The 66411-nt window shown below is 38.4% G+C and overlaps 3 protein-coding genes across 5 annotated transcripts; 1 reads left to right on the top strand and 2 right to left on the bottom strand.

Moving 5' to 3' along the window:
* Positions 1-28405: 28405 nt before the first annotated feature.
* Positions 28406-29469, top strand: LOC149843784 (uncharacterized). The gene is made up of 2 exons (XM_090000967.1): positions 28406-28909; positions 29104-29469. The coding sequence occupies exons 1-2, from the start codon at positions 28406-28408 to the stop codon at positions 29467-29469; spliced, it is 870 nt and encodes a 289-aa protein (XP_089857093.1).
* A 9085-nt stretch (positions 29470-38554) lies between these two features.
* On the bottom strand, positions 38555-41978 carry LOC149843783 (uncharacterized). The gene is made up of 3 exons (XM_090000059.1): positions 41808-41978; positions 40368-40500; positions 38555-39958 (listed from the first exon to the last, which is right to left on the bottom strand). Exons 1-3 carry the CDS (start codon positions 41963-41965, stop codon positions 39902-39904), a joined length of 348 nt encoding a protein of 115 aa, XP_089856185.1. The 5' UTR covers positions 41966-41978; the 3' UTR covers positions 38555-39901.
* Positions 41979-58068: 16090 nt separating this feature from the next.
* Positions 58069-62688, bottom strand: LOC149843782 (uncharacterized protein At5g41620-like). 3 transcript variants are annotated; one of them, XM_090001928.1, is made up of 3 exons: positions 62347-62688; positions 59991-60116; positions 58069-59757 (listed from the first exon to the last, which is right to left on the bottom strand). In XM_090001928.1, exons 1-3 carry the CDS (start codon positions 62614-62616, stop codon positions 58171-58173), a joined length of 1983 nt encoding a protein of 660 aa, XP_089858054.1. In that variant the 5' UTR covers positions 62617-62688; the 3' UTR covers positions 58069-58170. The 3 variants fall into 3 exon arrangements, with proteins under 3 accessions (XP_089858054.1, XP_089858055.1, XP_089858056.1); XM_090001929.1 differs by having other exon boundaries at positions 59991-60101; XM_090001930.1 differs by lacking the exon at positions 59991-60116.
* Between the last annotated feature and the right edge of the window lie 3723 nt (positions 62689-66411).

Below are 66411 nucleotides of genomic sequence, written 5' to 3'. Positions count from 1 at the left end.
ATAAAGACGTAGATGGCACTAGCACACAAAAGGGCAGAACTGTTTAAAAAAAGGTAATGTAGCTAGATATGCCATGTTTTCTAATTTATGGTCAGTGGGGTGGTTGTGAAGGTGCTGAGATGAAGGCACCGGATCAACCCCACTTGTGCACGGGTGCGTCCCACGTAAGGCAAGGTAGTCACGGACTCGCCGGGCTCAACCCAAGGTTTTCCTCACTTTGGCAAGGGTTTCTCATCATAAAAAAATACCATCAATTATTATGGTAGTGTACACAAAATTAGCATCATTTATGTCTGTTTTTTGTTTAAGAACTAAAAAAAATTACCATCCTCTTAGCAACATTCACAAGTCGCTCCTACCAAATGAGCAGATGGGCAAAATAATTTCTAAGTGTTCCATGTTGTTGTGACTTTGTGAACTTATCTTTTCCATCTTGTGGACAGTGTTCGTGTATGAAATGGGTGTCGCCGTGGCCCGTGGCTGTTTATATGGTGGACAAATCAAACACGAGAATTGAGATAATGCCACGCTTTTTGCTATATCGTTTGCTACGGTTGCTATCCTTTTTGAGTATATCCTTTTTTTTCTTCTTATAATATCATTGATAACTATATAATTAATTAGGGGAGTCAATGAGTCGGGTTTGGTTTGGACCTAGGTGGAACCAGACTTGAATCAGATTTTCATGTATGATATCAGGTATGGACCTGGGTCTACTATAAGAAAACCATACCCCGGATCTGATAAGTACTACATAAACCAAACCCAGTAAAACCATATTTTTTTTACGTTGAAAATTTGCTGGTCTGGTATAAAATTTTATAAACTATACCCAGGTCCATGTATTAATTGGACCTTTGAATCTGGACGTAGGTCTTAATCGGGTCTTCTTATTTATCACCCTACCCAGACCCTGTAGGGTTTGGTTCGGTCAAGAGGTGGAATTATTTCATTTATGTTTAATCTTCATGGAATTAAAATTTAAAAGCTAGCCACGTAAGGCAGGGTGGTCGTGGGTCCCCATCAGGGGTTTTCATCGATTTGGCAAGGCTTTATCGTCATGAATAATAATAATAATAATAATAATAATAATAATAATAATAAAAGCTAGCCACTATTCTAAGAGGGCATATTTTATATCGTAAGGGTGTTAACTGGGAAGCAATGCTCCAGGCTGGGCCTGGCCGGCCAAGTTCTTGGATGGGCATGATGTCACACTCATGGCCTGTCCATTAGGCTCACAAGTTGTGTGTGTGTGTGGAGCTGGGCCGGCCCATGTCGGCCGTCGGCCTGTCCTGCCAAAAATGTGGCCCAGGCCAGGCCACCTGACCTGCTGTCCACCCACATCACCCTAAAGGAATGAAAGTGGCCTGAACTTAGCTGTTATGCCACTGGCTTGGCTTTTGTTTAACTAAAACCAACTTAGATACAGACACTGGACTAAGAAACAAGGTCCATTATGGATCTGGTTGGACCCAACTACTTGGCGGGCACCTGCATGACATCTCGCCAACTGCTTAGCTTCAACCTTGTGGTAAGGGATGCCCTCCCCTGGGTTTTGAACTCGTGACATCTCGCCAACTTGTTACATCCCAACTAAATGCCATTGATCATTTGTAGGGTGAATCTTTTGCCTTTTGCTTAGCTTACTAACTTTAGTAGAGAGAAAAAAAAGCAGAAAGCTAGTAAACATCAAACCACGTGTTGTTTAATGGTTGTATGCCCCCAGTAAATGTATTACTGATGAGACTTTTACTAGAGAAACTACTGGCGCTAGCGCCAGTAAAAACCTTTCCTAAGGCTAATACTAAGCTAGTTTTTTTACTGACATTTTAATGCTAGTAAAAGTCTGATTTCTTGTAGTGCACTTCACCTCTATCTTCCTTCGACTAATCATTTTGGAACAGGTCTTGGATATAATTTACAAATAAAATGGTTTACAGATTATAATTAAGCACCATATACTTTTTTTTTTTTATTCGAAAAAAACACCTTATGATCATAGACCTAGTCGCGCTGGCTGTGCCACCATATACTTAATTAGTTGATCGTTGGTTTTCCGGGCGTGTGGGGGCACCAAATGTTCTCAATACTAAATCAAATTCCAAAGACAGCTTGCAGAGTTGCAGTATACAAACACTTTTTTTCCTCTTAGATTTTTAGACCTGCAATGAAAGGATTTTCCTTTAAGAAGAGAAGTCATCATTGGCTATTGAATAGAGAATTCAATTGGAAATAGTTGTTAGCTGGATAACGTTGCCACGATACAATATACATTTTCATGTAAAATTATATTCTAAATTCCCTGCAAATTATATGGACCAGCTTTACTATTCCATTTTTCCTGGACTTCATATTGCCTGGAAATTGCTTGTAATTTGGGCGGGTTTGGGTCTTGCCCCGATGGTTCAGATATCAAACTCACTCATAGCCTACCCACCAGATCCATTTTGACCAAGACCACTTAATCGCCTAATGCTGGTAGCCTCCAATGGTGCAATCACATGGCACAAAAATTATGCATTAAGCACCTGATCGCCCTCCATCAGGCCTTGGGCCCCACAATTGTTAGGGCTTGTCTCGAAGATGAAGGGTGATTAGGTGCTTAATGTACAAATATTTGTACAATCATATTGCATCTGATCTTTTGGCAATGGTACTAAGCTATAGTACTATAGAAAATTCGTTAATTTCTCAAGTTGTTCGCTCTTCTTATTCATAACCAGAAAATCGAAAAAGTTTTAAAGTCGCAAGTACACGCTGAGGGGACACGAGAAACACCAATTTTGTGCAGGGGACACGACACGAGGCAAGTAGTAGTATCCCTGTGACAGGCTTATAACCATATGTCCATTTAATTAACTTCGTCAAGGAGCCATGGCTGTATAAGAAGAGATTGAGTTTCCTATAAACCAAAGGCCCATTCATTACCTTATTCGAATATAGGACTGTGTAAGAAAGTCTTGAAATATTCAGGGCACGTTCGATTACTCAGACCGTGGTGTCCAGTATGTTCGATTAGGCAGACGGTGGTGTCCTGCATCTGTGCAATGTGTGGGGTCCACGTGCCCATGCAAATGCGAGATGAGTGGACAGACAGGACACATCCCTTTAGGAAGCTTTTTAGTATCCGGGGGAGTTCCAACCTCTCCCCTCGAACAGGGAAGACAGGATAACTGGACACCTTTGAAAAAAAACATTGTCCTTGTCCAGCCTTGGACAATGGCACATGCAGACTGGACACCATGTCCTTGTCGAGGGCTCTCAGCCAATCAAATGCCTAACACATTCAGATCCAAAATGTAACCTCACGCAATGTATCGCCATGAGGTGTCAAGCAATAACAAAAAAACTTCATCTTAGTTATTTAATGGCAATTATACATTGATTTTTTTCGATAAGTGATTATACATAGATTTGATTGATTTAATGGCAAGGTGGGTAGTTCGAAACCCACTTTTTTCATTGCAGTTTAAATTTTTTTGCCCCAAGGGCGGTTGGCTTAGTGGGGTGGGGGCCTTGGCTGCTAGAAGGGGCAGTCAAGGTTCGGTTCTCATGGGTGTCGCCCCTCTGCCCAAGCCAATTCGTAGCATAGGCCCCAGGGGGTAGAGGTCCTACTCTCGGAGTTTTACACTGCTGGCACGACACCCATAGGTGTGGCACGCTGAGCCAGGGCAATCAGGTCTTCGTGCTGAGTATAATTTCTTCGGGTTATACAACAACAACAACAACAACAATTACGCCTTCATCCCAAAACAATTGGGGTCAGCGATATGAACCAACAAAGAAAATCATTTTGGGTCTTCCACATGAATCCTTCTCCTCCAATCATTTCTATTCAATGTCATATCCTCGGTGAGGTTCAAAGCCTTCATATCCTTTCTTATCATCTCCATCCAAGTCTTCTTAGGCCTATCCCGACCTCTTTTAGCTAATATATTTTCCCATTTCTCCATCCTTCTAACTGGAGCATCATTAGGCCTTCGTCGAATATGCCCAAACCATCGTAAATGATTCTCACTCATCTTATTTTCAATGAGTGCAATGCCTACCTTCTTACATATTTCCTCATTCCGAATCTTATCTTTTAGTGTCTTTCCACACATCCATCGAAGCATACACATCTCAACTACACTCATTTTTTGAATATGATGTCTCTTGGTAGCCCAACATTCTGTACCATATAATAAAGCGGGCCTAATTGTCGTCCTATAAAACTTTCCCTTCAACTGTAATGGCATTCTACGATCGCACAACACTCCAGTTGCACTTTTTCATTTCATCCACCCAACCTTTATCCTATGATTTACATCTCCATCAATTTCTCCATACTTTTGAATGATAGATCATAAATATTTGAAACAGTCATCCACCGGTATTTCTTGCTCACCAAGCTTCACTATACTCCCATCACTACTTTGTTGCTTACTAAACCGACATTCCATATATTCTGTCTTACTCTTACTCAACTTAAAACCTCTTGCTTCCAATGTCTATCTCCATAATTCTAACTTAGCATTAACCTCAGCTCTAGACTCATCAATCAAAACAATATCATCAACAAAAAACATACACCACGGCACATTTTCTTGAATTGATCTCGTAAGCTCATCCATCACTATAGCAAATAGGAAAGGGCTTAAAGCAAATCCTTGATATAACCCAACCGTTATAGGAAAATTGGTTGTCACCCCTCCACAAGTGCGGACATTGGTTACTACTCCTTCGTACATATCTTTAATTATACTAATGTACTTAAAAGAAACACCTTTCTTCATCATTGTCCACCAGAGAATGTCTCTAGGTACTCTATCGTATGCCTTCTCCAAATCAATAAAAACCATATGCAAATCTTTGTTCCTCTCTCTATTTCGCTCAATAAGTTGTCTAATAACATGTATAGCTTCCATAGTTGATTTTCCAGGCATAAAACCAAATTGATTCTCTGATATCATGACAACCTTCCTCAACCTAGACTCAATCACCCTCTCCCAAAGTTTCATAGTATGACTCATGAGTTTTATACCACGATAGTTTATGCAATCTTGTATATCACCCTTATTCTTATATAGAGGCACTAAAGTACTCTTCCTTCACTCATTAGGCATCTTATTTGTCCGCCAAATCTTGTTAAAAAGATTTATCAACCATTCTAAACCTTTCTCTCCCAAGCATTTTCAAGCCTCGATAGGTATACCATCTGGGCCAACTGCCCTTCTTGATTTCATTTTCTTTAAAGCCTCTACAATTTGTTTCTTTTAAATCTTGCTCATGAAGTCACAATTCATCTCATAAAAATGAATGGATAAGTCTCCAAGATCCTGAGCATGACTTCCATTAAATAGCTTATCAAAATAAACTTTCCATCTCTCCTTAATCTCCTCATCTTTGACTAAAACCCTTTGCGTTTCATCTTTGATACATCTAACCATACCCAGATCCCTCGATTTCCTATCTCTCATCTTTGCAAGCCTATAAATATTCTTCTCGCTCTCTTTGGTATCCAACTTGTCATAAACCTCCTTATATACCTTATCCCTCGCGTTTCGAACTACTTTTTTATCTTTCTTCTTTGCTATCGTATACTTCTCCAAATTCTCATTATCACGACTCTTACTTAGATTTCTATAACACTCTCTTTTAACCTTAATAGCTAATTTGACATCCTCGTTCCACCATGATGTATACTTACCTAGCGGTGCATCGTCTTTAGACTCACCCAATACCTTCTTAGCCACCTTTCTCATGTCACCCGCTATCTTATTCCACATTGATTCTGAATCCTCCTCGAGACACCAATTAGCTTCCTTAACTACTTGCTCTACAAACATTCCTTGTTTAGCTTCTTTCAGTGCCCACCACTTAATTCTAGGATCTATCCTATGTCTATCCCTTTTGCGACATTGTCTAATTCTAAGATCTAAAATTAAGACTCCATGTTGTGTAGTTACACTTTCTTTCGGTATAACCTTACAATCGATGCAACAACCCCTATCTCTCTTTCAAAGTAGAAAAAAATATATCTGACTCGTATTAACCTTACTTTTAAATGTTACTAGGTGAGACTCCCTCTTCCTAAACCAAGTGTTTGCTAAGATCATATCATAGGACAAACCAAAATCTAAAATCCTTTATCCACTTTCGTTTCTTTCTCTTATACCATAGCCTCCATGGATACTCTCAAATCCATCCCTACTAATGCCTACATGCCCATTAAGGTCACCGCCGATGAAAAGTTTTTCTCCATAAGATATCCCTTGTACTACTCCATCTAAATCTTCCCAAAATTGACGCTTAACGGAATCATCTAAACCTACTTGAGGTGCATAAACACTAATAATATTAATAATATTCGTACCTAATACTAATTTAATAAGTAAAATCCTATCACCCTTCCTATGGACCTCAACTACATTATCTATAAACTCACGACTCATAACAATCCCTACTCCATTCTTATTTTTATTTATTCCTGTATACTAAATCTTATATCCCCATGGTTCTCTCACTTTTGCCTTCTCACCTACCCATTTGGTCACTTGTAGACATAAAATATCAATCTTTCTCCTACACATAATATCTACTAACTCTACCAACTTACTAGTTAAAGACCTTATGTTCCAAGTGGCTAACCTAATTTTATGGTCTTGGACTAGCTTCTTTACCCCCACCCGTCCAACAAAATGAGAGAATCCTTGCCTATTTGACCCCACACCCAGGTGTCGGTGTGACGCGTCACTTTCGGGCGACGACCTAGCAACCCTTGCCCATTTATCACTGTCTTCGGGCCTATAGAGTACAATGTGTCGCTCAGTAGAGAACGCCTCAACGAAATTCTCATATTGATTCATAATCATAAGGTATGACTAAGTTTTTATGCTGGCTGTCACTGGCTTACTGCAACCCTCCTCCTTTATTCGGGCTTAGGATCGGGCAGTGTATAACTAAATAGTTATAAATAAGCCGAGTTAATTTCTTTGGGTTATATATTCATAAAAATGATAAGGCCAAAGTCAACTAGGAAAATATCCTCAATGGGCAGGGCTGTAGGGTAAAATATTGTGCAGAGACATCGAAAAAAGGTGATGGTCACCCTGACATCTCTAGACGTCTAATTAACTAGACATCTGAACTATAATGGTGGTTTCTTCTCACTATTTAAAAACATAAATAAATAAAGCAAAAGAAAAAACTTATGGACTCAAATGGGCTCCATCCATTTTTTTATAATGACGATCTCTAGCCAAATTGAGGAAGACCCCAGTGGAGCTTCATAACTACCCTGTCTTACGTGGCCTACCTCTGAAAGCTACGGATACACTCATGAGCTAGCAGGGTTTGATCCCATGCCTTTATCTCAGCACCCTCATAACCACCCTGCTGACCACGCTGGCAACCCCATGATGGTAGCTCCATTTGACAACAAAAGCCATGATAAAAAAATTTATTATGTCAAGATTTCTTTCCTTAGGAAGAGTAATTCTTATGTGGGGGACTAAGGATTACTCAAACTGTAGCGGATGGGATCAAACTGCATTTTAAATGAGATCTTCAATATAAAGGAGATATAATTTATTTATTTAGTGTCAATTCATCTCTAGCAGTCATATGAATTATTCTTGCTTGCATTGCGAGTTCAATCGACATAAGATAAGGATGTAATATCATCAATAATGTCGGTTCAAGTCCCCATCTTATAGTTAGGTCGCATTATCGTAATGGAGGGGTCTCATATTTGAATTCTACAAAGTTATTCCTCCACACATATATATACAGAGAGAGAGAGAGAGAGAGAGAGAGAGAGAGTAGGTACATGATACTTTTTGTACCTACCGCATGCCTACAGAGCTTGGATAGGGTTTTCAGGTTGTTTTTCAAAAATCTGAAAGATGTCTTCTGCATGATCGAATTACACTTAGATCATGTTTTTTTTAGAAAAAATTATTTTTTAAGCATTGAATATTTTTTAAAATTATAGACTATTGATTTTTTAATCTTATAAAAACCTAACTTGGTGTTGAAATCAGATGGTTCAAAAGTAGATTCTCACAAAAATCAAGCATGTAGATCGGTCAGATTTTATAAAAATAAAAATAATATTTCCAAAGCTCGGTAGGCACAAAAAAGCCTCAAGCACCTACCCTTACTATATATATATATATATATATATATATATAGAAAAAGTGATAGATGCCTAGCACTTTTTTAGCCTACCACAAGTGAATAGGGGTTTTTAGGTTGTTTTGTGCAAATCTGACATGCAATTATGTTTGGCATATATATATATATATATATATATATATATATATATATATATATATATATATATATATATATATATATATATAGGAAAAGAGATGTCTAACATTTTGATAGATGTTCTAAATATTATAAAAACTTAACTGCATGTCAAGATCATACTATCCAAGAATAGATTCCTCTAAAATTAAACATGTAGATCACATTTGTATGGTCAAATTTTATAAAAAATAGAAAAAAATCCTTCCAAATCTTGGTAGGCTGATAGTACGCTAAAAAAGTATTAGGCAGTTACCACCTACTCTCTCTCTCTCTCTCTCTCTATATATATATATATATATATATATATATATAACCCATTTTGGAATGTTCACTGCCAAAGTCATTGAATGGGTAAGTAGCTAATTCTTAACCTAAAGCTGACTATGTAATGTACTTTATGGGCGAGCATTTTACCAAAAGTTATATAATGTCTTTGCTAATGTCTTTGAGTAACCTATACATAGCCACCACTGGCAAATTTAGGCATTAGAGGAGTCAATCCATATGATAACCAATTGGGAAATGGTCACTTTTTTTCCTTCTTCTAGAAAATGATTGAACCCAATACTATAAGCAATTATCTCAGCCGATTGCAAGAGTACCGCCCCCATATGCTAGTTTCCATTAGATAAATAGCATTGTACTTTAACCGCTTGGGTTAGTATTATCCTATCATAAATCCTAATCACGTCACCTTGTGTTGGGACGTTGCAGGTTCAAAACCCAATGGTATAGTTGTATAACTGGTAGGGGTCTGCCTAACCCCACCTTGCCTATAAAAAAGAAATTATAAATCCTAATCCTATAAAAAATCCTAAATATTATAAAAGCAGAAGGAAGAGTAATAAGTAGCAAGAATTTGGTGCTTCATTACTTCTTTTTTTTTAATAACATGTTATGTCTTGTAACAATGTAATAAAAAATTTGTTTAGTCATTCTTTATGTAGTTAACAAAAAAATAATAATTTTACATGGTCATTTTCTAATTAAAAAATTCTGTAGTTGCCCTTTCTCTCTCTTAAAGCTCTTTAATGTTCTCATCAATTGCTAAACCTTGCATGACCACTATGTTGAAATGTCAAGGCTTACCTTTTCATTACCCAAAACGTCTCTCTCTTTAATATTTTCATCAATTGTCAAAGCTTACATGGGGTACTATGCTGAAAACGGAAGAGCTTACCCTTTCATTTTATGGAAACCAAACCGTTTCATGCATGACATACACCTTTTCATTTAGAAGGTGACTATTATATTGGATTAGAGGGCAATTGATTATGCAGTCCCATACTAACATCTATCACAACTCAGCTCATATCCCTCCCAACTCACTCATATCCAATACAATAAATGGTATGCATTTTTTATTTTTTTATTTTAGCCATAATTTTTTTTAAAATTAACTTAATTTTTCTTTTTCTTTCCTTCAAATGTTATTGGTTAATCTTTTAGACCTTTCTTCTTCAATTACAAGTGGCATAAATTAAGGGTTAGTTGTTACTTTTAATATTTTTTGCATAGCTCATCTTAAGAAGGATGTCTACTTATTTTCACGTATTCATTACTTTTATAATAAAAAAATTCACATAAATCCTACCTATTTAGAGCCCGGTTATATGGATGGCTAAACATTCTAGTTTGCCTTAAGGCCGAAGCGGCAGACTTCCTGGTGTCAAAGGGGACAGACAAAGGTTTTTAATCACTTGGAGTGGGCCATGTATATGGGCACCATGGATCCTCTCTTCTCAAGAATCCATACATTCTGTATCAGTGTATGAAAAGATATCTCAAGCACAGGTTTAGGTTCGACTTCAATGAAAAAAATGAAGCACCTAACAACGCATCTTCACATACCAAGAACTACAAGATCACCTCAGAATGAAAGGGGTGACGGAGGGTTTATACCATTCGAGCCTTTTTTTAATGCTTAAGGTTTTCTTCACTAATCCTAGCCTCAAAGTTTTACTATTGTGGGATGGTGATTATAAGTATGACAGGTAGGGATGGCAGTGGGGCGGGGCGGGGGACAAGGTCTCCACTCCCGCCCTGTCTCAAGATTTTATCCTCCACCCCCGCCTTCATCCCCGTTTCATGTCCTCCATCCCCGGTTCAAACAGGGATGAGGCGGGGAAAAGTGCACGTCCATCCCTGCCTCCACCCCCGGATGGGGATGAATTTTAACCTTCGTCCCCGCCTCCATCCCCATTTGAAAATTTAGGGTGTTTACACATACCCTTCGTCCCCGGTCTAAACGGGGCGAGGTGGGGCCCCGCTTTCCCCCTGTCCACTGCCATCCCTAATGTCAGGTTGAGCCAGCACGACCGCGTCTTTGATCCCAAACTTAGTTTCTTTGGGTAATAAATAAACAAAAAACAGTATTTGGTTGGCAGTCATATATTTATTGAGTTGGCAAAAGTCCACTGGTTGATCGTTATTGACATGACAAAACCGAGACTCATTTCCTTTTACTTTTTTGAAAAAAGGCAAGCTGTGGTTAGGCAGACCCCTGTCTGTTATACAATTATAACATTGGGTTTTGAACCTGCAACCTCCCAACACAAGGTGACGTGCACTAGCTGCTCCTGCCAGACAAGAGGAGCCCCGTTGGTAAACTGCGACTCATTTTCACTGGCGACAATTACAGTGATTTTTGCCTTTCAGATAGGAACTGGACCAAGCATATCCATATTATTTAAGAACCTAGATGGGCTATTCATTTTCTCTATATGAACAAAACCAAAAATTAGTTGTAAAACAAATTGGCAAATAAAAACAATTGAATATAGAGTAGATCAATTCAATCTTCCCCTTTCTTCAATATGATTATCAATGGAATGTATGTTATTCCAAGAAAAATAATCCCCCACTGACGTGCTTTTGATGTCGACTTTGACAACCTCTAATTGCAAATGGGTCAAGAGAGAGAGCTGGACGGTTAGGTTTTCACTGTCACCAACGGGGGTGGGGGGGGGCTCTGCGTGGTTGGTAGGAGTTGTCAGTGCACTCTCCTTGTTGTGGGATGTTGCATGTTCGAACCCAGTGGTACACTCAATAATAACAGGTGGGGTCTGCCCAATCATAGCTTGCCTTTCAAAAAAAACTGTTAGGTTTCAGTCATAATCAATGTTGTCAAAATTGATTTGAATCAGACCCTTAACCAAACAAAACATGGGCCAATTTGGGTGTTCTAAAAAATCGGATGCGTTTGTCCAAGTCAGGCTGATTCTACCTTGGATCGATTCATTAACATGTTAAAAAATGCATACAACAACAACAACAACAACAACTACGCCTTCATCCCAAAACAATTGGGGTCAGCGATATGAACCAAAAAAGAAATTCATTTTGGGTCTTCCACATGAATCCTTTTCCTCCAATCATTTCTATCCAATGCCATGTCCTCGGTGAGGTTCAAAGCATTCATATCCTTTCCTATCATCTCCATCCAAGTCTTTTTTAGGCCTACCCCGACCTCTTTTAACTAATATATTTTCCCATTTCTCCAACCTTCTAACTGGAGCATTATTAGGCCTTCGCCGAATATGTCCAAACCACCGTAAACGATTCTCTCGCATCTTATTTTCAATGGGTGCAACACCTACCTTCTTACGTATCTCCTCGTTCCGAATCTTATCTTTTATTGTATTTTCACACATCCATCTAAGCATCCGCATCTCAGCTACACTCATTTTTTGAATATGATGTCTCTTGGCAGCCCAACATTCCGTACCATATAGTAAAGCGGGCCTAATAGTCGTCCTATAAAACTTTCCCTTCAACCGCAATGGCATTCTACGATCGCACAACACTCCAATTGCACTTTTTCATTTCATCCACCCAACCTTTATCCTATGATTTACATCTCCATCAATTTCTTCATACTTTTGAATGATGGATCCCAAATATTTGAAATAATCATTCACCAGTATTTCTTGCTCACCAAGCTCCACTACACTCCCATCACTACTTCGTTGCTTACTAAACCGACATTCCATATATTCAGTCTTACTCTTACTCAACTTAAAACCTCTAGCTTCCAATGTCTGTCTCCATAATTCTAACTTAGCATTAACCCCAGCTCTAGACTCATCAATCAAAACAATATCATCAGCAAACAACATACACCACGGTACATTTTCTTGAATTGATCTCGTAAGCTCATCCATCACTATCACAAATAGAAAAGGGCTTAAAGCAGATCCTTGATGTAACCCAACCGTTATCGGAAAATTGGTTGTCACCCCTCCACAAGTGCAGACATTGGTTACTACTTCTTCATACATATCTTTAATTATACTAATGTACTTGAGAGAAACACATTTCTTCATCATTGTCCACCAGAGAACGTCCCTAGGTACTCTATCGTATGCCTTCTCTAAATCAATAAAAACCATATGCAAATCTTTGTTCCTCTCTCTATATCTTTCAATAAGTTGTCTAAAAAGATGTATAGCTTCCATAGTTGATCTTCCAGGCATAAAACCAAATTGATTCTCCGATATCATGACAACCTTCCTCAACCTAGACTCAATCACCCTCTCCCAAAGTTTTATAGTATGACTCATGAGTTTTATACCACAAAAGTTTGTGCAATCTTTTATATCACCCTTATTCTTATATGTTAAAAAATGCATATTTATAAAATAAATAAATAAATAATGATCTTTGAAATGGTTCAATTTAAAAAAGAAAGATTTGAACTAATTTTTATCATTTTTTTAAACACCCAAATCACTTGTGAGCCAATTTTAACAACATTGACCATAACCAACAAGCCTCGGGTTCCAATCCCATAGTCACCGCCCCAACTTGACTGAAAAAAAAATGAAAAACACCTCTAATCGCAAATGTGAGGCACTATTTCCATGTATAGGATGTACATGTTTTCAACCTTTTCTAACAGACATTTTCTTTTACTTAAAAAAACTCAAGCAAGAGGTAGGTGAAATCATAGTGATAAATATAGCGAGATTTATGAAAATCTTGCCATAATATCACGAGAAATTGCCTGAAAGTTTAAAACGGAAATTTCTCATGCGATTTTCAAAATATCATGAGATTTATGAAAAGACATAAATACTGCGATTTAAACATGATATTTACGTTTTAAACGACTATTTATCATGAAAAACTGTGTATTTTTATTTTTAAATAATTTATATTAATTAATATTTTCTTATCATTTTAATTTATTTTTTTATTGCCAAGATTTTACCAAAAAAATGCCAGATTTATGAAAACTTTTTAAATATTTGACGTTTGTCACTATGGGTGGAATCCATCTATATCAATAGTCAATACACCAGTTGGAGTTTGTAGCATTTGATAATGTGTGTTTAGTTGTCCCGAATCCCCATAAATTTAGTTGTTTCAGATCTAAACCGTTTCATCCCTAGTTTTAAATAGCCAAAATATAACAATATTTCAAAATATCACAATATTGTCGTTTAAACAGAAACAACCCAATTGTGATATTTACATTTATATGGCTATACCTCCGCACAAAATTATGTTACAGGGTCACCCCAATTTACTATCCTGTCCTGTCCTCTTATATACTATAGGGCTTGTTTCTTATATACTATAGGGCTTGTTTAGTCGCGCATCCTGTGGGCCACCGCTAGCGCCAAGAACACAGTTGCTAACAACCGTTGGAGGAGGTGGACAAGCAGAACGCCGTCCATTGCATCCTTATTTTGAGATCAACACTATTCCACCCCCCTTGTTAGGTTGAGAATGATGTTGAGCAAAAAAATATCAAGTAGAGGGGAGGGGGGTCTAAACCCGACCTTTTCTCTCTCTGGCGAAGAAGCCAGCAGCGAGGAGGCCAACAGTGAACTCTCTCTCTCTCTCCCTCTTTTCTTCTCCTTCTTTGTTTCTCTCTCCCCCTTCGTTCTTCATTCTTCTTTGCTCTTTTTCTTCTTCGTTGTCTTCTTCTTCTTAGGGTTTTTTAATTAGTTTTTTTTTTATTTTCATTGATTAGGGTTTTTCTTTGATTTTTATTGATTAAGGTTTTTTATTTTCATTAATTTTTATTGATTAGGTTTTTTTTTATTGATTAGGGCTTTGGATCAAATATCTTTAATTAGGGTTTTAGATATTTAATTGGTATATGACTTTTTTTCTTTGATTTTCTTTGATTAGGGTTTTAAAGCAAATTTTTATATTTAATTTTATTAGGGTTTGAATTAGGGATTTTTATATTTAATTTTATGGTTTATATATAATTTTTTTATTTTATGATTTATTTTTCTAGTAGTTTTGGGTTTTTGGTTCATTTATGACAATTTAGGGTTTTTTTTGTTTATTTAAGATTTTCGTATTTGTATATAAAAAATATAAATTCTTATTTTTTTTTCAAATTATCCAAAATTTAAATATTCTTTTCCTACTTGGATCCAGTCTAAGATCCATCTTTGGGGCTAAAATCCATAATTTTCTATTAAACTTCATAATTAGATCCAATATGATACTGATTAAAGCATTTATATATCAAAAAACCTGAATTTTTGTTTTTCTCAAATTACCCAAATTATAAAATATAAAGTTAAAATCCATAATAAACATGTTAAAACACTCAAATGGTTGAGAAAATCGAGTTGTACAATCCAAAATGAAGTTATCTGACCCCGTATCCATATTTTTCTATGTTGTTCGCACAACATAAAACAAACATTGGACATAAGAAACACAACTTTCGTGTATGGTAGAAATAAACAAAGGACAAAACTTGTGCTATTGTTCCCTCCAATCTTGAACAAGCCACCCAAGAACCCATATTGCCCAAGAATAATGCACCTTATGTTTTTTTTGTCCCCGTGTCCCATTGACGTAGGCACAAAATGTTCTCTTTTAATATTATGCCTTTTTTTACATATTTTTTATTGGTACTCACCGTTACACGTGGCAGCACAGCACACCACGTTGGGCAGATTCTTTGCCACATTGAAGTGAAAAATATATATATGGCAAATCATGGGTGCATCCATTGCAATCACATTAATTGCACACTTTTAGTTTGCCGCTGCACCTGTAATGATGGCAGTGGACCGGGGTGAGGCAGGGGATAAGGTCTCCAGCCCCACCCCTTCTCAAAATTATGCCCTCTATCCCTGCCTCCATCCCTGGTCCAAATGGGGTGAGGTAGGGTGGAGCCCTGCTCCACCCCATTTACCCTCAGTCCATAGGGCTGGGATCAGGACGAGGATGGAGATGGGGCGGGGCAGGGGAAAAAGTAAGTCCATCTCCGCCTCCATCTCGACATGGGTTTTGATTTTAACCTCCATCCTCATTTCATGTCTTCCATCCCCAGTTCAAATGTGGCAAGGTAGGACGGGACACCATTTCCCCTTGGTCCACAGACATCCCTGTGCACCTGGCTATCCATCTGATTGCACTTGATCCGCCCTAGAACAGATCAGGAAAGGAGTCTAAAAACTGTTTGGATAAATAAAGCGTGAAGTGTTTAGGAAGCATAAGGGGAAGCAAGTAGGCATGTACAATTTACATTCATACCAAGCAAAACAAGCTTTCTTTTGAAGAAAACAGACTTTTCATGAAAATTTAGAAAGCATGAACAAAGCATATATATATATATATAGTTTCAAGCTTCTAAAGCTTCTTAGATTAAAAAAAAAATTGGTAGATTTATACAATGGCATCTTGTTATTTTCAACAAGTTGAATCATACAAACTTTTTTTTTGTTTTTGATAGGCAAGCTGGGGTTAGGCAGACCCCTACCATTTATACAACTATACCATTGGTTTTTGAGCCCCCATTGGTTACACATACAAACTTTTGTTTTGCATGAAACAAAGATATATTTCTGCAGAAGTAACACAAATAAAAGGCTATAGTCTACTAGATATCAAATTACCGAATCTCTCCATGCTTCCTGCAAATAAAGGAAAACAAATTAATTAATGGCAAAAACATCCCCATAATTAAGGCAGGTAAACAAGAGAAATGAACCTAGCCTGAATTGTTCAAGCTTGGCTCATTCTTATAGTGAGCAAAGCTGAGTTTGATCTCATAACGAGCCCAACTAAAAGAACCAATTAAGCTTGAACTGACTTGTTTGAAAAAGACATATATACATTGTTTAGAAGTGGGAAGTGACATACATTGTTTCAAAGCTGAAAGCAATAAGATCTTTATCTCTAAACCCATTGCTTCAAAACCAAATGATCACTTAATGTACACTATTATAAAATGTATTTAATACTATTTAATGAGCTTATACAAGCTATTCATGTTTGGCTTGCTGAGCACATTTTATGAGTTCAGATGAGCTCTCTTTATAAGCCAAACATGAGCCCAGCCACTAGCAGCTCGGCTTGTTTTCCAGCGCTACACATATCAAGTATCTCCGGCATATCTACAGCATGTTATCTCAAATTTGGAATTCTTTTTTGTTATTCTACATGGAGAAACCAGTCTTGGGTTGGTGATCTATCTTCGCTGGGTTAACTTGCTTTGCTTATGATTCACATGCCCAAGTGCCCAAAACTCGGCGGCAGAAACCCCCGTCACAAGATCCTTCTTTTTCATTTACCATAAAAAAGAATGTGATTTAAAAAAAAAAAAGAATTTCTAGGGTCTTTGGAGCTCCCTTCAATCCAAGTAAAGAAGGAGAAGGCCAAAATCGTCTCCTGTTTCATGCTCACCATTGGGTTGCCAACACAAGCCAATGGTATTCATGAACCAGCAGACGTGTTACACCTTTTAACTGCCTTAATTGGATTGAAGAGAGCTCCATTAAAAGCCTATAATGAAATCTTTAATTGAAAGAGAAATCATGGTAGTTTTATCACTTTTTCTTGATGACGAAGGAATCCACCCATGCAAGGCACTTGGCGTAGGGCTCTAGCCCATAGTCAAACCCTACTGGCAGGTGTAAAACCTCCGGGTACCCCTGCCTGCCACCGGCCGGAAAAGTCTTGCCTGCCACCAGCCAGAAAACTCTCCCTATAGCTTCAGCCTTGCAGCAAAGGATGTACACTAGGTTATCAAACATTGAGAGTTTTTTTTTTTTTGTATAACGGAAAAGAAAACCACCAATTTCGTGATCGCTCTCGGATGTCTCATGCCCTATACTCATGGCGTCCTTGATGTAAAGCTCCAAGTCCCCCTTGCCCACCAGAGAGTAGCATTCCACAAGGGACAGTTGCCTCGGGTTCTGAACTCACGATGCCCTTTCAACTTAGGATGTCACAAGCGGTAGGGCGCCGGCAACATAGAGGGTATTTTTGGAAGGATATCCATGTAGAATCATCATCAAGATTATAATTACAGAACGACAACCAGAAAACCAAAAATGATAAACTCATGAGCGGTTTTCCGGGGAATCTAGATGAACTTACCCAACTAAGACAAACCACCTATGACACAAAAAACCACCATTTTCACCAGAAAAAAAAAGAGATACCAACGTCACATAAAACCGCTAGCAACCAATAACCATCCTCATGAAACCAAAACACTTGAGAGATAAAACCACCGTAGGTAATAAAAACCCTAATGCCCACCAAAGAAGAAAAGTGAATAGAAGTGGGGAATGACAAGCAAAAGAGGAAGATAGTGACTTGATATCTGAGAAGATGGTGGGGAGTGGACATTCCTTATATAGAGTTCGGACAAGAGAGAATTGTATGAAACCCTAGATTCATCCATAGCCGTTGGATGCTGGAGAATGTAATAATGGATACACACTAGATTCTAGAGAGAGAAAATGAGGATCGCTTTATGGGAAATTAACAAAATTCACGTGGGGAGTACCGAAATTGGAGCCTCCTTTGGCATAAGGGTCAGACACTCAGTCAGTCGACCGTTAAAATCTTCAAAAAGGAAGAGCGCTAATGGCGAGCAGAGGTGGGACCCACCAAAGGCAAAAGATGCAAAGAGAGAACCAGAACCTCCCACAAATAGGTTTGCATTATTAATTCCACTACTTATCTTCCTTTTTCATCATTCTTGTCGTCATTGTATTCGTATTCTATTTACACATTAAGACACCCGTCGGCGTCGCTTGAGTGGTAGCCGGCCTTGGGAGAAGATGCTGACTCCTTCGCCCCAGATTCGACTCCTACAGGGCGTGTGAGTGTTCTTTCACTGTTTATTAAGGTCTTGAATGTAGGTGAACCCTTATTAATCGCTCTGGCGGGAAACTTTTTTGACCTACTACCAGCTTACAGGAGAGTAAACAGGTGCTTATGGTTGTTTTTAGTAAATCTGACCCTGCAGATGTATTCAGCATGGTCAATTTGCTATCAAACAACACTTGGATCATGTTTTTGTCAATAAAAATATCATTTTCAAGCCTTGAATATTTGTGAAAATCTTTGATTATCCATTTTTGAATCTTATAAAAACCTACATATGTGTTAAAATCAGATGATCCAATTGTAGATTCTTATAAAATCAATCACGTAGAACACATGTATGGTTAGATTTTTAAAAAATAAAATAAAAATCCCTTTAAAAATGCAGTAAGCTGGCGGTTGCCCAAAACAGTGGTAGGCAGCTACCACCTAGTGTAAATATGTGTTTGTGCAAGCGTGAAGGTGATTAATCTCTTATGTTGATCTTTTTTTACTGAGTTCTTATGTTGGTCATTATTACGTAAACAATCGGTTAGGATACCAACTTTTTTTTTATGACAAGGAGGAAAAATCCTTAGTGGAGCCCCACAACCACCCTGCTTTTCGTGGCCCACCTCCGAAAGCTATGGACATACCCGTGCACCAACGGGGTTTGATCCGAGGTATTCAACTCAACACCTTCACAACCCCCTTGCTGGCCACACGGGCAACCCTCATGCATGGTGGTTTGCGGAACCAACTTTGGAGACAAGGATTAATATAATAAGGTTAGTGAAATTGTTAGTGCGCCCAATGATGTAATTTTATGGAGAATAGTGTAAGAACTTGCTTTAATTTTTAGTATTTTTAGTCAATATCATTAGTGGACATAATATTTTTATTTGGGTGCTGGAATTAACTAGTAAACCCATAATTAAATATCCACATGGTATCCATTGTCCATCTTAAACCACCACAGGATTGAATAGTTGGTTAGGGCGAGTATCCAGTAGGGATGGCAGTGGACCGGGGGAAAGCGGGGCCCCGCCTCGCCCCGTTTGAACCGGGGATGAAGGGTATGAAACAGGGATGGAGGTGGGGACGAAGGTTAAAATCCATCCCCGTTCAGGGATGGAGGTGGGGATGGACGTACACTTTTCTCCGCCCCGCCACGATCCCCGCCTCATCCCCGCCCCGACCCATCCCCGTCACTTTTCCCCGCATTATCCCTGCCCTGCTCCGTCTCATCCCCGTTTGAACCGTGGATGGAGGACATGAAACCGGATGAAGGCGGGGGTGGAGGTTAAAATCCATTCCCGCCGGGGATGGAGGCGGGGATGGAGGTTCTAATCTTGAGGTGGGGGTGGGGGTGGAGACCTTGTCCCTCGGCCCCGCCCCGCCTTGGACCGCCCCACAGCCATCCCTAGTATCGAGCAATAAGTATGGAGTAGCACTGTGGACCCGATCCACTATCTTGAGATCACCGTCATAGGGGAAGGCCAATTAAAGCTCCTTATCATTAAAAAAAAATCACAAATATGATTTTTTCCCTTTTTATGGAGTACTTGCAATTCTAAAGGAGATTGCTCGCTTGTGACCATATGTTGGTGGTTTAAAAATGTGATTCTTCGGCTACGCAAATGTAAGTTTGGTTGATGTCCCATGTGTACCAACTGCCAGGCTGATCCATAGTTGGGCAAACAGACTTATTATTAAAGCAGTTGTATTGTTTAGATCAAGGCACCCAACTCTTTGAATTAGGGTTATGGTTTAGGATCTAGGGTTTAGGCCTCACATGCTTTAATATTGCATAGTGTAGTTCCAAGTTCCAACATGTCAGTTCAATCTCCCTCTCCTCTGATTGGGTGATGCATCTAGTCCTCGTTTGAGGAAAATGAGGTTATCTCACTTTCTTAACTACAACTTGGCTCATAATCTGGGCCTTCCATTGGAAAATCCTCCAAACTTTCCTTGATATTTCCCCCTCGTACTGTTCGTAGATTCCCAATGCTAAAAAAAATGGTCCTACTCTCTCTCTCTCTCTCTCTCTCTAGTGTAGTGGACTACTTGGAGAGTTTGGTTATTTACTGTGTGGTGGTTCATATGGATGGCCAGAAATGATGCTACTTTTCGGGATGTCCCGTTCAACCTTAACCGTTTGACTCATAGGGTCTTGGCTGATGTGTATGCTATCTTACGCATATATCTCAAAGACCTGCCTCTGCCTCCAACCAATCCTCATCTAGATGTCTGTGGTCCTTGATGAGTTTTCTGTTTTGTGTTCGGGTTTTTCTGTTTTTTGTGTAAATGGTGTTTTCATGTTGTTGAGTTTCACTTTTAAGTAATGTTGATCGCTTTTCGTCTCTCTCTCTCTCTCTAGACCCGACCTAGACCTAGGTTCGCTGAAAGCCCACCCACTTTTCTCGGGTTTTGGCGGGGATTGGGTCTTATCAAGTGAGTTCCAAGCGGGTCAGCTCAGGGTCTTTAAACTCGACCAATAATATGGGTTGGGTTGGGCTTGGCTCCATTGAAGTGTCATTTTATCCCTACCCTAACTCTGCCTGTTTATTAGACAAGGACCCATCCTTGGAACCCAACCCTAAGTCCACCCCTAGACACAAGAGATAGAAAGAGGCCTACGCTTATGCAGTTTCCTTGGATTAATTTGGCAAGTTCCAAAGAGTTGGACTGAAGACTTAAAAGTCCACTCAGGCCCAGAATCAAAATTGGGTGTTTCCGGTCTGCATCAAGATCTGAGCAGTTACATTTTTTCATGATTCTGGAGAAAAAAGTTGAGATTTACCTGATAGTGTGCGATCCCTGCTAACTGTAAGCCAGTTTTGTACTAGGATTCATAATATATGTTATGAACCTAGTGTGAGCTTGTGTATGGACATAAATGCATTCAACAGAAGATTAACTGGAGAGTGGGCAGGCTGTTAATTGGAGCAGCCAGCCTCTAATTGAGTGCCTCAATTTAACATCCTTTGAGACCTTATCAGCTCTGTGGGCAAATATATGGAGTTATATTTTTACTGGCTGGAGATGAAGATGACAACAATCTCTTAGGCTTTTTGTAAAGATGTAACAATCTCTTGGGCTTTGCCCACAAGGGCTCCACTCATCTGGTAGGGGGTGACTTGTGAATGTCATCAAGTTGACCAGACGACACAAGTTCGAAACCCACGAGTGGCATCCATTACCACAAGGTCGAAGCTGGGTGTACTCTCCAGTGGGCAGGGGGGGCTCAAGGGTTTTAACAACCAGAGGCCGGCCAATGTAAGGTCAATGACAGGGTTTTTTTCCCCTTGGATTATCCAAAAACAATCTCTTAAGCTTTCTGTCTTGAACCAGTGCCATTATTGAAAGAAGAAATTCTTGCAGGCAGCATCGTCTACTATTTTGTAACAAGGGGTTTGCTTGCAGCAACAACTCTGAAAGATGCTTAATAGCAATGCCAACTATAGCATATGAATTGGTTGGATCTTCTTGCTGGTTTATCTGTCACGCTACCAGGTTAAGGAAACAAATCCTTGTAAGAATTTGAGGCTTCCAAAGTTCTATCACATGAAAAGAGAAGAGGACACAAGAGAGAGAAGAAGTTGCAGTAGAAACCCACGATTCCTCTTAACACAGGAATCAGTGCATAAGCCTTCATTATAAGGTGTGTCTAATACAAAGTTTAGGGTAATCAGATAACCCTTTACAACATAACTAAATTACAAGAAGGCCATTAATGAAAGTGCATCAGTACATTAATATAACACGGATCAGATCCAAACCCGATTTGGACCCAAATATAAACATGACTTCTTTTCACCCTCCCTCAAGTTGTACATGGTTTTGAACTACGAACAACTTGCCTTTTAACATCCAAAATATGTTCTTGGTCAGTTCCTTTATGAACAAATCAACAACTTGATCAGTAGTCCGAATAAACTCGGGTTCAATCTCCTTCTCTTTCACCTTCTGCTTTATAAAGTGTTGATCTATCTCAATATGTTTGGCACAACTGTGGCAAATAGGATTAAAGGACATATTGATGACACTTTGATTGTCACATGAGAGAAGAGACCGAGAAACCGATTCTCCTACCTCTGTCAATAGGTGTCTAATCCATGTAGCCTCAACAGTGGTGGTTGCCATTGATCTATATTTGGCCTCTGTGCTTGACCTAGCAATTGCTTTTTGTTTCCTACTACTCCAAGACACTAGATTCATCCCAATAAAAACACAATAGCCTGAGACTGACCTGCATTCATCTGGGTCTCCCGCTTAGTCTGCATCAGTGTAAACAACAAGCTCATGTGCATTCTGCCCATTCATCATCTTTCTATACAGAAGACCATCCCCGATGGTTCCTTTCAAATACCGAAGTATTCATTTAACAACTTTCATATGCCCAACACATGGCTCATGCATGAACTGGAATTCCTGATTAACTGAGTAAACAAGATCAAGCCGAGTGAAAGTGAGATATTGCAGTATCCCGACTACGTTGCGATATCTCTTAGGATCCTCATATAAATCTCAATCTTGGGAACTGAGTTTCTAGTAAAGAACACTTGGAGTTTCTAAAGGTTTGCACTCTTTCATACCTGCCTTGTTGAGAACATCAATGATGTACTTATGCTGGGTGAGGGTCATTCATTCAGTAGTCCTGTCAACTTCGACTCCAAAGAAATATCACAGTTTCTCAAGATCCTTCATTTTAAATATTTGATTCAAGAGCTGCTTGACCTCTTCAATATGATCATTAGAGTTACTTGTAATGATAATGTCATCTACATATATCAATAACAGAGTAACTACATCTTGGCTTTTGAATATAAACAGGGAGTGGTCAAGAAGGGATCGACTAAATCCATATTTTTGTATTTCAAGAGAAAATTTGTCAAACCAAGAACGAGAAGCCTGCTTTAACATGTATATTGCTGTTTTTAATCTGCACACATATTTCTTAGGATCTCCTTTTACATATCTAGTGGGTTGCTTCATGTACACTTCCTTTTTCAGTTCTACATGTAAAAAGACATTTTTGACATTTGACTAAGTGTCTACAGATGTTTAATAGCTAAGGATAATATGATTCTGATTGTCCTCATTTTAACAACTGAAATGAAAGTCTCATCATAGTCTTGTCCTTGCTCTTGTGTGAAACCCTTTGCAACAAGTCTCGCCTTATATCGTTCGATAATGTCATTCGGTTTGTACTTTATTTTGTACACCTACTTGGATCCAACTACATTTTTATTAGGTGGTCTGAGAACAATATCCCAAGCACCCCACTTATGAAGGGCCTTCATTTCTTCATTCATCGCTTAAATCCATCTTCTGGAAATAAAAAGTTATGAGTTGATCTTCTTTGCCCAAGCAGGTTAGAAAGAGTTGAAAGTCCATCGAAAAATTTTCATAATTGTCTCATCTTTCAATCAGATGGCGAGAGCGAGTGGATCTTCTAACATTGAAGGTTGGGGCAAAAGTAGAAGGAGAATCCATCTCTTGGTTGAAAGTGGAGGCTGCCTCTCTTTCTCGTCGAGTATAAACGACACCTTTATACATTTCTGGTTCAAGGATGGTTCTGGTCTCATACTTTTCTCTGTAGTGAACTTGTCAACATGCATAGTTTCCCCATCCTTTTGAATACAATCTCAAAGACAAACATCATTAGTACTAGAAAAGAGCTCAGAATTCAACCAGGGGTGATAGACCTCAACTTTAGAGTCTAATTCAGAGGGAGTAGTAGATTGATGATCAAAGTTCAGTTAATCAAAAATAATATTTCTAGATATCTTGATGCGCTTACTCATAGGATCATAACACCTGTACCCCCTTATAATCATTTGCATATCCCATAATTTTGCATTTCAAAGCCTTATCCTGAAACTTTTGTCATATTAAACTATCAATATGGATATAACATACACAACCAAACATGTGAAAATCATGATAATTTGGATGAACTCCATACAGGAAAAAATAAGGAGATTTGTTCCCCAAAATAGTTATGGGCAATCGGTTTATCACATGAACTGCCGAATGGAAAGCTTGAGCCCACAAAGTAATTGGAAAAATGTTATCATGCATTATACTCATTGCACTCTCGACAATATGACGATGCTTCCTTTCAGCGATCCAATTCTATTAAAGTGTATGAGGGCAAGACACCCTTCTACTTATTCTATTATTTTAGAGAAAATTAATAAAGTCATTTGAAGAGAACTCACCCCCTCCATAACATTGAAAACAAAAAATATTTTCAGAAAAATGGTTCTTGACAAAAGAATGGAAATTTTGGAACATCTTAAAAGTCTCAGACTTGCATTTCATAAAAAAAATCCAGGTGTAACGAGAATAACTGTCAACAAATATGAGATAATATCTAATTCCATACACAGAGGCAACTGGAGCAGGCCATCAAACATTAGAACAAATAATTTTAAAAGGTCTTGAAGCTCTTTTATTAATAAAATGAAAAGGTAGAACATGGCTCTTACATAAAAGACAACTAAAATATTTTTTGTCATCAACACTTAACCTTGAACTAGACTTAGGAATGAAATTATCATAGATAAGCTTCTTAATGAAATGACTACTGCAATGACCTAGACGACCATGCCAAAGATTTGGCTTATTATATTTAGAGACACTAAAGACACATTTAGGAATCATTAAAGAAGACAACGAGGAGAGTTTTAGGTTGGGATCAACAGGGCGAAAACAAGTAGAAGGATCTTCTTGAAAGAATACATATTGCCCTATTGTTTTACTTCAGCGAACATTTTCCTCATGTGAAGATCCTTGACATGAATAAAAAATGAAGTAAATTCAACTGAAGCATTAATATCATCAACAAGCTTAGAAACATAAACAATATTTCTCTTGATATTAGGAGTATAAAGGACATTTGAAAGACTAAGAGAGGACTTTGACATAAGAATAACTGAGTTTTCAATGTGAGAAATAAAATGATGAGATCCATGCCCAATGACAATGCTATTTCTACCAATGTAAGGAACAAGATTTATGAGCTTACCAGCATCACCAGTAACATGAGTCGTTGCCCTGGAGTCAACATACCAAGTATCCTGATCATTCTGTTTTAGATTTAATCATGTCAAAGCTGCCAATAACAACTCCTTCACTTCTCTACTAGCCTTTGGACTATTTGTCCCTTTCTTCGCTTCTGTTTGCGACACTTTTCCTCTATTTTGAGGGTTGGACCAGCAGTTAGCCTTGACATGCCCCCTTTTATTACACAGAAAACAAGTGAGAATTGACCTTTGTCTCTGTGAGTTGAGAGTCATGTTGGGCATAGGTAATATTCCACGGCCTCCTTGCCCATCCTTCCTTGACCTCCCTTTCCCTAAAAGTCATAACTTCTATGTCCTCACCCATAGACTACCCCTGTGGCAAGAACATCTTGTGTACATCAAACTCTTCAGAAAATCCTATCAAGGTCATCTCATATTGAAAAAGTTTTGTACACAGATTTTCAAATATAGGTAGATCAGGTAAACACAATAAAGAAGTATCAATCATGTGATAGTCAGGCCCTAACCTACTGAGAGTTTGTTACACCATGTCTTTGTCACTCACTACACAACCCACAATGGCTAGTTGATCTGTAATGGTTTTTATTTTGTTCAAGTACTTCATGATAGTCATAGAGTCCTTTCTTAACATTTGAAATTCCCTTTTAAGAAACACCACCTTGGCCTGAGAAACCTGTGAATATGACTGAACTAATCTATCACATAGTTGTACATCCGAAAAATCATATAAAATTGCCATAAGTACCTCTTGTCGCAGTGTAGAAGTGATATAAGCAACCAACACTTGGTCCCTTTTCATCCAAGTTACATACTATGAGTTTCTGACATACAATATTGTAGATGATCCTTTACTATTCTTTTTTTCTTGTGATATAAACTTTGGAGGAACTGGAATAGAGCCATCCAGATGGCCAGAAAGATCCTGACTCTTTATAAAATGAATGATTTGCCTCTTCCAAATCAAGAAATTAGAGTTCAACTTTTCATACACGAGTTAACTAAGAAAACTTGAAGAAAGGCCAGACTGGGAAGAGAATGAGTCCATGTTCCAAAGAAAAAGGAATCCAGAATCCAAGAATAAAAGAAGAATGCGTTTAGAATAATTTTTAGTCTCAAAGCAAATTTTGCTGCCTCCATTTTTTTTAAATAATCACTGTCAATACTCGAACCAGAGGTTGCAAATCAGACGATGCTGTGAAAATAAGTCTGAACAATAGTTAACCAATATTTGTGTGTCACCATGTGTTAAGACATTGTAACTTCGAATCCAGATGAGGTATTGATAGAGCACGCTAAGGACTACATCTTCATATTCAAATGCATGCATTTTATAGCTTTTTGACATAATTGCCCATGCTTAGGACTGAAAATTGCATAACAGAGAATTAAAGACAAAAGTGTAATTTTGGGTTTTGGAGCATAATTTTAGATTTGGATCTCAATAGAAGATCCAATTAGTCCAACCCATGACCCAAGACCCATATCCATTTGAATTGGATCTAAGATGCATTGTGGATTAGATATGTGATCTATAAAGTCCACACTTTCCTGAAATTTGATTTCTTGAATTTTTTTTTGTGCAGAGAGCTATGGTGGCAAGCATAACTTGCCAATTTTCAAAACTTTATAAAATAAGGAAGGAAAAGGAAGGGGGGGGGAGCAAGATTTTCAAAACCTCTTCCTTCCTCATTTCAACCACAAGAAAGGAAACAAGGAAGAAGGGGGCATGAATGCCAAAAATCACCCCCTCTACTTTTGGAAGTTTTGAAAATAAAAAAAAAGAAAGAGAAAATTTTATTTTTGTAAGAAAGAAGGAAAACAAGAAAATCAAAACTTTCTTATTTTCCCCTACTTGCTTCCTCTTCTTTTCACTGTTCAAAAGGGAAAGTGGTGGACCAAATCCACCAAATCATCCCATTCTGAATAAAAGCTTCTCAGAAAGAGAGAAGCCCCATTCTTCCTCCTAAAAAAATTTGTCCCTCCTTGTGCCGCCAACCCCCTCCTCCTCTGCTCTAGGCTGAGTACCAGCTCCATTTAACGAGCTTCGTGTTTCATACCCCGTCTTATCTTCTTCTTCAAACCTCTCTACCTCTGAGGCGAAGTCGAAGGAGTTGGACAGTCTAATCCCTCTAACATTGCAGATGGAACATATCACTGAGGTAGGATCATCACTGTGTATCTCTTTCTCTATTCTAGCATAAATTCGACAACCTTCTTTAAATCTAAAAATTCTTAAAAAAATATTTTTGATTAGAGAAGGTTGTCCTTAAAATTCTCAAAAAATGACAGTTGGTGCAGTATTTTTATGATGACCTGACTAAGAAAGATAGGTAGATGGTTGATTCCTCGTATGGGGAACATTCATGCTCAAAAGAGAAGATGAGGCATGATCCCTCTTTGAGACATTGAGTAAAAATTTGATGCACCATGTCATGGCCTTAAGAGAAGATCAGGCAACATCTGCGACTAGGGGACCCAAAAAAGGGAAGATGTATAAGGTAGGGGCCTCCCTAAAGCTGCATCACAAGGTTGATATGCTGACCCAAAAATTGGATCAGCTTCTTTCTATCTCTTCCCCAACCTAGCAGGTGTGTACGTTGTGTGCTAGCCCATCACACCAAATCATGGGTTGTTCCGCGGTGCGACAGTACCCTGAATTTGCCCAAGAACAAGTTCAGGCAGCGCAAGGTTTCACTAAACCTGCTAGTAATCCTTTCTCGCAGACCTAAAACCTAGGATGACGAAACCATCCTAATTTTCCGTGGAGAAATCCACAAGAGCGTAACTACCAATAAAGTTACCTAAGACCCACGTTCCCACAAGCTCCAACCCAGTTTAGCCAGACTTCTCTCCAGAAACCTACATCGAGACAGTCTTCACAGGAGAAGCTCCTCGAGGCCTTTTCTGATATCAATGCCAACCTCACCTCTTACACGCAGTCAATAGCAAAGTTAGAGACTCAAATGGGGTAGATGGTCGAAGATTTGAGCATGCACAATGAGGGGAGCCTTCCTAGTCAGCCTATTGTCAACCCAAGGGGTAAGGACCCCATGCACTCTAGCCTGCACATGACAGAGTTATACCAAAAGCAGGCCAAGTCAGTTATGACCCTTCGAAGTGAGAAGAAACTTTACCCAGTTCAGAAGATGACTGAGGAATCCAAGGATAGGACTATAGACCAGTCGAGTTCGCCTGTCAAGCCTAAGGAAAGTGGTCAGGGCCCACAACCTGAGTCATTTACTTCATATATTCCTAGAGGCCCCTTTCCTCAGGCCTTAAAGAAGCCCAAACCTTTTGGCAAGCAGGGAGTGAAGATGAATAAGATGCTTGAGTTATTCAATCAGGTCCATATAAACCTCCCACTGCTAAATGTCATACAACAAGTTTTCGCCTATATGAAGTTCCTTAAAGAGCTTTGCACTCAGAAGCGGAAGTCGAGGTCCAGTGTGCTCAAGCGAGTATATCTGTCTAAGAAGGTGAGTTCGGTGCTTTTGCATCAGACTCCACCCAAGCTTAAGAACCCAGGACATCGATTATTTCATGTGTTATAGAAAATATTACCAATGAGCGTGCTTTGCTCGATCTTGAGAAAAGTGTCAATACCATGCTAAGTTTCTTTTATAACACATTCGAGTTTAAGGATATGAAGACTACACTGATGACCCTGCAGTTAGCGTATAGATCCATCAAGGTCTCACGAGGGATCCTTGAGGATGTATTGGTCAAGGTGGAGAACTACTTTCCCGTATACTTTATTATTCTGGACATGAAAGGCGTGAATCACGTCCGACAAACACTCATTACTTTGGGACGACCTTTCTTGACGACAATGAATGCTTACATAAACTGTTACACTAAAGCCATGGACATGTCCTTTGGTAATAAGAGGATGGGACTGAACATCTTCAATGCTACCATGGGGCCTGCAGGTGAGGACGCTTATTTCCAGGTAGACATTGTCCAGGACCTAGTTGAAGCAAAATCGTTGTGGATGTCAAGTGATCACCCTCAGGATGAGGATGATGTGTTGCTTTGAGAGTATGAGTATGAGCTGAATGATATGATGGTGGTCTCACCAAGCGAGAGACGATTGGCTTGGACTTTTGAGTCCCCCCTGGACCTGACAGAGTTACCTGCCAAACCCTTAGTGAAGTGTCCTCTAGTCCTTGAGCTGAAGCCCTTACCAGCATCGCTCAAGTATGCCTTTTTAGGTGACCAACAGACACTCCCAGTCATCATTGCATCGAACCTGACGAGTGATCAAGAACATCAATTGATTCAAGTCCTACAAGAGCATAAGACAATGATAGGGTGGTCTATAGCTGATTTGAAGGGGATAGACCCCTCCTTTTGCATGCATAGGATCATAGTGGATGAGGGTGCTAAACCCTCCAAATAAATGCAAAGAAGGCTAAACCCGAATATGAAGGAGGTGGTAAAGTGGCTGAACACAGGGATTATTTATCCCATCTCTGATGGTCAGTGGGTGAGCCATACGCAAGTTGTTCATAAGAAATCGAGGCTCACTATGATGATGAATGAGAAATGAGAGAGCATCCCCATTAGAACCACGATAGGGTGGCGAGTCTGCATAGATTACAAAAGGTTGAACAATGCGACGAGGAAGGACCACTTTTTGTTGCCTTTTATAGACCAGATCCTTGAGCGACTCGCAGGCCAGAGTTACTTTTGTTTCCTGGATGGATATTCATGATACAATCAAGTGGTCGTTCACCTTGAGAATTAGGAGAAGACCACTTTCACTTGTCCTTATGGCACCTTCACATTCAGACGTATGCCATTTGGGTTATTCAATGTCCCAGTTACTTTTCAAAAGTGCATGATGACCATCTTTTCGGACATGATGGACGATGTCCTAGAGATTTTCATGGACAACTTCTTTGTCTATGGCTCATCTTTTAAGGATTGTCTCCAAAAGTTGACTCAAGTGTTGAAACGATGTATGGTGATGAACTTGGTACTTAGTTGAGAGAAGAGTCATTTTATTATGAAACAAAGGATAGTTTTGGGTTATATCATGTCCCAGAGGGGAATTGAGGTAGATACGACCAAGGTGGAGACCATTGCTAAACTCACTCCACCTACCTCAGTGCGCCAAGTCCGTTCGTTCTTAGGGCATGCTGGATTATATAGAAGATTCATTAAGGATTTCAACCAAATCTTCCGACCTTTATGTGCATTACTTTCAAAGGAGATGCCTTTTTACTTTGACTCAGATTGCATGCAAGCTTTCCTTATGATTAAGGAAGCCTTAATTTCAGCCCCAATTTTGTGATCTCCAGATTGGTCATTGCCTTTTGAGATAATGTGTGATGCACCCAATTACGTAGTAGAAGCCATTCTTGGCCAGAGGGTTGATCGAAAACCCTATGTGATCTATTACGCTAGTAGGAGCCTCTCTGATGCAGAGCTGAATTATACGACTACAGAGAAGGAATTGCTGGCAGTAGTGTTCACACTAGAGAAGTTTCAGTCATATTTGTTGGGCTTCAAGGTGGTCGTCTACTCGGATCATGTCGCTTTGCGGTACTTGATGAGTAAGAAGGACACCAAGCCACAACTCATCCGATGGATCCTGCTACTACAAGAGTTCGATCTCGAGATTCAAGATAAAAGTGGTAATGAGAATGTAGTAGCGGATCACCTGTCAAGACTGACAGTGGAGTCATCTCCTCAGCTGGGGCCAATCAATGACTCCTTTCTGGATCAGCAGATCTTGAGTGTTCAACATCTTTTCTAGTTTGCTGATATTGTCAATTACCTGGTGACAAGAAAGCTCCTTATTCATTGGAGCAAGACTAAGAGAGATCAATTTATGGCACAGGTGAAGCATTATTTTTGGGAGGATCAAGAACTGTTTAGATTTGGTGTAGACGAGTGATTTGGAGGTGTGTGCTTGAAGAGGAGGTTCATTTCATTCCGACCTTTTGCCACTCTCTAGCGTGTGGAGGTCATTTTTTCAGCAGAAAGACCACAACTAAGGTCTTACAGTCTGGATTTTGGTGGCCTACACTGCATAAAGACTCACATGAGTTTTGTCGCATATGTTTGCATTGCTAGCAGATGGAGAAAATGTACTGAAGGGACATGATGTCTCTAATCCCCATTTTGATTGTCGAGATCTTTGATGTTTGAGGAATCAATTTTATGGGTCTGTTTCCACCATCGTATGGTTTTGTTTACATTCTTGTTGCAGTGGATTATGTATCAAAGTGGGTGGATGTAGTGGCTACCCAGACCAATGATCATAAGGTACTACTTAATTTCATTAAGCACAACATCTTTAGTTGGTTCAAAATACCATGCGCCATAATAAGTGATGGAGAAAAGCACTTCAAGAATGTGCAAGTTGCTTCTCTTCTGAAGAAGTACTATTTACAATACAAGATAGCCACTCTCTACCACCCACAGACCAGTGGTCAAGTTAAGGTCTCCAATATGAAGATCAAGAGGATATTAGAGAAGACGGTCAAGCCAAGCCGTAAGGACTGGTCTCAGCGCCTTGATGATGCCTTATGTGCATATAGAACCGCCTACAAGACTCCAATTGACATGTCCCCCTATCGCCTGATCTTTGAAGATGTGTGACATCTCCCTATTGAGTTGGAGCATATGGCCTATTGGGAGATCAAGTCATTTAATTTTGATTTAGGCCAGACTAGCAAAGAGCGCAAATTACAATTGAGTGAGCTTGAAGAGCTTCACAATGAGGCATATGACAATGCCAAAATTTACAAAGCACGGACTAAGGCTTACCATGACACGCATATCCTTAAGAAAGAGTTTGTGCCTGGGCAGAATGTTTGGTTGTTCAATGCGCGGTTGCAACTTTTTCCATTGAAGCTTACGTCCAGATGGGATGGCACATTTGTGGTCTATACGTGCAGTTACTTTAATGGACCCCAAAACGGGCAGGCTTTTCAAAGTGAATGGGTAAAGGTTGAAGCCCTATATCTCAGACCTTGCAGAGGGACAAGACATTGAGTTCATCGATCTTATTGAAGGCGAGGGCTAGCAATTTTTGAGTCTAGCTGAAGACTTAAAACTTACAATGCATGAGAGGCAACTCATGGTAGTTAGGATGCCTTTTGTGATTTTGGTTTGCTTTAGATAGAATTATGATAGAGACATGCATATATTATGATTTCATGTGCTTCAATATGTATGAGTTTTTTTTTTTAATACAGGACATTGAGGAGCCCTGCATGTGCATGATAGTGCAGAACAAGGCATCTTATCAAGCGAGCTCCAACATAAATATCAAGTTGTATATATTTTTTTTCTCCTTTCATGTTGTTCTTTGTGTGCACTCATGCATTCATATAGTTTCATTTAAGCAAGAGAGTGTGTCACTGAGGACAGTTTCATTCAAACATGGGAGGAGGGTATGATGCATATCTCAAATTTTTTCTATCCATGTATTTTTTTGTTGAAACTCATAAAATTAGGCATCTTTGAAGCAATCGGTAACAATATATGATTGTCTTTGTATGTCTTTGACATTTTGAGATGATTTTTAAGCCCCATGTAGAAATTTTTTTTGAAATAAATTTAGAAATATAGGTCATTTATGTGGCTTTTGAAGAAAATACTTATTTATAATTGTTAGATTTTACTTTGATTTATACGGATGAAGATGCACTGATTTTTTTGAAAAAATGAGAAATGTTAGTAAGTAAAATAAAAAAAAGAAAATTTTCTTAGTTATATTGTCCTTAGTAGCTGGGGTAGGACACAAGTTGAAGTGCCTGCGCTCACGCGAATAGGCTAGTTAGGGCTATCAAAACTTCATGTCTAGTCAACACATGAGGCTTTTTGAATTCGAGCAATTAAGTTTGAGGGGTGTTCTATACCTGGTGCCCTAAAGTCATCTGGCTTGGGAGCCACGAGCCCAAAGCTCGCTACATGGATCCATTAGAAAGCTCGGTCAGTAGAGACATTGCACACGAAAAGAAGAGAAAGTAAAAGTAGTTATGAAAATCTAGGGTGTAGTGACTCGAGTGATTAACTCTGACGGACACTTTGTGTCTAGTACCCTAAGGTCATCTAGCCTGGGAGTCACTGGCCTAAAGCACGATACATGGGTCACGAAATCCAAAATTTGACATAGTGCTCAGAAAAAAATAAATAAAAATATAATAAGAGCTTAAAAAAAACATTGCTTTAGTTTTTTTTTTTGCAAAAATGTGCAAAAAACATTTGTATAATGATAGTAGATGATTACATAAGTAGGCAAGCTTTTCTGAGAATAAAGCATAGATAATCTTGAATTCTAAAGAAGTAGATAGAAAATTTTTCTATTGTGGAGGCGTGGTTGATTCAAAAAATGAGAAAGAATGTAATTTCATGAAATATACTTGTTGAAAATAGTTTTTAGTTATCTAATGTTTTTGACAATTGTATAAGTATGCATGACATAGATGTTTGTAGGTATCATTACTGAAAATCCTCACGAGACCTTACTCGTCGACCAGGGTAACGTGGGGGTTTAAAGGGCTTGTTGTATATGCTAAATGCAACCGTGATCCTTACGAAAGTGAGTTAGGATAATTAGCATATAAATTATTTTTCTTTGTTTCTTTTTGCTTTTGCAAAGCATAAGCATGAGGTCTAGACAATGCATTGCTCGAGGATGAGCAAAAGTCTAGGCATGGGGGCATTTGATGGAGCACGATAAGGGCTATATCTTTATATTCAAATGCATGCATTTTTATAACTTTTTTGACATAATTGCCCATGCTTAGGACTGAAAATTGCATAACAGAGAATTGAAGACAAAAGTGTAATTTTGGGTTTTGGAGCATAATTTTGGATTTGGATCTCATGAGAAGATTTAATTGGTCCAACCCACATCCACACTTTCCTGAATTTTGAATTCTTGAATTTCTTTTTTCTGTAGAGAGCTAAGGTGGCAAGCATAACTTGCCAATTTTCAAAACTTTATAAAGGAAGGAAAAGGAGGGGGGGGGGGGGGGGTTGAGATTTTCAAAACCCCTTCCTTCCTCATTTCAACCATAAGAAAGGAAACAAGGAAGGAGGGGGTGTGAATCCCAAAAATTCCCCCTCCACTTTTGAAAGTTTTGAAAATAAAAAAAACAAAGAAAAAGAAAATTTAATTTTTGAAAAAAAGAAGGAAAACAAGAAAGTCAAAACTTTCTTATTTTCCCCTCCTTGCTTCCTCCTTTCTCCACTTTCACACATTATTTAGAAGGAAAAGTGGTGGACCAGATCCACCAAATCAGCCCCTTCTGAATAAAAGCTTTTTAAAAAGAGAGAAGCCCCATTCTTCCTCCTAAAAAAAGTATCCCTCCTTGTGCAGCCACCAGCCTCCTCCTCTGCTCCAGGCTAAGTACCAGCTCCATTCAATGAGCATCGTGTTTTGTACCCCGCCCTATCTACTTTTTTAACCCTTTCTACCTCCAAGGAAAAGTCGAAGGAGTTGACCGGCCAAATCCCTCCAACGTTGCACACAGAACACATCACTGAGGTAGGATCGTCACCGTGTATCCCTTTCTCTGTTCTAGCATAAATTCGACAACCTTTTTCAAATCTAAAATTTCTCAAAAATTTATTTTTGATTAGAGAAGGTTGTCCTCGTCATTCTGTGATTTTTTTTAGAAGAATCACATTCTAAATCAAGTCGAAATCACCCGATTACGAAAATGGGTTTCTGGATCCGCACCAGGCCTATCCGATCGAAAACAGCCATATTCAAGCAGCTTTTGATCTTCGATCGACCTGATATTTTGATATGTTTTAGATAACACATCCAATAAGTCTGTGTTAAATTTTGAGGTGAATCCGACCACAGGATCTTGACTTATAAAATTCGAAAGTCTAGGGGCATCCCTAACGCCAGGCGCACTCAAGATCTGTAAGGTTGATTTTATGCAGCGCATATTTTCTTTAATTTTTTGAGTTTTACTATTTTTTTTGTTGTTCTTTTTGTCTATTTCGTACTTTGATTTTTTCATAATTTTTCTGATATCAGTGCACAGAGTTTTAGACATCATAAACCGATATGTCGGATCCTGTCAGAAATCCGATTGACCGACATTGTTGACGTCATTTTATGCTTAATTTTTGGTCAAATCGAGCCTAGTTTGGGGTTGCAGTTCGCTGACAAACATAACAACCTAATGTTAAAACTTTACAGTTACGACTATTCAGAGCAGTCGGCGACGAAGATTTTAGCAGACTATTTTTCTAGGTTTGTCACAGGACACCATAGTTCCAAGTAGGTTTGGTGTGTGGGTTTGGATGTAGACAGTTCCGAGTCCGTTTTAGATATTTTTTTTTTCAATTTTTTTTCTTGTTTCACATTACTTTTAGTTTGTTTAGAGTCTGTCCTAGCCCAGGTTGGATTTGGTCAGGCATCCAACTGGGTTAGCTTTGGTTTGTTTGAATGCATTTAGGCATCTAGTCTACCTGACCCGCTTGGTTAGCGTAGGGAAGGGCAAACATGTTTTTTCACTTAGGTATAGGTGTAAGGTGGACCCCAACAACATTTTGGAGGTCTAACCACATATGTTACAGCAGGCCATATGCTGATTTTCATCAGAAAATTAGACTTGGTTTGTTTGTTAAAATTGGTTTAATCAGCTAAACCTGAATTTAGCCGAAGGTGCGGTTTAGTCACACGGTTGGTCTAAACCATATGCATAGTCGTGTCCTGCCATCTTAGAGTTATTTAGGTCTGTTTTTAGGTTGCATTTAGGTCTACATTTCACATTTAAGGTTTAGATTAGGTTCGGTCTTATTAACTCGTGCGCAAGCAAGTTTTTTTTCTTTTTGTGTTTATAGGTGAAGGTAGCCCCCTCGCGTACATCACTATGACAAGGACATCAAATGGCTGGCTTCATTTGTCTTCATTTTTATTTTTATTTTCATTTAGTTAAGTAAGGCCTTAGGCCAATTTTGAAATCGGGTTGTATTAATTTTTAATTTTTGCTCAACACTTATAATAGGCTTGGTGCTCGTTTGTTTTCATAAATTTTTTATTATTTTAAGACAATAAAGAAATGTAAATTGAGTGAAATATTTAGTCTAACTTCGTTCTATGTAGATTCGACCTGGACTTAACCACTTTAATGTATGAACCGGTTATTAAAATTTTGTGTACGGTTTACACTTAGTTTTTATTGAAAAATATATTTCAAAATAAAATCACACCAGGTATAAAAGAAAACCAAATTAACTAACAGAAAAACCGATTAAGAAAGGGTATGAGAGATAAGAATTCCAAGAGAATAAGAATGACAAAACGAGAGAGCAATATTAAATCAATATGAAAGAAACCCAAATAGAATAATGAGAAGAACGATTAAGAAAAGAGGAGATCACGATTTCAAAGGAAGGTCACGATTAAAAGAGAGTAACTACGACAAAACTGAGATTGAAAAAATAGCCTTACCGAAACAGATCAGAATCAAGAGAAGAAAAGAAAGAGAAGTAAACATGGCCAGAATAGATGAGAAGAAAAGAAGAATGAGAAAGCAACAATATGTATTACCTTAGAAAGAAGCAGAAATTAAAATCTTAATGATCCTAAAGAAGTCGCAATCTCCAAACCCTAGATCTTATGCTCTAATACCACGTAAGAATTTGAGGCATCCAAAGTTCTATCACACGAAAAGAGAAGAGGACACGAAGAGAGAGAAGAAGTTGCAACAGAAACCCATGATTCCTCTTAGCACAGGAATCAACACATAAGCCTGCATTGTAAGGTGTCTAATACAAAGTTTAGGGTACTAAAATACCCTTTTACAACATAACTAAATTACAAGAAGACATTAATGAAAGTACATGAGCCTTGTACATTAAGACAACACAGATCAGATCTAGACCCGATTTTGACCCAAATATAAACATGACTTCTTTTCAATCCTGATAACATGGTTGATATAAGATACTGCAAGATACTGAAGGTAGAATCTGTATCAAGTTACCTTATATCGGTTTATAAAATGGGAAAACCCCAATTCTTCCACGCTGCCATGTACTTTGACCTTTCAACTAAGCACCTAAAACTGTGTCAATGTGTGCATGTTGGTAATATATATATATATATATATATATATATATATATATATATATATATATATATATATATATATATATATATATATATATATATATATATATATATATATATATATATATATAAAGGAGTAGTAACCAATGTCCGCACTTGTGGAGGGGTGACAACCAATTTTCCTATAACGGTTGGGTTACATCAAGGATCTGCTTTAAGCCCTTTCCTATTTGCTACAGTGATGGATGAGCTTACGATATCAATTCAAGAAAATGTGTCGTGGTGTATGTTGTTTGCTGATGATATTGTTTTGATTGATGAGTCTAGAGTTGGGGTTAATGCTAAGTTAGAATTATGGAGACAGACATTGGAAGCAAGAGGTTTTGAGTTGAGTAAGAGTAAGACATAATATATGGAATGTCGGTTTAGTAAGCAACGAAGTAGTGATGGGAGTATAGTGAAGCTTGGTGAGCAATAAATACTGGTGGATGATTGTTTCAAATATTTGGGATCTAACATTCAAAAGTATGGAGAAATTGATGGAGATGTAAATCATAGGATAAAGGTTGGGTGGATGAAATGGAAAAGTGCAACTAGAGTGTTGTGCGATCGTAGAATGCCATTGCGGTTGAAGGAAAAGTTTTATAGGACGACTATTAGGCCCGCTTTACTATATAGTACGGAATGTTGGGCTCCCAAGAGACATCATATTCAAAAAATGAGTGTAGCTGAGATGCATATGATTAGATGGATGTGTGGAAATACAATAAAAGATAAGATTCGGAACGAGGAGATACGTAAGAAGGTAGGCGTTGCACCCATTGAAAATAAGATGAGAGAGAATCGTTTACAGTGGTTTGGACATATTCGGCGTAGGCCTAATGATGCTCCAGTTAGAAGTATGGAGAAATGGGAAAATATATTAGTTAAAAGAGGTCGGGGTAGGCCTAAGAAGACTTGGATGAAGATGATAGAAAAGGATATGAATGCTTTGAACCTCACTGAGGACATGGCATTGGATAAAAATGATTGGAGGGGAAGGATTCATGTGGAAGACCCAGAATGATTTTCTTTTTTGGTTCATATCGCCGACCCCAATTGTTTTGGGATAAAGGCGTAGTTGTTGTTGTTTGTTGTTGTTGTTGTATCATTCAAAAGTACGGAGAAATTGATAGAGATGTAAATCATAGGATAAAAGTTGGGTGGATGAAATGAAAAAGTGCAACTGGAGTGTTGTGCAATCATAAAATGCCATTGCGGTTGAAGGGAAAGTTTTATAGGACGACTATCAGGCCCGCTTTACTATATGGTACAAAATGTTGGGCTGCCAAGAGACATCATATTCAAAAAATGAGTGTAGATGAGATGCGTATGCTTAGATGGATGTGTGAAAATACAATAAAAGATAAGATTCGAAACGAGGAGATACGTAAGAAGGTATGTGTTGCACCCATTAAAAATAAGATGAGAGAGAATCGTTTACGGTGGTTTGGACATATTCGGCAAAGGCCTAATGATGCTCCAGTTAAAAGGATAGAGAAATGGAAAAATATATTAGTTAAAAAAGGTCGGGGTAGGCCTAGGAAGACTTGGATGGAGATGATAGGAAAGGATATGAAGGCTTTGAACCTCACCGAGGACATGGCATTGGATAGAAATGATTGGAGGAGAAGGATTCATGTGGAAGACCCAAAATGATTTTCTTTGTTGGTTCATATCGCCGACCCCAATTGTTTTGGGATGAAGGCGTAGTAGTAGTAGTTGTTGTTGTTGTATATATATATATATATATATATATATATATATATATATATATATATATATAGAGAGAGAGAGAGAGAGAGAGAGAGAGAGAGATCACATTATTCTACAGCTTTAATTTTATAACACTCACTTGGTGTAAAGGCACGAGATGAAATTTTCAATAGCAGACAAAGAAGAGCAGCTCAATTCAGCAAAAAGAAGCAAATTTTCTCACTTCTTGGGGATTCAACTCATGAAAGATTTCCAGTTTACATGGAAGGAATTCTACTTGACTAGCCACCGTCCTATAAAGATTCACCATATTCCTATCTGTTCCAACTCACCCCTTTCAGATCCAATATTGAAGACATAATGCAGCTCATTGATCAATCTGGATAAGAGAATGTTATCAATCATATAGCAGAACCCAAAGAAAAGAAAGGTCTCTTATGTTCTAGGAATAGAAAGGCCTCTCATGTTCTCCATGTCCTTTCTCCGTATCCTAACTCTGGTGGATGATTCTTTCGCGAAATTGAATTGATGAAATAAGTAGTCCGACTTCAATCTGCTGAATCTTTCATACCAAAGTTTTCTCTTTTATAAGATCAAATCAGACGCACAGAAAATTCTGCTTCTGTCTTGTTCCAAAACTAAGTGCTTTCATGAGATATTATGCAGGTTCATATAGACCCAACATGTGACCATCAATGCAACGCATGGCTGCAACCTGCACACCCATCAAACAACCAAGATTAATGTAGAAAAGAACCTGATTCCACACATAATTTATCACTTTGGAATCTTTTAAGGGAATGATAATCAGATGAACAGATCATGAAGTCAGCATAAGAAGTCCAACGAGTTCTTGCGGTCAAATTAGATAGCTGAATGGTTAGGTCGCACTATCAACAACCAAGGGGTCTTAGGCTTGAATACCGCAGGGGTTATCCCTCAGCTTGTCTATCCAATAAAAGAAAACGAAAGGTCCTGAATTGTTCCTCAAGTTTGGTCATTCTATATGGTACACTAGTTGGCTCTGCTATGGGACTCCAGTACCAATCAGCTAGTCTAAGTAGGAAAAAACCAAGTTGGGTTCAACACAGCCAGCAGCCAGAATTTAATAGTAAAGTAGGCACCTTCCCATGCACTTCATATTTGATGGGGCCATCCAACTCTGCTCCTAAAGACATGAGCTTTGCGACTGTACTGTTTATGTCTGTCACTGTGAAGGAGAGAAGAGAAGAGTAGCCCTTCTGCATGATGACATCACTGCAAGGCCAGAAGTTACATCTCAGTCCTTAAATATCATCAGTCATTCATATGCAATTGCAAATGTCAGTTCATGAAACGCTACGAAAAGCTCAACACAACCATGCCAACAATAAGAACTAAATTCAAACAAAAGAATTTGTCAGATCAGCGAGCAAGCTCTCATAACTTCCAATAACACGAGACTCATCTTGACACTTAGAAAGTACCAAACCTGGTTCAATCCCCGTATGCACATCTACAGAAGGATTCCTTCGTCTAACCCATAGTTACCAGAGTAACAAGTGGGTTAAAAAAACAATGCGTCAATTGTGAACCACCAAACGAGTGTTCTAAGAAATGCCTTGACGAGTGATGCGAAGCATTTTGGAAGAAGTGGTGATGGAAACAAGTAGGAATTTGACATAAAAAGAGATAAATTAAGACTTATGCATCTCTTAAGTCCTTTTCCCTCGAACACAGGTTTCATAGTAAAAACAAAATTTTCAAAAAAAAAGTATAATTCTTCTAAAATGAAACTGCATGTTCAACGTCACGGAAGTTCGATTTCATATTGGAATGGAAAAAAGCAAGCATTCCGTTCCGAGTTTCTCATAAAATTTTGAAAGCATGAAAGAAGCATGTGGTTTTGAGCTTTTGAAGCGAGTTTCCAAGGTTTTTACAAACTTCAAACAACAATTGTGTAATTGTAACCCTCCATTTTCTTGTTAATATGACTAATGCCTTTACTGGACAGGGGGAGCAGTCAAGGCTATCCATTTCTCTTATCAAACACATACTGGGCATTAAATTCACGTAGGAAAATTTTGACAGGAACCCTACCAAGATCCCCATTTTCCCCAAGCAAACCCCCTTAGGTGGTGTTTGGATGCAACCCCACTTATCCAGATGAAAGGGAGAAGGTGGGATCTTCTATTATAGATGACAATGCAATTTCCCAGCTTATCCCGTTTGTCTGGGTAAGTGGGTGCACCCAAACACCCCTTAGCGTTTGTGGGGAACATCCAATACAACAAACAATCTCAAACATCTTATTCGCGTTAATCTCTTGAATCCCACATGTGACATGAAACCGCACTTCCAAAAGGAAAAACCAAAAGCCGAAATCAGGCATTAAGCACCACAATTCCCACAGGAAAATTCTTCGTTTCTTCTAGTTCTGTTAATGAAAACCAATATGAAAGGATCCCCCCAGAAAAAGAGAGAAAGACGAACCGTGTAACAATCACGCAACAGTGGAGAGATCAGAGGAGAAAAAACACATTTACAGAGGAATTTTTTAATGGCGAAGGAAGAGAAGAGGGCACCTGCTGGATTGCATGAGAGCCAGTCTGAGAGGGCCCGATTGGAGCTCGGCCCACCTGAGGGTGCACACGTTGATGGTGAAATCGAGCCCTTCGGAGTAGAAACGGGTAGCCTTCGGAACGTCCTTGTGGAGTTGAAGCAACCATCTGAAGGAAGCCATCTCTCTCTCTCTCTCTCTCTCTCTCTCTCTCTCTCTCTCTCTCTCTCTCTCTCAGAATTAGGGTTCATGAGGCCAAATCCGAACCAAATATCCATGAAGATCCGAGCCGATCATCCTGATGGTCGAGTTTAGTTCGGAGCTTCTTCACATCCGGATCCAGAAATACATATCCAATTAATATTCAAAGTAGGGATGTAAACGGTTAGGATCGGATGCGGCCAATACCATATCTGACTATTTAGATGCTGGCTGAAGGGATTCGAATTCGGATGGTGAAAAGATCGTACCAGATCCACCTTATTACATGTAAACAGATTCTGAGTCAAACTTGGATATTTGTTGGATTCATAGCAAAGAGTCAAAATCATATCCACACATCCGATTACAATATAATATGATTTTGGCCTACCCAACCCAAATGCGGCTAAACAATATTGAACAATGGTCTTCACATTTCACTTGTCCTTGAGTTAATCTGACTTCGTATCATAAGATCGACAAGGGACATGACAAACTAGTTTAGTTCAAAGAGAATAAAGTTTCATCATGATGTAAATACATATCATTGAAAGATTATTAAATATCATATATTTTATCACAAAACATATCTAACTTTCTTCAAAACAATCCTTAAATCAAGTATGTTTTTACATTCAAGAGTCTACCACATAAGACATTCAAGTCTTAAGAAGGGATAAAACAATTATACAATGAAGCTAAGGTATTTTAATCAAATAATTTCAGTCTATGATTCTATAAGGATGAATTATTGGAGCATAAGATTATTTTTGATACATGAACATAGATCCAATAAAAATCCACCAAGGCAACCAATTCTTCAGGAAATAGATTGGGTATTGAATACCTTCAATACTAATTAACTTCATAGGTTGGTCTCCTAAAAAGCTTTTTCATTTATCTGGATGGAGAAAAACATTAAAAAGCATAAAAAAAAAAACAAAAGTACAAAAAAATATAATGTCAAAAAAAGAAAAAGCAAAGTATAAAAAAGTGCAGTGCATCTAAGCTAACACCTACTCTGAGTATATGGTGATGTGGCAAACTCTGGTCATAAGGTTGCTTTAGGGGTAGATGCTAGAATAGAAAAGCATACGCTAGGAAAAAGTCAATACTTACCTCTAAATTTATGGCATGGTGACAGGTTTCAGTCATACCAATGTTTAAGGGACAGAGGTTGAAATAAAATAAAAAAATGATTGCTATGAGAAAGTCAATACTTACCTCTAAACTAATTACAATGTGGTAGACTCCGATCTTATGGCCTTTGGAGGCAGAGGTTGAATAGTTATGAACATTTCTCTTGGATCGAAAAGTCATGAAACCTATGATTGTCAGACTTCAAGTAAAATGATATCAAAGTAAGGAATAAAGTTTCTCTGAACTAACGACAAAAACTCTAGAAAATTCAGCAAGGACAAGAGGTGCACTTGGATACATTCTCATCAAGCCCTTGTCTTTTAGAGTCCAAACCTTAGTGGACACCATCATTCATTTCAGAAATGCCTTGAAACTTAATCTCATATTCTTATAACTAATCATTTGAAACCAATGTAAAATTAGAGAAAAAATACTAGTGAAACCGAGTGTCGCTACCTTATATTAGCCTGAAAAAATAAAAGTAAGTGCAGGATTCAACTTGTTAAGAAAGTTCTAATTTTTGAAAAAAAAAAGCAAAAAACTTGTGACCTTATATAATCAATCATTCATAGATGTCTTAGGCTACATACTCTATTACAAATGCATGAGTCTCATTGCATATTATAAAAGATCATTGCATGCAACAAAAAGTCTAGTCATATAGATCCTGAATATAAGGAGTACGCATGAATATTTGTCCTTTTTTCGGTGCCACTAGACCGAAGTATACTTGACTCTCTTCACTAAGATAGGAAGCTTTATGTCCAAATTAATCATCTTAAAAAGAGCACCTCTGCCCTATGACCTTACTGAGACAACTCCACTCTATTCATGAACCCACAAGAGGTGTATGACTCATGATGTTGTTCCCACAAATTCTAAAAAAAAAACATTGAAAGTGCTGAACATGCATATGGATGTCTATTCTAACTATTCTAGCCTATTTTTCAAACACTTATGCCTTGAATTGAGAAAAGTAAAAAAAGAACAGATAAAGAGGGATCTATTATCTTTCTAATACTACCAAAATCACAGCGATTGGAGAGATAAGCCTCTTAGAATGCAAACTGGTTGACAGTTTCACAGCAGAAGGAAAATACCAGTGTCAAATTTTGAATTCGAAAAACAAGCACTCCAGAGGAGTTTTTGGCTATGGCTCAAAACTGTACAAATTTGTCTCAAGTTTTTAGAGACCCAAAAATGCAAGTTTTTGTCACTAGATCGCTAAGATATAGATAAACGAATAGGTATTTATAAAAAAAAAGTCACAAAAATAACTATTTTTAACTGTTTACACATGTTTTCAGAGGCTTTACGAATATAATTTGCAAATGGTCTGAATATGTGAAATGTTGTTGTGTTCATCAGCTTTCCAATGAACCTATGAACGCAAAAAAGTGAGCTACGAGGGCAGATATATGGTTCCATCACTGAGATAGTACCATAAAATAAAAAATAGAAAAACAACAAAATTTGGATCCAAAGTGGATTCAAATACGAAAAAAATCAAAATGGGTACTAACCTTGCAGCACAAGCATAAAAGGCATGAAAGAGGGTCACATTCCTCTTGTTTTATTCATGCATAAAACCCAATATTTTGTTTCTCTACTATAAATTAGGGGTGGCAATTGGGTCGGGTTGGCGGGTCAGCATACCTCAACACGAACTCGACCCATTTATTAAACGGGGCGGCTTTGGCAAACATGAACTCGACCCATTTATTAAACAGGTACGGGTTGGGTCGAGTAAACAAGTTGGCGGGTTAGCGGGCGGGTTGGTGGGTCGGGTTCAGGTAAACGGGTTGGCGGGTTGGGTATGAGTAAACGGGTTGGCAGGCGGGTTGAGGTCGGGTAAACGGGTTGGCGGGCGATTTGGCGGGTCGGGTTCGGGTAAACGAGTTGACCTGCCCGCCTAACCCGTTTATTAAACGGGTCAGCCGAGTTGGCATACCCCTAACACGAACCCGACCCGTTTAATAAACGGGTTAGGCTGGTCGACCCGTTTATGACACGAACTCGTTTAAGCCAAACCCGAACCGGCTAAGAAAGAGTTGGCAGGTCAAGTCAGATTTTGCCACGCCTACTATAAATAAAGTGGTTCCTAAATTGTCCTGGCCTCGTTTGGAGAGACTCATAATGGTCTCCACATCCCAATTCTTCTTCACTTTTTATACTAGCACTGACCCTGCTCGACACGACCACCAAATGGCCTTAGCAATTAAGTTGTCATCGGACTGATCCAACCTTACTCGGTGAGGCCTATAACAATCTCAATAGTTCAATTCTTTCATTCGGATGTTGGCACTAACCTTGTTCAGCGAGACCAATCACGATCTTGGCAACTCAGTTTTTCTCCAAAAATATTTGTTTGACCTCATTCGGTCGGACCCAAACGGTCCTCAAAACCCAATGATTTTCAAACTTGCCCGACTTCGTTCGGTGAGATCAATCACGATCTTGGCAACCCAATTTCTCTCCAAAAATATTGGTTTGACCTAGTTTGATGAGACCCAAACGGTCTCCAAAATCTAGTGGTTTTCAAACTTGCTCGACCTCATTCGACGAGACCCAAATAGTCCCCTAATCTCAATGGTTTTCAAACTGGCCCGACTTCGTTTAATGAAACCAATCACGGTCTTGACAATCTAGTTTTCTATAAAAAATATTGACTCGGCTTCGTTTAGAGTGATCCAAACAGTCCCAAAAATCCAGTGGTTTTAAAAAAATCAGCACCTGCCTCATTCAGTGACACTAAGCAGGGTCTTGGCAACCCAGTTGTGTTTCAAAATTTGGGTGTGTTTATTTCTTTGTCATAAATTGAATCACACTGATTAATAAGAAAAAGAGACATCTGTAGATACCCAAAATTTTCTAAGATGCCCAATTGATAAAAATATTGAATTTTTTTTTTCAGGTCTTGAGGCAAAAATATCAAAACTAAGTCATTTCTAACCCTAGTTTAGAAAAAAACCCCAAAATCAAGTCATTTCCAACCTTAGTTTAGAAAAAAACCCAAAAATATCAAAAATACTTAAAATATGATAAAATTCTCAAATTTTAGGAATTCTCATATGGCAGGATTACCATCCGATAGGAGTGCTGTTTGGTATGAATGTCATCCGATAGGAGTGTCATCTGGTATTGGAGACGACAAAGTGTTTCTGCCATCCAGTCTTGTCCTATATTTGTTTGACCTGACCTATCAGGTATTAGGGATAGCAAATGAGAATGTCATCCGCTATGAGTCGACACAACTTCTTTGACGTCTGCTGCACCAAATTTATGGATAAGCCATTTGGATTATCTCTATCTTATCCCCAATCATCTCCTCCCTTTTTGCAAGTTTTTTTAAAAAAATGATAGATTTTTCTGGATAGGCCTTATCCTCATTTATGATAGGCCTGAACCCATTTGGGTTAGATCCAGATTCGATAATCCAGTAGTCTATATCTTATCCAAAAACTTATGAATATGACTTTTTCACTAAAGCCAGGTCATCAGAAAATCACATACTCAAGTGCTGGCCCGACAAGAACAAGTCTACTTAAGTCATGCTGACACTTTATTCCGACGTCATTGAAGAATACTCGTACCTACGTGAAGGTATTAACAGACAAAAAAGAGCCTAAAAGTTAATCGAACACCCGAGTCCAAAAAATGTATTTTCTAAATCCTTAATATGCTATTTTTAATTTTATGTAATCTTTTGATTGAATACTTATACATGTTTTTATCTTTGATTGCATGCTTGAATATGTGGTGGTGTGATCCGAGCTACGAAAATTTAAAAACTTGCTTTAACTTTATCTTTTCTTTGGGCAATGAATGGTCAAAGTTTGCAAACGAAGTCTCCACATTTGAAAAAAGATTTTGCAAAATTCGTGTAAGTCCCATCTTTCTCAAGCTCAAAATTTATATCAACAATGTGTAAATAAAGACATGCACTCCAGGAGAAAATGGATTCAACTGCAATAAAACACTGATGTAAGGTCTAATCCAAGAACATATGAATGACATACATCTACTTATCTTAACGGAAGATGGGCCTCCAATGGATCACAGAAAATACATAACCATGTAATGCCATATACAAATACCATAATGTGAAAGAATGCAATATTTATCCAATCATATTGCTGACAGAACATATTGGGTTAAAACCTGCACGATCAGGTTCTTTAACTCATTTTGCTTGTTTGTAAATAGCCAAATTTTTGCTTGATAGTGTTGGTTCAAAACATGATATCAGTTCAAAACACGGGCTGAACGACTTATTTATAGAACTTGTAGAAGGTATACACAAACCAGGGATATAAACAGTTCAGATGTACCCTTTTCTGAATGTGAGCTAATTGGATAGCAGCTCTTCAGCTTCGGATAGAAAAAGGCAGTACTGAATCCATCCTTTTACATGTAATCGGATTCTGATATCCATTGGATTCAGATATGCATCATGTTTGAGTGAAAAATACCCAGCCAAATTCGAATTTGATTAATAATCGGATTCTATGATTTATATCTGATTTCCCGAATCCTACTAATTGAAGGTCGGATTTTGGTGGAATATACATCCAACCCATTGACATCCATAACACAGACCATAAAAATGAGTGTTGAGGAAGATGTTTAGAGGTAATGCTTGACTGAAAGGCCATAGATCTCAGACCCTTGGACCTACAACAGTTCTCTAGCATACAATGGATATTTCACATGAATCTATTTTAACCAAATGGGTTGATTCCTATGGTCAAAATTTGGATACAATTGCAGTTAGAGGTCATTTTTTATGCAGTGGCATTGCATGCAGCTCTGTTACAGCCGATTGTTGAGCTTTATCTCAACATTTCTCGAGATGAACACCACACCCATCTCAAGAAATGCCAAGATGAATGGCTGTCAAGCAGGTAGCTGCATGCCCACCATGCAGCGACACTGCATTTAATGCGAAGTCTTTAAGTTATCAGAACTATGATATGGTGTTTAACTGGTCAAGTGCATTTCCCAAGTCATTTTCCAGCATTAATACTGTCACTAAGAATTCATCAAAAATACCCGTGCTGTGAGAAGGCAATTTCTGCCTTAAGGCTTTAAAAAAGAGTACCAAAGACCGGCTAACCATAGAATTCATGAAGATTGGTGCTTGTTTTGTTGCTCGTTAGGAAGCAATCTTCATATAACATGTTTTTGCATTTCAAGAAGTGACTCAGGAAGGAACTTTATTCCAGTAGGTTCAATGCAATTCAAGCAATTGAACACAAGTACATGCATGTCAGTGATTTAATATTTAAAATATCAGAGACATTGTTTTTTATGGCAATTTATCAATATTGTTAAAATCGGTTCACTAGGTGAATTGTTTTCTTAGAAAATAAACTGAAAAATGGAATCGAATTGAATCAAGTTGAATCAATCAACTTTTTACCATCAGATAACGTGTTATTAAAAAAACAAAAAAATATTTAAAAATGAATTGAACCGTCTTTGGGCTTGTTCGATATATGAAGTTATATTTACCTAGAAAAATGAAAAAAAAGTAGGTTTTGCTAGAGCAATTATAGGTGCCCACTTAATAATTGGACAAAAAACCCTTTTTATTTTTGAGCTAGGTTAAAAAAAAGGCTCTCATTTCCGCCCCTACATTACACCCTTAAAGCCCTCATGTCCACTGGATAGTAGTTGGTAAAACTCTTGAGATTTTCTTATGCAGGAGCAGAGTAGATGAACGAGATTGATAAGGGTCTACAACAACAACAACTACGCTTTCATCCCAAAACAATTGGGGTCGACGATATGAACCAAAAAAGAAAATCATTCTGGGTCTTCTACATGAATCCTTCTCCTCCAATCATTTTCATCCAATGTCATGTCCTCGGTGAGGTTCAAAGCATTCATATCCTTTCCTATCATCTTCATCCAAGTCTTCTTAGGCCTACCCCGGCCTCTTTTAACTAATATATTTTCCCATTTCTCTATCCTTCTAACTGGAGCATCATTAGGCCTTCGTCGAATATGTCCAAATCATCATAAACGATTCTCTCTCATCTTATTTTCAATGAATGCAACACCTACCTTCTTACGTATCTTCTCATTTCGAATCTTATCTTTTATTGTATACACCTCCATCTAAGCATACGCATCTCAGCTACACTCATTTTTTGAATATGATGTCTCTTGGCAGCCCAACATTTCGTACCATATAGTAAAGCGGGCCTAATTGTCGTCCTATAAAACTTTCCCTTCAACCGCAATGGCATTCTACGATCGCACAACACTCCAGTTGCACTTTTTAATTTCATCCACCCAACCTTTATCCTATGATTTACATCTCCATCAATTTCTCCATACTTTTGAATGATATATCCCAAATATTTGAAACAGTCATCCATTGGTATTTCTTGCTCACCAAACTTCACTACACTCCCATCACTACTTCGTTGCTTACTAAACCGACATTCTATATATATATATATATATATATATATATATATATATATATATTGTCTTACTCTTACTCAACTTAAAATCTCTTGCTTCTAATGTCTGTCTCCATAATTCTAACTTAGCATTAACCCCAACTCTAGACTCATCAATCAAAACAATATCATCAGCAAACAACATATACCATGACACATTTTCTTGAATTGATCTCGTAAGCTCATCCATCACTATAGCAAATAAGAAAGGGCTTAATGCAGATCCTTGATGTAATCCAACCGTTATAGGAAAATTAGTTGTCACCCCTCCACAAGTGCGAACATTGGTTACTACTCCTTCGTACATATCTTTAATTATACTAATGTACTTGAGAGAAACACCTTTCTTCATCATTGTCCACCAGAGAACATCCCTAGGTACTCTATCGTATGCCTTCTCCAAATCAATAAAAATCATATGCAAATATGTGTTTCTCTCTCTATATCTTTCAATGAGTTGTCTAAGAAGATGTATAGCTTTCATAGTTGATCTTTCAGGCATAAAACCAAATTGATTCTCCGATATCATGACAACCTTTCTCAACCTATACTCAATCACTTTCTCCCAAAGTGTCATAGTATGACTCATGAGTTTTATACCACGATAGTTTGTGCAATCTTGTATATCACCCTTATTCTTATATAGAGGCACCAAAGTACTCTTCCTCCACTCATTAGGCATCTTATTTGTCCGTCAAATCTTGTTAAAAATATTTATCAACCATTCTAAACATTTCTCACCCAAGCATTTTCAAGTCTCGATAGGTATACCATTTGGGCTAACTGCCCTTATTGATTTCATTTTCTTCAAAGCCTCTGCAATTTCTTTCTTTTGAATCTTACGTATGAAGTCACGGTTCATCTCATGAAAAGGAATGGAGAAGTCTCCAAGATCCTGAGCATGACTTTCATTAAATAGCTTATCAAAATAATAATCTTTCCATCTCTCCTTAATATCTTCATTTTTTACTAAAACCCTTTGTGTTTCATCTTTGATACATCTAACCATACCCAGATCCCTCAATTTAATATCTCTCATCTTTGCATAAGGGGTTGACAAGGGTCTATTTTGGATTTTTTTAGTTTATATTTGGATATTGGGTCCAAATGATGTATCTATATCTAATTAAGAAGTTTATTAGATTAGAGAGTCATCTTAGTTAAAATTTATCATATTAGGTATTTCATATTTACCATTGTAATTCCTCGTCTATAAAAGGATGAAATGTCACTAAGGCAAGCAATTTTTTTTCTGCACAGGGCGGTTCCTTAAAAAAATAATCTTTCCTCACATTGCTCTCATTCTTAAGGTTGAATGAGCAAATAGACTAGATCAATTTTGGCTGATAGGATTATGCAATTTTGAATACAAAGCAATTACAAACCTCATGGTCAACAGAATGCACAGTATTTTGAACCGCATAATCAGTGCAAATCAGCAGACCTTTCTCAAGGGTGCAACATTCAAGAAAACATACTTTTGGTACACAAGCTGGTTGATTCTATGTTCTCCAGAAAGAAGAAAGGGGCCATCTTCAAAATGTATTCGATCATCTAATGAGTTGAGAAAGAATTTGCAAACCAGTGAAGGAGGGGGGATATTAGGAATTTGCAGATTGGGTGAAATGAATATTGCATGCATAGCTAAACTTAGCTGGAAAGTAGCAAATCACTCGAAATCACCCTGGATACAAGTGATAACAGCTAAATAATTGAGCAAAGAATCATTATGGATTCCCACTGGGCGTGGATCTGGCTCATATGGCTGAAAATAAATCAAGAAAGTGACAGCATAAATCCTTGATCATTGCAAGTGGGTGATAGGAGGTGAGATGGTTGCCTTTTGGGTTGATCATGGTGTTCGAATGGCCTACTAATTAATCATCTCCCTATGAGCACAAGAGAAGTGATGTTGTTTAGTCTGATGCACACCAAAGTGCACAACCAAATTAACGTTAACAAAGCCTCTTAATGCTGCTACAACGACTTATTGCCTGCAGGTTCCAGATGTGATCAAAACTCATGTAAGTGGTGAGACTTGGCAGCGGAGAAGGAAGAACCAATTGAAATGGACAGAACCTACTGAATTCTCCAGCAAAGATGTATGGGTGGTCATTAGGGAGCAGGACCAAAAAATCTGACTATGAGACTATGTTTAGGTTAAGAAGTCATACCCGCGAGTAGCACTAACTCTAAGGTAGGTGCTAGAAGAGTGCCTTGTAACTCAAGAAAGCCTCCACAGATGAGGATATCAATTTCCCAGCAGATGAAAAGTTTGTGAGAGTGCTTGTGAAGACAATGACCACCTTTCCCTTGGCTGCCCTCTTGCATCCTACCTATGGAATCTATCCACCAACCTGTTTGAGATCAAATGGTACCCATCAGAAAACTTTTCCTTAGATGTGTAGTCGTGGTTTGTAAAAAGGATTGAGGACGAGGTAGTGCGTTGGAGTTGGCAACGCACCTACAAAGTTGTGTGGGTGATTTGGAAAATCATAAATGAACAAATCTTTAGGGACCATCGTAAACCGCTACCACTCTGCAGCGCAGAGGATCTCTGATGTTGAGAGAACAACTAATGACAGTCCTCAAGAACTCAATGTCTGAGGTTGCTGTCAAATGTAGAAAATTAGAAAACTGGATTCCTCCCAAGCCTGACTGGCTTCTACTGTCCATTCACAGTCGTTACAGAGCAACATGGCATTTTGAGTTTACTATCAGAACACATTCATGCCACTTTCAGACAACAGACTGTTTTTCTAAGCCTAAAACTATAGCTGACAGAGAGTGGTGCAGGTGGTTCAATATTTTGGAATTGATTGATGCTAAATCCAGCGTTATTTTGGAAACTGGTCGGCATGACCTCGCAGCACATCTGATCAATTTTCTTGATTGTCGTAATCAAGGCCAAGACATCCCTCAACCAGTGAGGGTGATTTTGTATAGCATAGATAGATTTTCTATACAAAAACTACACTTTAATTCGAATTTTATAACGAAGCAATTGTGAAAATTAGCTTTACAGGTTGTTCAGAAATGTTGAAAAGATCACCCTCCCAGATTGGTTCCCCAGGTTGATTGTTAAAACGTATACAGAATTTACAGAGAAATGATATTGTAGGGGTCTGCCTAACCCCAGCTTGCCTTTCAAAAAAAAAAAACATCAGTTGTCTCTTTCTTTTACCCTTCAGTTAATTTCCTGTTTTGTACCTATTTCTCTCATTTCCTTCAAGCTTTTCTTGAATTTCTTTCTGTTTTTTAGTTAATTTATCATAGTTTTGGTAGGATTTTCTTGTAAATTTGGGATCGAATCTACGTCATCCACACACCACATTGGAAAGTAGACAACTTTGAACTTGCAGCAATGAATGCTTTTTATAGGGTTCTAAAGTCATGACGTTCTTAATGACATCAGATGAGTGGAGCCCTCGTGGGCACGACTCATTGGATTATGAGACTGTATCAAGTTAATGCACCTCTAACGATAATATCATCAAAGGTGCCTCAAAGTTGTTTTGTTGTGGGTGTTCTGTATTTTTTACTCATTTAGAACTATAACTCAGTCCAAAAATATTTTATAAGAATTTTCAATGAAGTTTGTAGTGGTATGAGACTGGAGCTCACCTCAAATCTCTTTGGGAGTCATGAGAGAGCTTCACCTCCATGATATGGACCTGTATAGTTTTGTAATTTTTTTTTTACATCGGTTAAAGTCTTATGCTTTTGTTATGTTCATAGATGTCTTTTTTAATAGATGGGCATAGAAAATTTAGTTGTATTAAAGATTTTGTGAGTTTTATATCTTTATTTTTTTCACATATTGGACCTGTTAGTAGGTTTTTGCTCTTTTTTTTAGCTTATAAACGTAAGCATAAGTACCGTACCCTGTAAATCTTGTATCTTATTGCTCATTTTTTTCGTTATCTTGTGATTGAGGTGTCAACCTGTCAGGTTTGATTTGGATCCAGGTGAAACCAGACTTAGACTCGATTTTTGAGTATAGTATCAGGTCTACTATCAGATAAACATACCCAGACCCGATAAGAATTACATGAACCAGACCTTGACCGCACCCGATAAAATAATATTTTTTTTTATTTTTACATTGAAAAATTGTGGGTCTTAATCAGAACTCGGTTTGGGATCGGGTCTGGTATAAATTTTTACAAACTATACCTGAATCCATATATTAATCAGACCTTCGGGTTTGAACTCGGGTCTTCTTACCTTATAGGGTTTGGTTCGGGTCCGGGTGACACCCCTACTTGTGATTGCTTAGTTTAACTTTAGGTTGTGGTTTTTCATGACCCATTCATTTTGTGGATGATGAAAATTTCTGTTGGAACGATACTAGGTAAAATAAACGAACCATGTCGTTTGAGATGCGGTTCATCACATGGATGAACGGCATAGAAAGCAACCTTATCCTGTCACTTGGATTACGGAGGAAATGGGACGAAGTTTCCTTTCACCTAGGCATCCACACGTGTTCAATAATGATTGGTTTGAGAAAAAACCGAGGAAATTACATTCTTTCAACAAAGACATTAAGAAACATCTAGCTGTGTATGGCCTGATAAAGACATTTCTTGGACTAGGCCACGTCCGCCTGACTCTAGCCCCTTGTGTCTGTATTTTTATACTCTGTAACCCCTCTCTTCATGTTGTTCTAGGAAGAAAAATAGATAAAAAAGAATTTACCTTCCTATTACTGGATGCAATATCACAAACTCCATTGTTATGCTGGCACTGTTAAGCACAAAAGACAATGCTGACAAATAGTTGCAATCAATTCATACCTCTTGTGGCCTCGAACAACAGGTTAATGCAAAATTAGAATATGGAAGTGCTATGTATGCCCTGGTTGGTTCTGGAAGGCATGAATGGAAATATTGTTGTGTTTTGAATCTTTTGATGCAATCATGCAAGGCATGCACCAAAAAGCCTATTGAGAAAAGAACTGGATAGTTAATAGGTAAGAGTTTGATGGTCAGAAAAAGAACTGGATCTGAGCAACATACATTATTCTTTTCCACCAACACGTCCATGTTGGTTCGATCAATAAGCAGCATATGTACCAACCAACATTCTTTCATGTCAGTTTAAAATAGTATGGTCATATTAAGCCAGTACTAAAGAATACATAACTGCTTAAATCATTCAGGAACCAGGTGGGTTTTGAGCACCAGATCCCTGGGTTGAGATGATCAACTCTGTTCAACCAATCATCAAGTCTGACCTTAATCAAGCCTTTTCTTTTTTCCCCTAGACTTTACATCTGGTAAATGATTAATCACACCTGTGGTCGAATGAGATAGTTGGATGCTTAGGTATGGTGCAATGTGATTGCACAATTTTAGTGTGCTGCTGCACCTGATCACCCTCTATCTTTGCAATACAGCCTATCAGCTGTGGGGGCCCAACAGCAGATGGAGGGAGATCAAGTGCAATAGCACCCCTCTGGGATGCAACGTGTCAGCTTGGGGCCCAACAGAGATGAAGGGTGATCAGGTGCAGCATCACACTGTAAGTGTTTGGAATCACATTAAACCTGATCTTCCCTTGGGGGTTTCGGGGTTGAATCCCATGGAGATGATCCCCCAGATTACCTATGCGAAATAAAAAACGGGGAAAAAAAAACAGCCTAAGGCACACCCAGTGATTACTGTGCTAGTTTGGGGTCTGCAACATGTAACTTGAGTGTCTACAAAGCTTTTTTTTTGAAGATGATCTTTACACCAAAACTTCGACACAGGATGAAGGGAAGTTACGCCTCCAATGGGCTAGCGTCCTTGAGGCATCTTTTCTTGACACTGAGGAGACAATTCTTCTAAACCTTCTTCGAAAAGTGATTTAATTAGGAGGCCAAACTAGTGATAAAAATAAGTTTTAATTTTTGTCACTTTTTGAGAGATGTGAGAGGAATACCAATGAGCTTCCGAATGCAGATTCCACTATTGAGGTAATTTCAAGTGCTTACGAGAAAAGAGCAATCTCCATAGGTACCGTATTGCATATGCTTTTTTATGTTCATCCTGTCTTGTAGTAATGTTTGCAAGATCTACAGCAAGCTGCCGGCACCAATTACATGCGGTTCATGGTAGGCTGACTTATAAATGTACAAAGGAGCCAAAGAGTAAAAACGCATTCAAATTCAAAGGGCGTCCAAGAACACCAGCTACATATTGATGGTTCTCTCTGTAAACAACGACCTACAAGCTTAAGAAATGCACTGCTTTATACAGAAGAGAAAACAGATGTGACTGCAGAAAACTATAGGATATAATACAAGACAATATGAATGGCATACAACTAACTCAACCGAAGATGGTTCCCAGTGGATCACGGGAGATGCATAACCATGTGATGTCATATAGAAATATCATCATGTGGAAAGACTAATATTGTCCAATCATATTGCTGTCAGAAAACATATTGGATAAAAACATGTACTATCTGTAACTCATTTCTGTTATGGGTATCAGATTACCCACACACGTAACAGTTTGCTTGTTTGTAACATTCAATAGCCCAATCTTTAGCTTAATGGCATTCGTTCCAAAGATGATATTAGCCAAAACAAGAGGGTTTGACACTGGGGTATAGAAATTGGACAAGGTGTACATGAACCACATAAATGAGCCTTGATGAAAATTTCAGAGAGAGAGAGTATCAACAGAGATGTCATGGATCTCAGACCCTTGGTCCTTCTCCAAGTCTTTAGCTTATATACTTAAGGATTGTATGTTTATCCAAGTACATTTTATCCTGTGGCAAAATTTAGATGCAATTGAATTAACGGGAATGATGATATGATGTTGGATCGGTCAAGCGAATTTCACTAGTCGTTTTAGGCTCTGTTTGGGAGCCGTAGTTGGGAGCGGCGATGGGAGATTCGCCAAATTCCAAGCATCTCCATTGATTGGAGACACCGTTTTGAGAGGAGAGCCCGAGATGGGAGCGGTGTTGAGAGGGGAGATGGTGTCATAAATGGGTGAATTTCAAAAACTTCCTCATGAGGATATTGTTGTCAAATCCACTTGTTTCATCACCGTTCCCAACGTCTCCCAAACGGAGCCTTAAAACAGTAACATTGCCAGTAAGAATTCAACAAAAGCATCTATGTTATGCTGTAGAGAACCAGGTGCTACCCAAGGCATGGAATGTGAGGGGCCTCTTTGCCTGGAAGAGGACACCACGGGCAGCAGCCAGCATCTTCTTCCACCACATACAAATGCCCCCTGAAGAGAGCACCAAAGACCGACAAACCACGGCATTCATAAAGATGGTGCTCGTTTTGTTGCACAGGCTGGGAAACAATCTTCATAAAACATGTTTTCAGGTTTCACGAAGTGGCTTTTCATTAGCTTCGGTATATGCCATTGATTTTGGGAGGCCATAGTGGACAATTTGACAGATAATCACTCTCTTACTGTCCATCTAGGAAACCGTACATAGATTTTTACCTCATACAGCTCATTATTTTATTTCTTTCAAAAGAATTAGATCTGTTTCTTCGTTCGAGAATCTTTTCCCTTCTACTCAGTTTTGAATAGTAAACGCTAGAGGTCCTTCTGAGAAAGGAACAAGAAAAGAAACAAGAGTTTTTTTTTTTTAACTACTAGGATTGCTCACTCCATTCTGAACAGTAAACACCAGAGGTTGTATTGAGAAAGGAACAAGAAAAGAAGAGTTTTTTTTTTTAAACTAATAGGATTGCTCAAACATGGTCTTGTGACATTACGTAAATATGATAAAAAATTGAATAATATTACAATCTTAGATATTCTCACTTTCTTTCTTTTTTGAACTGCCATCTTAGTTATTCTCATTTTAAAAAAACCTAAGTATTGCAATATTTTCAAAATAGATGTCATTTTTTTTATGCAGCTCCCCTGCTGCAAGACCATCCATCTCAACATTTCGCAAGATGGACACCACACCCATCTCGAGAAATGCCAAGATGGGATGGCTGTCAGGAAGGGCGTTGCATGTCCACCATGCAGCGGTGCTGCATATATTGTGAATTCAAAACAATGGAGATAGTTGTAACAGAGCTTGTAAAATGAAGCACAAGCTCAGGTGACTTCACTCAATACAATGATTATACAACAATACTCGGGTGAAATAATCCAAAACCTAATTAAGCTTTTTGGCGGTAAAACACCCGAACTCTTCCTGTGGGCAGCCCAAATATAAATCTTCAGAAGTGGTTCAGAAAGCATGCATTCTAGGGAAAGGACTAAAAGAGGGAAAAAAAGAGCAGTAGCACCAGTAGCAAGAGATGGTGGAAGTTGGAGATTTATGAACAATTTATGCTTCTATAAAGCAAAAAACAAAAAGAGAAACAAAAATATTTGGATCACAGCCCCTTATTTACAAACAACAGCTTATTCCAAGTTAAATACTATGCTTCAAGCAAGACTGACAAGTGAGCATCAAAATGCTTTACAGAATTTGCAACCTCTGCTGCCATTATAAAACACATAGGTCTATGACCAGAACAACACAAGCTATAGCTGATGAAAAAAACCTACTCAACTCTATCAAATATGATACAAATGCTCCTGCAACTCATGAACCTTTTGTTAATCTTAACCGAGACTGCTGCCCTTCTAGCCTTGCTTCAAGCAATTTTGCCTTCAGCGTGTTTTTCTTTAAGCCCCATGGCAATTTCGTAGAACTTTCAGATAATTCCAGATCTGGAGACCTCTGTTGACATCCCCACTTCTGTGTCGGGCTTGATATCTCATGCACATTGCCTAAAGCTCTGTCCCGATCACCAACAACAGAATAAGCCTTCCGCGAACAAGAGTCTTCCTTGTGATTAATTTCAGACCGGACCCTATCGCCATCAGAAATCCGTGATTGGCTTCTTCTGACTAGGTTATCAGTTATGTGGTTTGTTTTCTGGACAAGATTCCGCCCAAATTTCCAGTCTTGAAAGCCTTTTTGTGTTTCACAGTTTTCAGACTTTGGACAAATGGGAATTTCAATCTGATTGGATTTGTCAGATACATCCTCATCTATATTGTCAGTATGAGTAACCATTACCCTATCTGTGAAATGCCCTCTGCTTGCTGATCTGGAACTACTAATTTTGTCCTCAAATTGTACCTGAAAGCTAGAAGAATTTTGATCCACGATTCTATCCTGAGAAGTCACTTTTGGTTTAGGATAATTAGGTTTGGACATTGCCATCAGGTCTGCAATAGTTTTGCTTCCATAAGCGTTCTGTTGATCACCCTTCTCAACGTCTTCACCGTTCTTGTTTATATTAAAACAATGCAGGTCACTAGCCACTGAATCTTCATCTCCAGCATATTGAGGTCCACTAGCAGCCTTATTTAAGGAAACAGATTCAAGGGAGTGACGAAGGAGCCAATCATCCTTCATATCTTCTTGGAAATGGATGTCAACCTTTGAGTCACTGGAATGTTTAGCTTGAACAAAGGTTTTGATTTCACACTGTAATCTATCCACTATCATATTCTTCTCCTCAGGATCGTGTTTTGCCTCTGCTCGTTTCATCTGTACCCTCTCATCCAGCCATGCTTCAGCAATATGTAGGATCAATCTGTCATCTCTCTCAGCTCGTTCTTTTTCATGATTCAGTTTCAGACCACACACCTCTTGCTCATAATCTCCTACTCCCCTTGCAAATTCATCACAAAGATCTTCTAGAAGCAGGCTTGTTTTCTGCTCTCTTTCCAACTCTTTCACAGACTTTGAAAGAGCCAACTTCGCATCAGCTAACTCTCTTGCTAGCTTCCGGTGTAGGTTCTCTGACCTTCTCCTCAACTTCCTCTCATCTTCAAGCTCTTCCCTGACCAACTGAACTGCTGCTTTAATCCTTTCATGCTCTTTACTCTTTCTGATGAACTTTTCCTCTGTGAACTGTTTGATAAGATCATCCATTTCCTGACGATCTGCTTCCTGGACTTGTATTAGTTCTTGAACATGATCCCTTGCACGATCTCTCTCAAGTTTCAGTGTCTTAATCAACGATATATTAGATGAATGCTGTTCTTCCAGGATCCAAATTCGGTTTAGTACTTTCAATAACTCTGTTGATGTTTTAAGATTATAGCCCAGTTCTCCATACCTACCCTTGATATCCAATGAACTAGTTGGAGTAATAGCTTGATTATAAGTTGCAATCTGTGAAAAATAAATACTGAAGGTTAAAACTTGCATGTTACATGATGCAGTTCGGGCTGTCCATGCACTTAAGAACAACAATCGTTGCACCACAAACAAACTCTTAGAACTAGAAGTGGTCTTGTTCAACACTATGGATGTCAAATGAAAACAAAAGACATGAAAACAGAATAAAAATGTTTCCTTCAAGCTAAACAAAGAATGGTAATGATGCTAGCAGACATGATGCCTACCTCCATTGAACCACTAAAACTTGGAGATACAGGCTGCAAAGCCTGGCCATTTTTGTGGTGTTGAATCAATGATGCTGCAACCTGCCTCCTCAAGCTACCAGTATTTGGTGGCTGGATGGAACAAAACTTCCAATATGAGGGAAGAGAAAGGTTATGTTCAAATCAGTACAATTCTGCTTATTGGAAAGCATTCGTGATCAGAATACATATTAATTCTAGCCTAACACATATTCCATGCATGAGACAGAAAGGAGTGACACTAAAAAACATACAATATGACACACGTATACATGCACATGTGAAGGTACGTGTGTGCATGTCTGAGAGAGAGAGAGACTTCAGTACATGATATATATCTGAGACAAAGGGCGAAGCCAAGAAATTCAAATCCTAGAGCACTGCTTAAATATTGCCACAGAGTACCAAAGAAAAACACCGGTGCATGTATTAATCACTAAGTACAGGGATGAAAAGAACTGTCTGAAAGCAAATGAAGGCAACACAAACATCAAAGTTGCTGAATGCAAACTAAAAGTGATACCCTTGTGAAAGTCAGTAAAATCAGCCACCTAAGCAGACCAAAAACAAAAAGATCCTCCCGGGCAATGACTAATTAAAAAGTGGGTGTTTATCCATTTTGAAAGCAAGACTTTCAGATTCTCATAGACATCTAAATCCAAGTACCTACAGCTTCACAAATGAATGAACAAATTCAGTCCAGACTCTAGACTGAAAATTTTCAAAAGAAGTAAGCCAAATTAACATGTCAATTAAGTAAGCAACAACACAAAACAGAGAATGGAGATGCTGAATAAAAGGGCTGGTAGCAAACCAAACAGGGAATTAACATTACTTTAAAAAACATGCAGGAAATGGAAAGGAAGACAAATTTTCAATTACAACCATGCATAATAAAAGGCTGTAAAACCAAGCGCATGTGATACACATCAAGGATTATTGCTATAGATCTACAAGTAACTATTGTTGGAGGAAGCCAGTTATGCTGGGTTATCCTATTCATGGAGTATGAAGTAAGCCTGCAATTAAGCGGTTCTCATAGCTAAAAGGTGCCTCTGGCTACTGTCCTAAGGCTCACCCAACCATTGGTTTGTTTTAAGAAGATTTTATGGAAGTTGACTCAATACGAAGTTGGTTAAATGTGAGCTAAACGACTTCCTACTTGACCTTTCTCCAGACACTAATGAAAGAAGGATAATTGACCCTGACGACCAATTCCTCTACCCAAACGATAAGGATCACAAGAAGAACCAACAGTAAAAGTAGACTATACAAAGAAAAACCACTGCTCTGCAACGTATGATCAGAAGAAGCAGATAAAAAGAAATTACCAAAGTAGAAAATTCTGGGCCAGAGATTGAACTAATCCTAAGAAACGCATAAACTATATAGAGAAAATAATACAAAGAAAGACCACTGCTCTGCCAACGTATGATCAGAAGAAGCAGATAAACAGAAATTACCAAAGTAGAAAATTCTGGGCCAGAGATTGGACTAATCCTAAGAAACAAAAACTATGTAGAGAAAATAATACAAAGAAAAACCACCGTTCTGCCAACGTATGATAACAAGAAGCAGATAAAAAGAAATGATCAACGTAGAAAAGTCTGGGCCAGAGATTGAACTAATCCTAAGAAACACATAAAATATATAAAGAAAATAAGACAAAGAAAAACCACTGCTCTGCCAACGTATGATCAGAAGAAGCAGATAAAGAAAAGAAATTATCAAAGTAGAAAATTCTGCGCCAGAGATTGAACTAGAGAGCTCATCACTTCAAAAACCTCAAGTCAGTTATGCACTCAAGGTAAGGAGAAAAACGAAAAGATAAGCCACAAACTCACAGAAAACAAACGCAAATTGCAGTTCAGCTAGCATACCGAAAAACACAAACAAAGAAAGGAATGCTCACACAAGCATGTTGTCCTGTATGCCGAAAATCAGAATAACTCTCAAACAGAGAACAAAAAAGGATGCCTCAAAAACCAAAGAAAGCAAATAATTAACACTAAAAACTAACAAGGTCAAGAATGACCATAACTGCACACAATTACAAAACACACAACTGAGATTAGAAAAGACAGAAAAAAATTAGTTATCAGGTACGTCCATCATTCACCGACCAAAACAGACATCAGAATTTGAAGTAGAATTACAACCTTTAAACAGACAGACCAAGAAACAACCATCAATAAAACAACACCCACTTAATAAAACCCCAGAGTAATCATTCATCCCCACATAGAAAACCCCTAAGTCCTAAACAAATCAATCTAAGAGAAGACGCCAACAGAATCATTTAAGAAAAGAAGAAAAAAGAGTAGGGAAAAGGAGTTACCTGATGGTGAGGTGGACTATGAGAAGGATCAGCCAGATGAGGGTGTAAATCAAGACCTTTCTCCCTGCTCTGCCTAACTTTTTTTACACCCCTCTTCATTTTACTATTGGAATATGAGGGTGGTGGTTGTGGTGGTGGTTGTGGTGTTGGTGGCAGAATCCTTTGGAGCTCCCAGAGGTTAGCACCAAGCTTCCTAGAAGAAACTATGTGGCCCTTCTCACCACCCCCACAATAAACCTCACCCCCACCCTTTTCATCATTCAACTCCATCTTCCATGTGCGCACAGGAGTCAAGGGCCCTCCCTTCCTGCCCAACAAGATCCCCCTCCTCAACTTTATACCCAAAAATTCCGGCTTTTCTGCTTTCACCCCAACTTTCTCTTTGCTTTCACCGCCTCCCAACCTTAATTGCCCATCCCCTTCCCTCCTCACCCCCTCCTGCTTCTCCATTCCCTCAGCAAAATTGGGTCTTTTGTTCCTTGTGTCTCTCTTCTTGCTCGCCTCCACCCTTCATCTCTCTCTCTCTCTCTAATTCTTTCTCCTTTTTGTGCTTTTCTAGGGGGACTGTGTTGGTTGTGGGGACTGGGGAGACTGCTTTTATGAATAGAGAGTGCAGAGACAATGACAATTGTGATGTGATGGATTCTTGAAACAAACTAGTAGATCTTGAAGGGTGTTCTGGGCATTTAAAAATTGGATGTGCCTTCAAGTCTTTTTAGTCAAAACACGGTTTATACGTACTTTGCATAAAATAATATCGACCAGATCATGCGGAATAATGACCTGGAGTGTGATGGCTACTTGAGCACATGATTTGGAGGATGTTGGACCATCCGTTTTTGAAAAATCAAGCTATTTAAGAATATCTTCCAACTATGCTTTTGTGATAAACGGCTTTTGCTTATGATGGTGGTCCTGAGATAAAAAACTGTGAGGTTTGATGGTTGATGGTAGGGGTGGCAATCGGGTCGGGTTGGTGGGTCAGCATACCTCAATCCGAACCCAACCCAACCCGTTTATTAAACGGGTCGGCTGTGGCAAACACGAACCCGACCTGTTTATTAAACAGGTAACCCAGCACGACCCGCCAACCCGTTTAATAAACAGGTTGGGTCTGGTAAACGGGTTGGCAGGTTAGCGGGCGGGTTGGCGGGTTGGCGGGTCGGGTTGACCTGCCCGCCTAACCCGTTTATTAAACGGGTCAGCCGGGTTGGTGGGTTGGCATACCCAAACCCGACCCATTTAATAAACGGGTTAGTTTAAGCCCAACCCGAACCCGCCTAAGAGGCGGGTTGACGGGTCGGGTTGGCTGGTTGTGTCACGTTTTGCCACCCCTAGTTGATGGGGGAGGTGATTTGCTTATTTAATGTTTGGATGATAGGGCTTAGGCTTGATGTGGTTAGGCTTTTCCAACTTTGATGAACTCTAAAGGGTGGAGTTTGATCTTGATGCTCTAACTTAGTTAAAAGACGGGGATAAATCAGTATATTGCATTCTAGATTTTGGTGAATGATACCAATTCAGTGTTAGCTTTTAGGAAAGTGAAGGGGCATCTATGTTGGGGATGGATCAGGCAAGGGCAGCTATTGGTTGTCAACAGGGACGCAAATGGTTATACATGGAATTTAGTTGGAAACCAAAATTGCAAAACCCTCAATCTCGGGTCCCGCTCATTTTTTTTTTAATTTATAACCCAAAGAAATTGCACCTAGCACAAAGACTTAGTTTGCATACCAATGATCGTCATGCCAGCAACATAAAACTTTGAGGGTAAGGTTCTCGTTCTTGAGGCTTATGCTAGGGGTTAGCAGCCAAAACCCCACCCCATAATTTCAACCCCTCTTGGGGGTATCTCACCCATTTGTTGTACTCTTGGGAGGTCATCCCAATAGTCACTCTCTCCCAATGGTTGCAATTGTCCAATCATATAACAATTAAAGCATAAAATTAATCAAAATTACATGATAATGATGCATATTAAAAAACAATTATATGTTTAAACTACAAAAAGATGTCTCTCAAGACTGAAAAAATTTCTCTCAGGAATGTGTCACAAACTTAAACCCTTTACATGCTTATAAATGCAGTGAAGGAGTATGAAAACATATATAGAATCATTTTGAAATTGAATTCTTTGAATGTGAGAGAATTGCCTGCAATGTAAGAGGGTTGAGAAATGCAAACCTTATCAGGTGATTTTGAGTATAACTGTGTACACTTCAGCCCGCCAAAATTCTGCATTTTTGCATTTGAAATTTCCAACATTGGTATTAGAACAAGGTTTGACAGAACCCTATCAGTGATCATGTGTGCCAGTTGAAATGGCATGCATCACTACAAAATCAAAAACCAAAACAAAGAGCAAAATTAAATAGAAAATTAGCGAAGAAGCTCAGTGTTTTTTATTTTAATTTGTTCTGTTTTGGGCAAAACAGTGAACCATTTCTGATTGTGAAAACCCTATTTATTTAGCTACAAATATATATATATATATATATATATATATATATATATATATATATATATATATATATATATATATATATATATATATATATATATATATATTACATACCTTGATTTTTTCTGATGACTAGTCATCTCAGATCCAACATCCAAAGTTGTAGTTGTGATCGACAAGTTCGCTATGTTCGAATCCCAAAAAAAAATGGTGGTTCCCTTCATCATTGAAAACCACCACCTATGATCGGTTACCTATAAAAGAGAGAGAGAGGGAGAGTTGTTGCCCTCTTCTCTCCATTTTTTTCTTTTTCTGACGAAAGCGACATCCACCCTCTCAACGAAGAACACCTGCAATGGCGGAGCCTGAGTCATTGAGATTGAAAAAAATCACTCCCACCGGAGATCATCTACAGCGGTGGAGGAGTGGGGATGAAAAAAAAAACACAGAGGACCTCCTCTGTTCTTAAGCACCTCACTAGAGGTTGGTGGCGGTCTGTCACCAAATCTGCCCATTGGTGGGCCAGATCCTTTCTTCTCCTGCTCTGCATCTCTTCTTGTCGAACGACCTATCGTCGAAAATAGTGGAGGCAAGGTAAAACAAAAAAAGGATGCAAAAAACCTCTGTACTTACGGTAAATCTTTGTTGTAAGTCAAAAAATCTTTACCAATAGGTTCGGGTTGCAGGTGGCTTGTTTTCCTCTAAAAATGTGTGGTCTTGCATTGAGAGCAATGCGTCGAGTGGGCTCCTCCAGTTTTGGCAAGTCATTGCTGAAAAACCACACGTAGTGAAGGCGATCATTCTCTCAAAAAAGGGGTCACAACGCTCCAACGGAATGTTGTCGTGTAAGTGGACGCTCTGTCATCGTGCAGGTGACTCATCCTCTCCGGCAAGTCATTGCCAAAAAACTGCAGGCGGCGACCGTCTCTCAAACAAAAAGCGGGCAGAAGTTAGGGTTTTAGAAGAAAAGGGTCAGGAACCCTCTTCTTTCGATTTTTCTCTTTAAAAAAATTGATTAAGTCCATAAAAGTTTTGTTAATTTCATTAAGGACCCCTTGATAATTGTGCATAAAGAGTTTATTTTCTGAAAAATTCAAAAAGAGGCTTACTTATTTTTCTGAATTAAGTCTTTGCTTATCATTTTTGCAGAAACAAGTTTTTTGTTTTTCTTAAATTATAAAAAAGAGGGTTGAAACTTTATGCTTAACTCAAAAAGTTTTGTTTCTATTTGTTTTTTGCTTAGAGTGGCTTCTGCTTTTCTGAAATTACAAAAAAGTGGTTCTCTTTTTCTAATAAACTCAGATAATTTTAGACAACATACTCTTTACTGAATATTTATAGAAAGTCTATTGATATTTTCTTAAATTACAGAAAGATGGTCAAAACTTTTTATTTAACTCAGAAAGTTGCAAAACATGTTTTTGAGTTTTTGCTTACATAAAACCTCTTCTTTTATTTTATGAAATTGCAGAAAGGTGGTTTTGAGTATCTGAAAACCACTAGTACTTGTTTTTGTCAATAGTACTTAAAATTTATTTATTTTTGTGTATTTCTTATACATTTAAGTATCTTGTTGCATGTTAAACTAGTTATATTCACAAATA

The sequence above is a fragment of the Nuphar pumila genome, chromosome 3, assembly GCF_984573655.1.
Source record: "Nuphar pumila chromosome 3, dmNupPumi1.hap1.1, whole genome shotgun sequence".
In the NCBI taxonomy this organism is placed as follows: Eukaryota; Viridiplantae; Streptophyta; class Magnoliopsida; order Nymphaeales; family Nymphaeaceae; genus Nuphar; species Nuphar pumila.
The sequence above is the reverse complement of the archived record's forward strand: the minus strand, read 5'-3'. Positions and strand labels throughout refer to the sequence as shown.

Excerpts from the sequence above, each read along its gene's own strand:
- LOC149843784 (XM_090000967.1), top strand. The coding sequence starts at position 28,406 with ATGGTCGAAGATTTGAGCATGCACAATGAGGGGAGCCTTCCTAGTCAG. Across the intron at positions 28,910-29,103 it reads GAGTATATCTGTCTAAGAAG|TTAGCGTATAGATCCATCAA; the intron begins GTGAGTTCGGTG and ends ATGACCCTGCAG.
- LOC149843783 (XM_090000059.1), bottom strand. The coding sequence starts at position 41,965 with ATGGCTTCCTTCAGATGGTTGCTTCAACTCCACAAGGACGTTCCGAAG. Across the intron at positions 40,501-41,807 it reads GCTCTCATGCAATCCAGCAG|TGATGTCATCATGCAGAAGG; the intron begins GTGCCCTCTTCT and ends CTGGCCTTGCAG. Across the intron at positions 39,959-40,367 it reads AATATGAAGTGCATGGGAAG|GTTGCAGCCATGCGTTGCAT; the intron begins GTGCCTACTTTA and ends ATGGGTGTGCAG.
- LOC149843782 (XM_090001928.1), bottom strand. The coding sequence starts at position 62,616 with ATGGAGTTGAATGATGAAAAGGGTGGGGGTGAGGTTTATTGTGGGGGT. Across the intron at positions 60,117-62,346 it reads ATAGTCCACCTCACCATCAG|TTTTGTTCCATCCAGCCACC; the intron begins GTAACTCCTTTT and ends TCATATTGGAAG. Across the intron at positions 59,758-59,990 it reads GTTTTAGTGGTTCAATGGAG|ATTGCAACTTATAATCAAGC; the intron begins GTAGGCATCATG and ends TATTTTTCACAG.